General features: G+C 39.7%; 1 protein-coding gene across 3 annotated transcripts; it reads left to right on the top strand.

The window, feature by feature from the left end:
* The first annotated feature begins 20,637 nt into the window (after positions 1-20,637).
* Positions 20,638-67,181, top strand: LOC309493802 (GTPase IMAP family member 9-like). Of its 3 annotated transcripts, none has more exons than XM_082163053.1 (4): positions 20,638-20,809; positions 32,322-32,398; positions 65,823-65,905; positions 66,001-67,181. In XM_082163053.1, exons 3-4 carry the CDS (start codon positions 65,866-65,868, stop codon positions 66,834-66,836), a joined length of 876 nt encoding a protein of 291 aa, XP_082019179.1. In that variant the 5' UTR covers positions 20,638-20,809; positions 32,322-32,398; positions 65,823-65,865; the 3' UTR covers positions 66,837-67,181. The 3 variants fall into 3 exon arrangements, with proteins under 3 accessions (XP_082019179.1, XP_082019178.1, XP_082019180.1); XM_082163052.1 differs by lacking the exon at positions 20,638-20,809 and adding an exon at positions 22,954-23,009; XM_082163054.1 differs by lacking the exons at positions 20,638-20,809; positions 65,823-65,905; positions 66,001-67,181 and adding exons at positions 22,954-23,009; positions 47,492-48,386.
* Positions 67,182-72,089: the final 4,908 nt, after the last annotated feature.

The following is a 72,089-nucleotide window of genomic DNA, read 5'->3' as shown; positions in this document are numbered from 1 at the left end:
CACACTGTCACAGCAGCCAAAAAAGACAAAAGATTTAATAAGTGTTAAGAGCCCAACTAATGGAAACACTAATCACTGTAATGGTGACTTCAAATGAAACAGAGTTAAACCTCTGTTAATTCTCAAAAACTTTTGTAGACGTCTGACAGAAATAAAGTCAGTCTGGTTAGTAATAAGTGAAGCTGGTAATGCTGTTTGTGGAGTTGTTTAATCCTCCTCTGCTGAGATCTTCACAGATTTAATGTCTTCTTTTCTCTTCAGTTGATTTCATCTGAGGCTGTGGCTGAAATTACTCCACATTTAATATACACAGATTTTTTGGTTCAGATAAGGTCCAGTTCTGGTTTATTTCTTTGCTCTTGGCTGACATGTGGCATTGCTATGCAGAGGTGTAAAGTCCAGGTTCAGAAAGTAAAAGTCCTCCTCAGTATTTTGTTCCAATCACCTGGATTTGCTAATTCAGCAGGAGAGAGAACTAATCAAGCGGGAAGGAAGTCGACCGGAAGTTGAAGCCGGCCGCGTGCCACCATCTTGTAGCAGAACTTCACCTGCTGTTAGCATCCCATTGACTCCCATTCATTTTGGCGTCACTTTGACAGCGAATAACTTTACATCTGAGGTGTTTGAAGACTCCATTTGTCCATTATTTATTTCTAAAGAAACACGACAATGTATAAAATGCTCCATTACCTTGTATCTTACGTTATGGCCCCGTAGAAGCAGTTTTTGTAAAAGTAGGCTAACGATTGCGTCATAACCACACGACTCTCTGTCGCACAGTAGAGAAATTACCGTATGGACGGGAGGAGAAGCTCGCGGGCAATCGGGGAGACGTGGAGGCAAAATTACAAAATAATTTATCAGAATACCTAGCAAAAGTTTCTCCTGCTCCTAGCTCATGGACAGCTCCTACTCACACTCTCCGTCTCTGCAAGATTCGGAAGGGAATGATTCAGATTTCTCTCGGCACAGCTACTAGAGGGCAGACGGGTTGCTCACGTCACATCTACGTCGTCAAGCTCGGTTTGAGTCTGCGCGTCAGGAACGGAAGTCCTAAGAAATCGCTGAAAACGGGCTTCACTTGCCTCAATTGAGTTCCAATGAGATGACTCTGTCCACTTCTTATACTGTCTATGGAACTAATTAGTGAAATCAGCTGACTGAGTTCATGGGTGGAACAAACACATGGCAGGACTTCTACTTTCTGACCCCTGGACTATACAACTCTGCATCTAAACCTCTGTTAATTAATAAGAACTTCTGTATCTGAATGAAATAGTCAAAGTATCTGTACTTTGTCTGTGATTAAGAGCAGCACGAGTGGCAGAGTCAGAAAGTCTTTCCTTCAGATTCGGTTTCTCTCACGATCCACAGATGTGTGAATTACAGATGCTAAGTTGTCTACCTTGTACGCAGGTTCCATGAACGTCTATATCGGACGTGCAGAACACGTTAAAAAAAGACGTCATAAAAACTTTCATTCTGGCTCCTCAGTGGACGTCTTTTTTAACGTACGCTTTTGTAACAAAGACGTTGAAAAGACGTCTTTTGAACATAATTTTGTTTAGTGGGCCTATTAGCCTACAGTACAGAGACATTTAATGTCGGAGCGTCTTGCCGGTGAGCATGTGGGGGGAGAGATACGATTTTCGATCAATCATCAAATATTATTTTGCTTGATATGCCAATCCTTAATATTCAGTGTTTTAAAAGCCTGTTTGAGATCTCTCTGAAAGTTTTAAAGCAGTCTTTTAGTGCTGCTTTCAGAGCGCTCACGTCCGTAACATTGTTTCTTCCTCATAAATGCGAACACGAAAAGTAAAATAAAATGAATATATTATGTTCTGTGGAGAGCTGACCCTTCTTCATCCGGTGGGTATATTACTTTTGGTTTGCGCAGTGTAATTCATAGAATTACTAAAACATATTTTACCACCTAAAAAAGATTTAAAGTTTAAGTTGTTAAATGTGTATACTGATATTTTTCTAACGTCTGGATTCGAGTCCAGGTTCTAACGTAAGGTTCTTAAATAATAATCACCCTCCCTCGAGGGTGATTATTATTTAAGAACTTTATGCTGTTGTTTATCTTCTATAGTGAATCAAGTATTTCTGCACTAAAAAGTGAACACAGTGCTCTGTCTGATAGAAACAACCCTGATTTACAAGAAGAGGTGGGGTTCTTTGTTATTTCCTTTTGTTAGTATTGAATATGTGCCTCTAATGCTGTTGCGCCCAAAACACCTACCGTTAAACCTGTTCAACAAACATGACAAAAACATCTGAAGTGTCATTCATGTCTATTAATAACACTTCAGATGTATTTGAACAGGTTTAACGTGTGCTGAAGGCTGGAGAACAGAAACAAACTGAAGAAGAATCCAGTGAGGTCGGATATTCAGCAGCTTTGTTTTTTGCTTAATATGGTTGTGAAGTGAATGAAATTAGAGATCAAGGATGTGAACTTTTACTAAAGAGCTGTAAGATGAAGTCCAGTTTCTTTTTGTCCTGTGTGCTCATTAAAACTTTAAACAAAAATATGTCAGTTTAGCTGTAATTGATGTAATAGATATTAGGCAAACACATTATTAAGATAATTTCCAGAGAAGGTTTAGGTTTATACACTGTCTAGGTCAGGGGTGGGCAAACTACGGCCTGCGGGCCACATACGGCCAGTTAGGCTGTTTAATTCGGCCCGTCGAGTATTTAAAAAATTGTCTTAAGATCGCATTCATTTTGCCTTTTTCTTGCAATACTTTGCATTATATACAGGGCTTGACATTAACTTTTTTGCTCACTAGCCAATGTGGCTAGTGGTTTTCCAAAGTTACTAGCCACACAGCATTTTTACTAGCCACATTTTTGTTTTTGTGAAATTACCTTTTAAAAGTCGACTATGGCGTGCTAAAATTTACTTGAACTAGATTTACAACCCTTTTAAATGTAAAACCACTGTACACAGTACACACCCAAATCAAGACTACACAAAACAGGCCATTATCATTAGCTCTGATAAGGTTGTGTGTAAAGCTCCTTTTTTTTAAATAAAACCATGTATTATATTACATATCGCCACATAGCTCCACCGGCATACACTGTGTGCATGTAATACTCATTAGGGCTGTCAAAATTGCTCAAAAATGATGTTCGAATATTCTCTCAAAAAAAAAACCACATAGCCTATATTCGAACTATTCGAACATGGTTGCGCATTTTGTCAATGACTCGCATTACGTCAATAACAGGGCAAATTAATACAAAGAGACATAACTACTTGTATAGGTAGTTTATTTAAGTTTAAACACATTTGACAACGTATTACCAACACAAAAACAAGTAAATCAACTAATGGCCAAGACCGCAGACCTCACTCTCGCTTGCTCACTCGCAGGCACTCTTTCTCTCTCTCACCCTCACCCTCATGCTGCGTTCACACCAAACGCGAATGGAGCGTCTGGCGCGAGTGTAAAGACGCGTTTACGCGCGTCTGGAGGTCTTGCGGCGCGAATGAGGCGTCACGCTCTCTCTGTGCATAACGGTTTAAATGAACAACAACAATAAGCAAATGTTGAGTGCTGATCAAGAGTTTTGTGCAAGCAATTTAAGGTCGCGACTCTTATATAGCAGGCTTCATTCAGTGATTGAAACAAATATTATTAACAATAATTGAAGTTTTTAGCCTATATAGAACCGACATTGAACGCCCTGAGCGAGCTGTGCTGTGGTAAACATGGAACTTTTCCTTGACATGAAACGGTAAATAATCAAACCAGTGGAAGCCTGTAGTGCATGAAACTGCTGTATCTAACCTACCTTATTCATGCAATATCTATTCAGTCATTACAGTAGCCTACACTTTAGTAATGTTTCTGTTTAACGTTAACGCTTCTTCCTGTTACCTGTCCCTGACCCCTCAGGCAGCGCGCCCACTCGCAAAGCAGACAGTCGCGCCTCTGCTACCGCGGGCGTTTTTCCACATTCGAATATTCATTTTCACCTTCGAAATTCTGTTTTTTAAAACTATTCGAATATATATTCGAATTTAGAATATTCGTTGACAGCCCTATGGGAGTTGTAGTGTCGTAGTGTCACACTTATTTCAGATGCCTTTTGAAAAGACTCCAATTATTCAACCCGCCACAGTGGCTAGTTGGAGTGACTATGTTACCCGCCACGAGCAAAATCCACCCGCATTTGGCGGGTTGGCGGGTGTTAATGTCAAGCCCTGATTATATATATATATATATATTGCGTTGCATATATTTGACAATCGGAATATCAGATATTTCATGCCATAGCTAACAAATGTAAAAAAGGAAAAATGACATAAAAGCAGATCATCATTCATTCAGCGCTGTTGTGGCTGCGGTGTGTCACGTAACAAGCAATGACGCGTCACCATGGAAACCAAACAGACAGCGACTTAAGCACATAGACTTGTTGCACGTTAATGTTTTTTCCTTTTTTGGAAACTCACAGAGAAAATATTTTTTTGGTAACCGCTTGCACACCTGTTTAGTTTTTCCTTTGATTTGTCTGCTATTTAGTTTCTTTGCTCCTCTGGATTTGTGGATGTATCCTGACTGATTCCATTTACCGACCTTTATCGCCCGGCTTTCGGCTACGCTCCCCTGTCTGCCATGTACAGAACCCGGTTTTGTTCATTAAATGTTCTGATCTGCCTTTGCTTTTTATGTTTTATTTTATTACACTTAAAATAAATTTGTATATTCGTTTATTTCGTTTTTTTTCCACAAATGTATGACTTTTGGAAGTGCAAATTGATTGCCATATGCAGTTTTAATAAAGTTGAATTAACGTAACCTTCTGTAATTTTTACTCTTCTAAGTGTACACTTGCAGGTGTTTTGTTTCTAAGTTACTGTTAGGCCCATTAGATAATAATACGGATAAACAATATTTAAAAAGTATAGGCTATAATTATATAATCTAACTAATTAAAAATTTAACTCAAAACATAACATGCTAAATGGGGGATGTATTGTCAGAATGTCGTCTCTCAGTTGTTGAATTTCATGCAGACGTTGCCACAACGTAAATGTGTTTGCTCAGCCCGATCTCATGAAAGTGCGAATACCACGAATTGTATTTGTAGTGCTTATGATACGCAGTTTTCGCGTGCATATGAAACGCACTTTATGGCGTGCAGAGTTAGTCAGGGGTCAGAAAGTAGAAGTCCTGCCATATGTTTATTCCACCCATGAACTCAGTCAGCTGATTTCACTAATTAGTTATCTCTCCTGCTGAATTAGCAAATCCAGGTGATTGGAACAAACTACTGAGGAGGACTTTTACTTTCTGAACCTGGACTTTCCACCTCTGCATAGCAATGTCACATGTCAGCCAAGAGCAAAGAAATAAACCAGAACTGGACCTTATCGTAGCCAAAAAATCTGTGTATATTAAATATGGAGTAATTTCAGCCACAATCTTAGATGAAATCAAATGAAGACAAGAGACATTAAATCTGTGAAGATCTCAGCAGAGGAGAATTAAACAACTCCACAAAAAGCATTACCAGCTTCACTTATTACTAACCAGACTGACTTTATTTCTGTCTACGTCTACAGAAGTATTTATTGAGAATTAACAGAGGTTTAACTCTGTTTCATTTGAAGTCACCATAACAGTGATTAGTGTTTCCATTAGTTGGGCTCTTAACTCTTAACAAATCTTTTGTCTTTTTTGGCCGCTGTGACAGTGTGTTTATCAAACACATTTGCAGCAGCAAAGACAACTAAAGTGAAAGGAAATCAGGTGATGATAGTTACCGGTTGATGGTTTTATAATCATCATGAAATAGACTGAATCACTGAGGTTTTTATAATCTAACAATTATGTTGTTCCACTAATATATAACGTCACAAACGTTGTTTTATTGCAGCATGAGATCCAGCAATATAACAATCGGTTTAAATCTTTTAACAAGGATAAAAAAAACCCCCAAAAAACCTGACCTACGTTGACACACACAGATATCAACAATCAGCGTATGAATCTCAACAATGGTGACAATCAAAAATATTTAGATAAACAGATTAATTCAGAACATCACTGAAAAGCTACTAATTCACAACAAAAAAACAGCAAAAAATAAAAGCAAATATTTAGAATCAAACAAAATAATAGGACAATTCAGCTGCATAATTTATTCATGTTGCAATGCATGCTGGGAGTTTTGTACTATGCTGGTACCCAGCATGCATTGCAGCAAGGTACTTTTGATTGTTACCATTGTTGAGATTCATACGCTGATTGTTGATGTCTGTGTGTGTCATCATAAACTGACTTTTTCGTGTTCATGTTTGTTAAAGTCTTCTAACTGATTGTTATAATATTTCTGGATCTCATGCTCCAGTAACACAGGGATTGTGATGTGAAAATATTAATGGATCAACACAATTGTTAGATTCCAAAGACATCAGTGAACCAATTTATTTCACGATGATTATAAACCCATCAACATGAAACCATCATCACCTGATCTCGTTTCACTTTAGCTTTCTTTGCTGCCGTAAATGTGTTTGACAAACACACTGTCACAGCGGCCAAAGAAAGACTAAAGATATACTAAGAGTTAAGAGCCCAACTAATGGAAACACGAATCACTGTTATGGTGACTTCAAATGAAACACAGAGTTAAACCTCTGTTAATTCTCAATAAAAACTTCTGTAGACGTCTGCCAGAAATAAAGTCAGTCTGGTTAGTAATAAGTGAAGCTGGTAATGCTGTTTGTGGAGTTGTTTAATCCTCCTCTGCTGAGATCTTCACAGATTTAATGTCTTCTTTTCTCTTCAGTTGATTTCATCTAAGGCTGTGTCTGAAGTCAGTTGTAGTTCTTGTGTTTCTGCTCGTCTCTTTTTCTGTTCTCTTCTTTCCTTCAGTGATTCTGCTTGTTAACAGGCTTATTAAGGCTGAAATGACTCCATATTTAATATACACAGACTTTGTGTCTCAGATAAGGTCCAGTTCTGGTTTATTTATTTGCTCTTGGCTGACATGTGGCATTGCTATGGCCTGCTTGTGGCCCAGATCTGGCAAACAGGAGTGGGCCACCCAAGGGCCGTCATTCCACGCTACATGTGGGCCAGATCCGCATTCCACAAGTGCCAGATGTGGGCCGGATCTGGGCCGAAACAATGTTGCTATGTGGGAGGGCTCGTGCACATAAAATCGACCCAGTTCGATTGCGCATTAAACGTAGCAGATGTGCCCACTGCCCAGTGCCCACAATCACTACGTCCTGCATGTCTCGAGGTTTCTGTAAAAACGAAACCAACGTGCATTCGCTCTGCTCAGGCGGACAATGCTCTCGGTGTGGTAAATGTGCCCGCTATCCCGCGCCCACATCCACACACAGACATGACAAGTCCTACGGGACTCGCCCAGCCCTCCCCCTCTCGGTTAACCACCGCAGAGGAGCCGAGCGCGGGCAATCTGCCCGCTGATATCAGCGCGCCCTCTGCCTCGAATGTCATAAGCGCGACGCTTGTGTTACAGCACACCGAAGCCCCTCTGTCGCTGAGCGACCAGAGCGCGCTTCTCATTCAACCCCTAGCCATTCATGCAGATGCATGGGTGAGGCTACCCGGGGTTTCAAAGTGGGTGCTAGACATTATAAAAAGAGGCTATTCGCTACAGTTTCGCCGGCGCCCTCGTCGCTATGCGACGCGCGTCGAGACCATGGTAAAAACAGATGTAGCACACCTATTTCGAGCCACAATTTTGAAACTATTGAGCAAAGGGGCCATAGAGCCGTTATCTCTAGCTCAGTGCGAAGGAGGGTTATACAGCAGATACTTCCTGGTACCGAAAAAAGACGGGTGTCTCAGACCCATACTAGATCTAAGGCAACTGAACAGAGTGCTTGCAAAGCGACAGTTCAGAATGCTCACGACCAGAAAAATCCTCGCGCAGATTCGCCGAGGAGATTGGTTTGTGTCAATAGATCTGAAAGACACGTATTTTCAAATACAGATAGCGTCACGTCACAGGCGATATTTGAGATTCGCCTTCGAGGGCCAGGCATATCAGTACACAGTCCTACCGTTCGGCTTGTCCCTAGCACCCCGTACATTTATGATATGCATGGACGCAGCGCTCGCACCCCTCAGGCTACAGGGCATGCGAGTATTGAACTACTTGGACGATTGGCTGATTCTAGCTCAATCTCACTCGATGCTCATAGAGCACAGGACCATTTTACTCGATCACCTCGAGAATCTGGGTCTCAGAGTCAATTGGGCGAAGAGTTCTCTGTCCCCCAGACAGATAATATCTTTTCTGGGCACAGAACTGAACTCGCTGTCTAGGATAGCGCGACTGTCACCACAGCGCGTGCTAGACATTCAGCGCGCAGCGAGCTCTTTCCGCTGCGGCGCATCTGTCCCGCTCAAGAAATTTCAGAGGATGCTGGGTCTCATGGCCTCAGCATCATCAGTTCTTCAGCTGGGCTTGCTTCGCAAGCGCCCGCTACAGTTCTGGCTGAAAGCGCGAGTGCCGCGCCGAGCGTGGGCTTCCGGTCTGCTTCGTCTCAAGGTCAATCAGAAATGCATCGCAGCTCTGAAACCTTGGAAAGCAAACGACTGGTACCAATCAGGTGTAAGCCTGGGGACTTCCTCGAGTGTGAAGGTGGTGTCTACGGACGCATCCACCTCAGGATGGGGAGCGCTGCTCGAGGGCAGACCGTTCTTCGGCCAATGGTCAGAACGGGAGAAGCTTCTGCACATAAACTGCCTCGAAATGCTGGCAGTAGACAACGCGCTGACGCGTTTTTGTCCCCAAATAAAAGGACACCACGTCCTGGTCCGTTCGGACAACATGTCAGTGGTGTCCAACATAAATCGCCAGGGCGGCCTCAGGTCCCGAAACCTGCACAGGCTGACAGAACGCCTCCTGGTGTGGGCTCAGCGCAACCTGCTCTCGCTGAGAGCAGCGCATGTGCCAGGGCTCCTAAACGTAGGACCGGACAGACTGTCCAGGAACAATGTTCCGACAGGCGTGTGGTCTCTACACCCACAGACAGTCCAGCTGCTGTGGAAGAAATTCGTCAGAGCGGAGGTAGACCTGTTCACGTCTCAAGAAAACGCTCACTGTCTGGAATTTTTCTCCAAGAGCAGGGACGCGCTGGCTCATGTATGGCCCCGCTGCCCGCTCTATGCCTTTCCTCCCGTCTCTCTCCTGCCTCAGGTGACAGAGTGGATCAGGGAAGAAGGATGCTCAGTGCTACTCGTAGCGCCGTTCTGGAAAAAACAACCCTGGTTCCCAGTTCTGATGCAGCTAACGAGCACTGCCCCATGGCCAGTGCCAGTGAGGAGGGACCTCCTCTCTCAGGCCAAGGGCTCGATTTGGCATCCGCGCCCAGAGCTGTGGTCCCTTCATGTTTGGGCCATCAACGGGTACCCGCTGACCTCCCAAGTGGAGTGTTAAACACGATCACGCAGGCTAGAGCTCCGTCTACGCAACGTCTCTATTCCTCGAAATGGTCAGTGTTCTCCAGCTGGTGCACAGCTCGTGGCGTGTCGCCCCCAGACTGTGGGGTGACGGAGGTTCTCTCCTTCCTACAAGAGCTGTTGGACAAGGGCAGGTCCCCTTCCACGCTCAAAGTTTATGTGGCGGCCATAGCAGCGTTCTCAAAAACAACGCTTGGTCAGTCAATAGGAAGGAACGATTTAGTCATCCGAGGAGCTAAGAGACTGAATCCTCCCAGACCTCCCTCAGTCCCTGTATGGGACCTTTCTGTGGTACTGGAGGCCATGAAAGGTGACCCATTCGATCCTTTACAGACGATTGATCTTAAACACCTGTCTTTCAAGACAGTGTTTCTTCTGGCTCTCGCTTCGGTGAAGCGCATAGGGGACTTACACGCGCTCTCAGTAAGCACGACGTGCATGGAGTTTGGGCCTAATGACTCAAGAGTTATACTCAAACCTAAGCACGGTTATGTTCCAAAATCCCTCAACACACCGTTTAGGGCGCAGGTAATTTCCCTGTCAGCCCTACCGGTCTCTGACGAGGAAGGAGACGCGAGCTTCCTTTGCCCAGTCAGGGCATTAAGAGCTTATGTGTCTCGCTCATCTGTCTTCAGACAGACGGAGCAGCTCTTCGTTTTGTTCAGCGGACGTTCCAAGGGACTAGCCGCGTCGAAACAGAGCCTATCCAGATGGATAGTTGACGCCATTGCGCTGGCGTACACTTCCAAGGGTATGCAGTGCCCATTGGGTGTCAGAGCGCACTCCACGAGAAGCATGGCTTCGTCGTGGGCCTGGTCAAGTGGGATTGCCTTGCAAGATATATGTATGGCGGCAGGCTGGGCCTCCCCGTCTACATTTATAAGGTTTTATAGCCTAGAGGTTCCCGCCTTACAGGCCAGGCTGTTGTCGGTCTAAATATGCCAGTACTGTCTGTTCTGATGCTATCGGTTCAGAATACTGTGTCTGCTGAGCACTGCTCGATGAGCACTGCCCGCTGATCGACCGCAAAATGCTTATGGGCAAATAAATAAGACCCACAATTTTCCATCAGCTCAGGCCGTACTCCGCCCTGTCTGTATGAAGTAATTTGCCTCTAAGGGACGATGTGGAAGAGCGCGGCTCCGCCCCTCCCTCTTCCCGGACTCCCTGTGAGTTCCCCTGGTGATTATGCACTATATGAACCCCGGTCTTTCGCCCTTGGGTCTTTGGTGTCAGATCCCAGCACGCACGGCGTTTTACATTGGGTCCCCTAGCGTAAGATACTTACGCAGTACGAGAGACCTCTCGTAAGAGAACGTACTCGGTCACTAACGTAACCTCGGTTCTCTCTAGAAGAGGGAACGAGTACTGCGTATCTTGCCGTGCATGCACACGCTCTGGTTAGCTTCGGCGATGAAAAACCAGATATCAGCTGCCTGCGAGCTGTATTTATAGGCCTAAGCCACGCCCGTTTCGGCGGGACGCTAGGCCTCGCTCGATAGGCTGCTGCAGTTGCCGCAGAACAGCCAATAGGCACACGAGCCGTCTTGCCTATGTCTGTATGCTGCCGCAACGCGTTTTACAATAATACAAAATTAAGGATAATTTTTTGGCTTCAATATCTCGCGGAAAAGGGATTTTCCCCTAGCGTAAGATACTTACGCAGTACTCGTTCCCTCTTCTAGAGAGAACCGAGGTTACGTTAGTAACCGAGTACGTTTCCTGTTACCACTGTTAGGTGTGTTCATGTTCATGTTTGAGTTTCATGCCATGCCTTTGTTTTATGTTTGATCATGTTTTTGAAATAAAGCTTCACTTTGGTTCTCCCACCTTGATTAACAATTAAACAATTGTTTCTCATTTAAAAAAAAAAAAAGTTTTGTTTTTAACAAACAAAAATGTATGGATTTAATAAAATATGTTTGCCAAAAGAAACATTACTTGATATTTAATATTATCCAGAATCTAATAAAAAAGACATCAATAATTTTAATTACATCAATAATTATTATAATATTTAACTTATTATACATTACTTCCACACATCCACAATTTCAGTTCTCAAGTGTCAGATTTTTAACTTCTAAGAGCTTGCAAACATTGACCTTAGAAAACAACTCAGATTGATACTGTCTTTGCACAACACAACATTTTATAGAATTTTCAATGTAATCCTAAGGATTTCTGACTAGTTGTAATCTCTCTCTTGTAGAATCTCTCTCTCTGTCTCTCTCTCTCACGATACAATTTTGTGAATATAACATGCAATGCTATTTTTGTCTTCATTTATAAATATGTTATATTCATTAATATAGAGTCATACATGGTCAATGCATATGTTGGAGTATATTGAAAAATATAAGCACTGTAGTTTCACATATATGGAAATGTATTATGTAATGTATCATATTATATTTTGCAGTATATTCCCATATATGTCTGTTCCATAAGGATGTAGCCAATGTTCATTAACTTGAAAACAAATACATTACTCTTTAAAAATACTGCTTTAGCATACTTGCATGTTTGTGCTTTTGAACATGAGCAAACATACCCAAATAAGCAAACATGTCCATACAAGTAAATGTATTTATTTTCCATTGACACAAATCAGCCTCTCCCCTGAGGTAAATGTATTTTCCAGTAAATCAGGTTTATTTCTGTAAGGCAGAGCATTGGGTAATTTCGGTTTCACTTCAGCAAAAAAAGAAGAAAAAAAAGAAAAGAAAGAATTAAATATTCTTTTACATACAGATGAGCAGTTTTACAAAAGTATTTAAAACAGTTTTAATCCTTTAAAACCATTTGCATTTTTTCTTTTTTTTGTGTGTACACATTGGCTACATTTATTTTTTTAAACAACATGGTTTATTTTCCGGTATTGTTGGTAACATGCTGTTGCTCAAGCTTTTCAGGTTTAAAAAAAAAGAGAGAAAAAAAAAAAGCATCAAGATTTGCGCTGTCAGTTTGTTTTGGGGGATATTGGCATATGGTTTTGTTTTGGGGGGTTATAGCTGCTCTCCCTGCTCTTTTCATGTCTTGTCATGTGAGTCCCTGGCCCTCATGTGATCCTGCCATGCACTGTTAGACCTTACCGGGTTTTTTTACAGTAAAATACTGGCAACACTGTTGCCAGTAATATACTGTTAATTGTACAGTTCTTTACTGTAATCTACAGTTTGTTTCTGCAAAAATGCACTAAATTAAAACTCAAGTTAACTAATTTCACTTGCAGAAACCGACTGCCTTAAATTGACCAACTGTCATTTGAAATGTATTAACTAAAATTTATAATGCATTAATAATGTGAGCAAAGTATTACTGTGAACTTCTTTCATTTGAGACCACTAAAAACGTACTCGGTTACTAACGTAACCTCGGTTCTCTCTAGAAGAGGGAACGAGTACTTGCGTAAGAATATCTTACGCTAGGGGAACACAATGTAAAACGCCGTGCGTGCTTGAGACATAACACTAACGTCCCAAGGGCAGGTGCCCGGGGCTCATACAGTGCTTAATCACAAGGGACTCACAGAGAATCCGGGAAGAGGGGCTAGAATAGCATCATTCCTGTAATATTGAGCTCTGATAAGAGCATGCTATATCAAGTGTTCCACACAGCCAGGGCGAACTCAGCCTGGACTGGTAAATATGGGGGACTTACGTACTGCCCACAGAAGTATATAGGCGATCAGTGATCGACGCTCTAGCAGTTTCAGCATCCCGAGCCGATAGCATCGGGCGGGCAATACTGAAAAATTAAACCGAGAGCAACCTAGCTTGCAAAGCGGGAACCTCGAGGTTATAAAACCTTATAAATGTAGACGGGGAGGCCCAGCCTGCCGCCATACAGATATATTGCAAGGCAATCCCACTGGACCAAGCCCACGACGAGGCCATGCCTCTTGTGGAGTGCGCTTTGACACCTATCGGGCATTGCAGGCCCTTGGATGTGTAAGCTAGCGCTATAGCATCAACTATCCATCTGGATAGACTCTGTTTTGATGCAGCTAGTCCCTTAGAACGTCCGCTGAACAAAACAAAGAGCTGCTCCGTCTGTCTGAAAACAGATGAGCGAGACACATAGGCTCTTAACGCCCTGACCGGGCAAAGGAAGCCTGCGTCCCCTTCCTCCTCAGATACCGGCAGGGCCGACAGGGAATTAACCTGTGCCCTAAACGGTGTGTTGAGGGATTTTGGAACATATCCGTGCTTTGGTTTGAGTATGACTCTCGAGTCATTCGGCCCAAACTCCATACACGTCGCGCTCACTGAGAGCGCTTGCAAATCCCCTATGCGCTTCACTGAAGCGAGAGCCAGAAGAAACACTGTTTTGAAAGACAAGAGTTTCAGGTCTATTGACTGTATTGGCTCGAATGGGGCACCTTTCATGGCTTCCAGAACCGTGGAAAGGTCCCAAACGGGAACTGAGGGTGGTCTGGGAGGGTTCAGCCTCTTAGCTCCTCTAAGGAAGCGAATTACCAGATCGTTCCTTCCTAATGACTGGCCAAGCGGTGGTTCAGCGAACGCTGCTATGGCCGCCACATAAACTTTGAGCGTGGATGGGGTTCTGCCCTTATCCAGAAGCTCTTGTAAAAAGGAGAGAACCTCCGGCACCCCACAGCGTGAGGGTGAAGTGCCACTCGCTGTACACCAGCTAGTGAACACAGACCATTTTGAGGAATAGAGCCGCCTCGTAGATGGAGCTCTAGCCTGCGTGATCGTGTTTAACACTCCCGCTGGGAGGTTAGCGGGTACCCGTTGATGGCCCACACATGTAGGGACCAAAGCTCCGGGCGAGGATGCCAGATCGAGCCGTTCGCCTGCGAGAGGAGATCCCTCCTCACCGGTATCGGCCACGGGGCGGTCCTCGTCAGCTGCATCAGGACTGGAAACCAGACTTGGTTTGTCCAAAATGGGGCGACGAGTAGCACTGGGCATCCGCTCTCCCTGATTCGCTCTAACACCTGGGGTAGGAGCGTGACAGGGGGAAACGCATAGAGCGGGCAGCGGGGCCAGACGTGAGCCAGCGCATCCCTGCTCTTGGAGAAGAATTCCTGACAATGAGCGTTCTCTTGAGACGCAAATAGGTCTATTTCTGCTCTGCCAAATGTCCTCCATAGCATTTTGACTGTCCGTGGATGTAAAGACCATTCTCCTGTCGGCAGATTGTTTCTGGACAGTCTGTCTGGTCCCACATTGGGAATTTCTGTCCCAAGGTTCAGAAATTGAGTTTGTGTCTCAGTATAGGTATCTGGGGATTTTAATTGATGACGCTCTCTCCTTTGGCCCTCATGTCCAGCAACTGGTGAAAAGATTGAAAGTAAAATTGGGTTTTTACTTTAGAATCAAATCCTGTCTTTCCTTTGAGGCAAAAAAGAGGCTTGTTGCAGCGACTTTTATGTCTGTACTGGACTACGGTGATGTTATATATATGCATGCATCTTCAAAGTGTTTACATGCTTTAGACACTGTTTATCATGGTGCACTGAGGTTCATAACAAATCTTAAAACCCTCACTCATCATTGTGTGTTGTATGCTCGGGTTGGCTGGTCTGCGTTGTCCATCCGAAGACAAAAACACTGGCATGTTTTTATTTACAAATCTATTCTCGGTTTTCTTCCTTCATATCTTTGTACATACATTTGTAAAAAGTATGCATGTAGCTATAGCCTTCGGTCACAGGAATTATTATTACTGTCTGTTCCAGTGGCACGTACAGAATTTGGGAAAAAGGCATTTAAATTTGCTGCTCCCTCTGCCTGGAATTGTTTACAAAGTACATTGAAACTGAAGAAACTGGTTTCATTGGACACTTTTAAAGTATTTTTAAATGATTTGGAGAAGGAAACATCGGGCTGTAGATGTTTTAGCTAGCTATGTAGTGATATTGAAATTTGATTGGATTTGCTTGTGTGTGTATGTGTATGTATCGTTGGATGTTTGTTAAACTCAAACGTGCTGTGTCTGCAGTCTTGGCCAGGACGCTCTTGTAAAAGAGATTCTTAATCTCAATGTGCTTCTTTCCTGGTAAAATAAAGGTTATAATTCAGATGGCCGGGCACATGCGCTGCCCTGAGCGAGCGCAGATTGTGCTGAGCCCAGACCAGGAGGCGTTCCGTCAGCCTGTGAAGGATTCTGGATCTGATACCTCCTTGGTGATTTATATAAGCCACCACTGACATGTTGTCCGAACGGACCAAGACGTGGTGTCTTTTTATCTGGGGACAAAAACGCCTCAGCGCGTTGTCGACTGCCATCATTTCCAGGCAGTTTATATGCAGAAGCTTTTCCCGTTCCGACCACTGGCCGAATAACGGTCTGCCCTCGAGCAGCACTCCCCATCCCGAGGTTGAGGCGTCCGTAGACACCACCTTCACGCTCGAGGAAGTCCCCAGGCTTACACCTGACCGGTACCAGTCGGTCACTGTCCAAGGTTTCAGAGCTGTGACGCATTTCTGATCGACCTTGAGGCGCGCGAGACCGGAGGTCCAAGCTCTGCGCGGCGCGCGCGCTTTCAGCCAGTACTGCAGCGGGCGCATGCGAAGCAGACCCAGCTGAAGCACTGAGGATGCTGAAGCTATGAGACCCAGCATCCTTTGAAATTTTTTTGAGCAGGACCAAAGCGCCGTGGCGAAAAATTTCTGTCATGCGCTGAATGCTTAGTCTGCGCTGCGGCGACAGCTGTGCTGTCATAGACAGCGAGTCCAGATCTGTGCCCAGAAAAGATATTTTCTGACTGGGAGACAGCGAACTCTTCGCCCAATTGACTGTGAGACCTAAATTCTCGAGGTGATCGAGTAATATGGTCCTGTGTTCTATGAGCTCCGACTGTGATCGAGCTAGAACCAGCCAATCGTCCAAATAATTCAGCACTCGTATGCCTCGGAGCCTGAGGGGTGTGAGCGCTGCATCCATGCACATCGTGAATACGCGAGGTGCCAGGGAAAGGCCAAATGGAAGGACTGTGTACTGATATGCCTGGCCCTCGAAGGCGAATCTCAAAAATCGCCTGTGACGTGACGCTATTTGTATTTGAAAATAGGCGTCTTTCAGATCTATCGACATGAACCAGTCCCCTTGGCAAATTTGCGAGAGGATTTTCCTGGTCGTGAGCATTCTGAACCGTCGTTTCAGAAGTGCTTTGTTTAGTCGTCTTAGATCTAGAATGGGTCTGAGACCCCCGTCTTTCTTGGGTACCAGAAAATATCTGCTGTACATGCCCCCTTCGCTCTGAGCTTGTGATAAGGGTTCTATAGTCCCTTTGCTCAGTAACTTCGCTATTTCGGCTCGAAGTAGGTGTGCTACTTCCTTTTTCACCGTAGTTTCGATTCGCGCCGCTTTGCGTTGCGGGCGTCGACCAAACTGTAGCGAATAGCCTCTTTCTATAATGCTCAGCACCCACTTCGATACCCCGGAGAGCTCTGCCCACGCTTTCGCGTGAGTGGCTAGGGGTTGAATGATATCTGGGCTCTGATCGCGGCCAAGTGGCGCGCGGAGAGCAACAGTGTGCTGTAACATGAGCGCCGCGTTTGCAGCGTGCGAGACTGGGGGCGCGCTGATCACAGCGGGCAGCCTGCCCGCGCTCAGTTCTCCTGCAGCTGTGTGCTGAGAGAGAGCGAGCGTGGTGAGCCCCGTGGGGTTTAATATGTCTGTGAGCGAATGCGGGCGCGGGACAACGGGCCCATGCATAACGCTGAGAACACCGTCTGTTTGTGCAGACTGTATGTGCGTTGGTTTTGTTTTTACAGAAACCGTGAGACATGTAGCGTGTAGTGTTTGCGGGCACTGGGACGTGGGCACAATCACTACATTTGGTGCACAACCGACATAAGTCGATTTCATTTGTGCGGGCCGTGTGTGGCGGGCCGTGTCTGTGTGTAGGAATGGGCACTGGGCAGTGGGCATTTTTACTACACTCATAACACCATCGGCCGTGGCCGGAATACCAGAAAATACACTCTTTTTGGGATTTATCTGGGTCGCCGTAAAAACGCTGTTTGTGTGCAGGCAAGCGGGCTGTACTGCCGACTTGTTTACTGCTGAATAAGCTGGAACAGTCGCAATTACTGGAACTGAACGAGCAAAAATCTTTGGTGGAAATCCGGCCGCAGCGGGACTTGAACACCGTCGCTTCCGTAAACTGGCTAGGAAGACTTAGAGGCCTCGGGCTTTAACTCAATCTTCGGCCATGGCCCACGCGGCTGGGGGCGGCGGGCGGCGGAGCGAGAGCGCGGTCTCTGATCCCTGGTCTGTCGGCGCTGTGGGGCGGCGGCAGCTGAGGGTTGCGGCTGGGAGCTGCGAGCAGACGGCTGTTTTGAGCGACCTGCTGCGGAGCTCGAGCGCTTGGGCAGGAAATGTTTCATGGCCTGCGATGTCTTTTGAACCTCGGCGAATCTGTCTGCGAAGTCCTTGACAGAAGATCCGAAGAGGCCAGCGGGGGAGACGGGGGCGTCGAGAAACGCGGAGCGCTCCGAGTTGATAAGATCGCAATGAGGGCAGCCGCCCTCGGCGAGCGCGATAGCTGTGTGATCCTCACCCAGGCAGGAAACACAGATGACATGGTGGTCCCCGTCGCTGAGTGGAGCTCGGCATGAGCCGCAGGATGAACGAGGCATCTTGAAAAAGACGCTCATGCTCTTTTAGAGGAGATAAGTGTGAGTGTCGCAGCGGCGAATACCACTCATTATTAACAGTATTAGCTTATTTCTGTCATACATCTACAGAAGTTGTTATTGAGGTGTTTAATTGAAAATATTTGGTTTGAAGTTACCATGATGGAGATCAGTGTTTGCTTTAGTTGGGATGCTGACCCTTGACTATTTAACATTAGTATTTCACTGGCTGAATGAACTGTGTCTTTGCATCTGTGCACACACAGTTTATGAATGATTGCAGATATACTGATTATGATGAAAAAATCATCATATAGACTGTTCATACACTAAATCTCTTTCAGTTTTTTATTCTGTATTAAAGTGTTATATTACCACCACTGTGAAACCATAGTAATAAATTACAATGCTAATTTTTTTAACACATAATTAACAGCCTAAAAAAGAAACCGAGCTACAATGTCTTGTAGAAACACAGAAATATCAAAAATCTGCATATGTCTCTCATCAATGGTGGCAATAATTTATTTGTATTTATTTATTCATGCAGGAGTGCATGCTGGGAGTTTTATACAATCCTGGAACCCAGCATGCATTGCGACATGAAAGTTTTTATTGTCACCATTGTTGAGATTCATGTGCTGATTGTTGATGTCTGTTTGTGTCTGAGTTAAGCAGGAGTTCAAAAAGTTTTAAAACACTATATATTATTTCAATATTCTTCAGAATAACTAAATACAGAAACATTGCTGTATTTCACATTATAGATATGATTAATATGAAAAACCCATAAATCCAAAGCTTTTACATCAGAGAAGATCAGAGAAGCAGACATGTCCAGGATGATTATATACTCATCACATCAGTCATAAACACCTTATCTTTCTCTTGACTTTTTCTTGCCATAACAAAGGTGTTTTATAACTGCATAGTTAAAGCAGTCAGAGAAAAACTGACATAATAAAGTCAATGGTTCAAGAGCCCAACTAAAACAAATACTGATCTCCATCATGGTGATAATAACTTTATTATTTTCAATAAAACATCAACAATGAAATATCTGTTAATTCTCAACAATAACTTTTGTACAAAATAAATAATGTTAAACTGGTTTGTAAACTGGTTTCACACTCAGTGTTGCTGGAAGTCAGTTGTAGTTCTTGTGTTTCTCTTTTTTCTGTTCTTGTTTCTCTGTCCTTCAGTGATTCTGCTTATCAGGTGTTCATCAGTGTCTCAATTCACTCACTTATTTTCATTCACTCTGTCAAGGGGACTACATTAGTGAACTAATGTAGGGAATAGTGAATGAGGGTATGGGGTGTGATTGGGAAAACAGCCTTTGAGTGTCGATTTTGAGCACTGTTCATTTACAGTATATTCCTGTAGGCTATTTTTGTTTTCTACGGTATATTACTGTTTTAATGAAAAATGGTATGATATTGTCAGAATTAGGCCTTTTTTTACAGCAAGGGGTAACAGTGTGTGTTCTGTGCTGTCATGTTGTCATGGGTTTATTGTTTCATTGAACACATTAGTCTTGTGTGTTTTTAAGCCCTCATGTTTGCCATGTGTCCTTGTCAAATATTGTTTCCTGTTACCACTGTTAGGTGTGTTCATGTTCATGTTTGAGTTTCATGCCATGCCTTTGTTTTATGTTTGATCATGTTTTTGAAATAAGGCTTCACTTTGGTTCTCCAACCTTGATTAACAATTAAACAATTGTTTCTCATTAAAAAAAAAAAATTAAAAAAAAGTTTTGTTTTTAACAAACAAAAATGTATGGATTTAATAAAATATGTTTGCCAAAAGAAACATTACTTGATATTTAATCTTATCCAGAATCTAATAAAAAAGACATCAATAATCTTAATTACATCAATAATTATTATAATATTTAACTTATTATACATTACTTCCACACATCCACAATTTCAGTTCTCAAGTGTCAGATTTTTAACTTCTAAGAGCTTGCAAACATTGACCTTAGAAAACAACTCAGATTGATACTGTCTTTGCACAACACAACATTTTATAGAATTTTCAATGTAATCCAAAGGATTTCTGACTAGTTGTAATCTCTCTCTTGTAGAATCTCTCTCTCTGTCTCTCTCTCTCACACACTATTTTACAATAAGGATACAATTTTGTGAATATAACATGCAATGCTATTTTTGTCTTCATTTATAAATATGTTATATTCATTAATATAGAGTCATACATGGTCAATGCATATGTTGGAGTATATTGAAAAATATAAGCACTGTAGTTTCACATATATGGAAATGTATTATGTAATGTATCATATTGTGACACTGTCACACATGACGCATGTTTTAACCACTCTATGTATTATAATGATTTTATGTATATTAGAGTTTTAATAGGTTTACATGTTGTCTTGGTCATTTTAGTCCATTTTATTCCTCTTATCTGTTTTATGTGTGTATGTCTTTAAATGATTATGGATCTGCCTGTCATGTGAGCAATCACATGACAGGAAACAGGAAATAGCCAGCATAAAGGAAGCAGCATGGCAAACAAAAGGGGGTCTCTGTCAAGAGGACCAATGCTGGATTGAGGAGTTTATTTTAAGGATTTACCATTCCAGCCAACCACATCACTTTTCATTGGATTATCAGTACAGTTGGATTGTATATACACCGGTGGACACTTACACATTGGGACTTACAGCACGCAAGGGCTCTTAAGGACTGTTTTATGGTATGGAACCAATGGACTATGCTTTTAACAGCCTAAGGCTTCTTTGTAGTGATGGCCAAATGAAGCGTTTCGAATATTGCTTTCTGATACAATTGTGTCGAAAATGGTTCATTACTCGAAGCTTCATTCATATATAAATTGCAGCACCATCTCCTGGTGAAGTAAATGTAATGCAACAAAGCTGACAACCATAAAATGCAAATAGGCTTATATGTTAACGGCCCGTTTATTACGTGTTTACCGAGGCGATCAAAGCTGAAACAGTGTTAGTGCTGTGAAACTCATTTATGTAGGTGAATTTTACAGATACTGATGAATTTCATGTGTTCACCTTGATAATAAAACATTAAGCATGATGTGTGTGTGTAATTATTTCTTTAGACAAGGACAGAAGATCAGACCAGCTTAAAAAAAGTTGGAAACCATCACAGAAATACTAATGGTTTCTATTAAAATACCAATAGGAACCATTGGCTTTTACCATTTAAACCACTACAGAATTCTTTTTTGTAGTGTGTTTGGGACATATTCCATTAGGATTTAATGCCCCCACCAATAGAACCCAACACATATCAGTAGAGACCCACAGAGACCACTATAATTCCCATTACAACCAATAAAATTCTCATGAAAACCATTAAATCCAATAGAATTTCGGTAATGGTTTTTATAGTTTTTTTTTTTTTTTTTTGCAGGGCAGTATCATGTGTGAAAGCTTTATCTTGTTTAGCTGTGGGAAGCAGAACTCTTAACTTGTTAACTGGTGGGACTGATATTTTTGTACAGGTATGTTGAAAAGGATGTGCTTGTGTAACTGGTTGTACTTGTATAATGTAGCAGAGGGTTTTTGAAGTTTCTGTCTTTGATGCATATTTTTATGTAACAATGTTCATATGTTCTCTAATTAATAATAAAAAAATGTGGCAGAGGGTGTGCTTTGAGTACATGCAGAAGGCTTAGACAAAGTGTTCATTAAATGGTATGGTTTTTATTCAGAAATATTATTTTCTTTGTCTTTGGTGAAAGGTGATATCTTTTTTTTTTTAAACAATTTCACCAGCTTTAGAGACACCGACTACTGACCTGACACCGACTACTGTTGCCATGGTTTGGCTTCACTTTTATAAGAAATACAGCCGCCAGGTTTCAAACCTGTCAACACTGGATTGGGCTGTCAAAGGTGGTTCACTACAGGAGTGAACCAGTGTGTTTGCTTCAGAAGTCATTTTCACGTGACTAGTGACGTAATGATACAAGCTCCGAAGCAGTGGTTCATTGCAAGGACCGTTCGAGTTTGAAGCAAGCTTCGGAGCGTCGGTGTCAGACGTAACATCACTACTTCTTTGTTGTATTGTGTTGTTTTAAGTTCCCGGAAGAGATTGTAAATACACGTCATTTATTCACTTTATTTCTGTTGTGGTCTCATCTTTTAAAACATTTAACAAACTGACACAGTTTAATCTGACCCCATTTTTATTCTTGTAACGCTACCGATTAGGCCAATTGTTACAATATTATATTTTGCAGTATATTCCCATATATGTCTGTTCCATAAGGATGTAGCCAATGTTCATTAACTTGAAAACAAATACATTACTCTTTTTAAAAATACTGCTTTAGCATACCTGCATGTTTGTGCTTTTGAACATGAGCAAACATGCCCAAATAAGCAAACATGTCCATACAAGTAAATGTATTTATTTTCCATTGACGCAAATCAGCCTCTCCCCTGAGGTAAATGTATTTTCCAGTAAATCAGGTTTATTCCTGTAAGGCAGAGCATTGGGTAATTTCGGTTTCACTTCAGCAAAAAAAAAGAAAAAAAGAAAAAAGAAAAGAAAAATTAAATATTCTTTTACATACAGATGAACAGTTTTACAAAAGTATTTAAAACAGTTTTAATCCTTTAAAACCATTTGCATTTTTTCTTTTTTTTTTGTGTACACATTGGATACATTTATTCTGACAGCAGGTTACTGCAAAATAATTGTTCTTCTGTTTACATGAACCCTGTCTTATAAGAACAGTTTTTGTTCACAAGAAAAGGCAGTGTAAGCCAGGCTGTTTGTCTTTGTGTGAGAAAAGAGTAGGAGGTGCTTTAATTTGATACGCATATATTTCAGTCGTCTCTTCACCTGTGAGCAGCAAATCGAAGTTGGTCAAATCTGAGGTTACAAGCCATTAACACAGCCAGCATCAAGTAAGTTTTTTTTTTTTTTTATTGGCTATTATTCTCTGACAATATTTCCACATAGGGGAAACTATTATATCTTGCATGCTTGCACAGTTATAGGGAACAAAGATATTTTCCAGTGAGCCGTCTGATATACAGTATCATGAGGATATCTTAAGTCTTAAGTTAAGATCAGTTAATTTAGGATTTTTCCCAAATTCGTATTACAGAAGCAAATCTTAATCTGATTTAGGATTCTTATCATATCTTACAAAATCTCATCTTATCTGTAATTATAGGAAATCTTAAACTCCTCCATCGAGTTTGGTAATCAACTCTCAGGTCTGTGTTCGCACAAACAGCTGTTGTGTGAAGTACAAAGAGTAAAAAGTAACATTGGCAGTGTTGCAGTGAGATAATTACGTGAATATGTTGAATAATAAGTTAATAAGTGAAATAAGTGATTGTTGAGCATTAGTGATGAACACCTGCTGTTAACAAGCAGAATCACTGAAGGAAAGAGGAACACACGAACAGAAAATAGAGAAACACAAGAACTAACTGACTTCCAGCCATTACACATTATTACACTTATTATTAACAGTATGACTTTATTTCTGTCATACATCTACAGAAGTTGTTATTGAGGTGTTTAATTGAAAATGTTTGGTTTGAAGTTACCATGATGGAGATCAGTGTTTGCTTTAGTTGGGATGCTGACCCTTGACTATTTAACATTAGTATTTCACTGTCTGAATGAACTGTGTCTTTGCATCTGTGCACACACAGTATATGAATGATTGCAGTTATACTGATTATGATGAAAAGATCATCGTATAGCCTGTTCATACACTAAATCTCTTTCAGTTTTAAATTCTGTATTAAAGTGTTATATAATAGTGAAGGGATTTATGGCTCTTTGAGGGGATCCGGATCTTGGCGATCCGTTCCTTTCAAAGAGCCGTTCAAAAGAACGGCTCTTTTGGCTCTTTTTAAATATTTAGTCAGTTTTAAGAAGCCAGCTTGGGGGCATCTCAGTTTATCCTGGAAATAATCACTGGGAGGAATTATGAGGTGAGATTTGTAGTCAAATAATTCAAACTCAGATATCACACACCAATATCTGAGTTTGAATTATTCTGAAATATTGATTATTACCTCATTTGTCGTGTGTGGACTATATTCCATAGGGTTGCACAACATCCCTCTGCTTAGACAGTGACATCACTATTTTGGATTTACCTTTAGTACAAAGTGTGTGTATGTGTAAAGCTACGTTGACTTATGTTATTCACACAATACCTAACGACCCGCTATTACTGACATTGGCACTGAGACAGAGAGGCACTCGCACGTGTTTTTATTTTTATTTTTTAAACTGGAGTAAGCATGTGACGGCAGCGTGCACAAGTCATGGCTCCGCTCCTACCCAATGACAGAGGCACGCAGGGTTTTTTCCACTGGAGTACTCACGTGAAGGATGCGTGCACAACTATCATCATGCTGTTCGGCCAACGCATTATCATCCCAAGTCGTCATATACTGACGCTTTTGACGTTTCGTCTACATCGAACGCACATGGCACCCTTTAGCGTCAATATGAGACGCAGATAGACTATCTGCGTCTCATATTGACGCTAAAGGGTGCCATGTGCGTCCCCTATAACTGTTCTGTCTCGCGGAGGAGCTAATTTGTGTGCATCTGTGTGAAACACGCATAGGAAAAAAAGAACGACAGAAAAAACGGCTCCCCTCCAGCCGCGACTCGGCTCCCATCGTTCATGTTTATGAGCCGTTCAAAAGAATCGGTTCGTTCGCGAACGTCACAACTCTATTATATAACCACCACTGTGAAACCATTGTAATAAATTACAATGATATTTTTTTAACATATAATTAACAGCCTAAAAAAGAAACAGAGCTACAATGTCTTGTAGAAACACAGAAATATAAAAATTCTGCATATGTCTCTCATCAATGGTGGCAATAATTTATTTGTATTTATTTATTCATGCAGGAGTGCATGCTTGGAGTTTTATACAATCCTGGAACCCAGCATGCATTGCGACATGAAAGTTTTTATTGTCACCATTGTTGAGATTCATGTGCTGATTGTTGATATCTGTGTGTGTCTGAGTTAAGCAGGAGTCCAACATTTTTAAAACACTATATATTATGTCAATATTCTTCAGAATAACTAATTACAGAAACATTGCTGTATTTCACATTATAGATTAAAAGATGTGATTAATACGAAAAACCCATAAATCCAAAGCTTTTACATCAGAGAAGATCAGAGAAGCAGACATGTCCAGGATGATTATGTAATCATCACATCAGTCATAAACACCTTATCTTTCTCTTGACTTTTTCTTGCCATAACAAAGGTGTTTTATAACCGCATAGTTAAAGCAGTCAGAGAAAAACTGATATAATAAAGTTAATGGTTCAAGAGCCCAACTAAAACAAATACTGATCTCCATCATGGTGATAATAACTTTATTATTTTCAATAAAACATCAACAATGAAATATCTGTTAATTCTCAACAATAACTTTTGTACAAAAGTCAAACTGGTTTGTAAACTGGTTTCACACTCAGTGTTGCTGGAAGTCAGTTGTAGTTCTTGTGTTTCTCTTTTTTCTGTTCTTGTTTCTCTGTCCTTCAGTGATTCTGCTTATCAGGTGTTCATCAGTGTCTCAATTCACTCACTTATTTTCATTCACTCTGTCAAGGGGACTATATTAGTGAACTAATGTAGGGAATAGTGAATGAGGGTATAGGGTGTGATCGGGAAAACAGCCTCTGAGTGTCGATTTTGAGCACTGTTCATTTACAGTATATTCATTTTCAATGTAATCCAAAGGATTTCTGACTAGTTGTAATCTCTCTCTTGTAGAATCTCTCTCTTTGTCTCTCTCTCTCTCACACACTATTTTACAATAAGGATACAATTTTGTGAATATAACATGCAATGCTATTTTTGTCTTCATTTATAAATGTTATATTCATTAATATAGAGTCATACATGGTCAATGCATATGTTGGAGTATATTGAAAAATATAAGCACTGTAGTTTCACATATATGGAAATGTATTATGTAATGTATCATATTATATTTTGCAGTATATTCCCATATATGTCTGTTCCATAAGGATGTAGCCAATGTTCATTAACTTGAAAACAAATACATTACTCTTTTTAAAAATACTGCTTTAGCATACCTGCATGTTTGTGCTTTTGAACATGAGCAAACATGCCCAAATAAGCAAACATGTCCATACAAGTAAATGTATTTATTTTCCATTGACGCAAATCAGCCTCTCCCCTGAGGTAAATGTATTTTCCAGTAAATCAGGTTTATTCCTGTAAGGCAGAGCATTGGGTAATTTCGGTTTCACTTCAGCAAAAAAAGAAAAAAGAAAAAAAGAAAAGAAAAATTAAATATTCTTTTACATACAGATGAGCAGTTTTACAAAAGTATTAAAACAGTTTTAATCCTTTAAAACCATTTGCATTTTTTCTTTTTTTTTTGTGTACACATTGGCTACATTTATTTTTTAAACAACATATGGTTTATATTAACTGACAGCAGGTTACTGCAAAATAATTGTTCTTCTGTTTACATGAACCCTGTCTTATAAGAACAGTTTTTGTTCACAAGAAAAGGCAGTGTAAGCTAGGCTGTTCTCTTACGAGAGGTCTCTCGTACTGCGTAAGATATCTTACGCTAGGGGAAAATCCTTTTTCCGCGAGATATTGAAGCCAAAAATTATCCTTAATTTTGTAATAATGCAAAACGCGTTGCGGCAGCATACAGACATAGGCGAGGCAGCTCGCGCGCCTATTGGCTGTTCTGCGGCAACTGCAGCAGCCTATCGAGCGAGGCCTGGCGTGACGCCAGACCCAATGAGGGTGCTTCGCGCCCGCTGCGTCACATCCCGCCGAAACGGGCGTGGTCTAGGCCTATAAATACCGCTCGCAGGCAGCTATTATCTGATTTTTCATCCTTCAAGCGAAGCACACGCATCGCTGGAGCTGGAGAAGAAGCCGCGCCGTCTGAGAGAGAGCACCTTCAGCGGGACGAGTCACTGAAGTCGCTGGCCGCGCCGCCTTCCTTGCCTTCCTGCTGCGCTTTCCGGCGCTTATATCCTTTTATTCTCTGTACTCTGTGTGTGTCGCCGCCGCGACACACATTCTAAAAGAGCAGCGTCTTTTTCAAGATGCCTTCCTGTGGCTCGTGCAGAGCCACACTCAGCGACGGGGACCGCCATGTTATCTGCGCTTCCTGCCTGGGTGAGGAACATGCAGCTCTCGTGCTCGCTGATGCCCATGGCGACTCTGAGGACTCGCCTGGCTTTCTTCACCGAGACTGCTCCCCCGCCTGCCGCGGTGTCGCGCCGTAAAAAGCGCCGTGCCCAGCGGGTCCCGGAACCTTCCCCCAGCCGCCAAAGCTCGCCGGTTCGCCCGCATGCTTCACCGGCTTCGTCAGCTTCTCTTCCTGACGGACAGCGGCCGCTGTCTGCCACCGCTTCCGTCGCCATCGCTGACGAGGAAGCCCTGCTGGGAGAGGAAGATTCCTGCTCTATCCTGGCATCAGGCAGTGAGGATTGGGCGGGCTCTGAGGATCTCGCGCCCCCTGCCCGCACATCGTCAGGCAAGAGAGCGTCCATCGAGACGGAGCTCATGCGGATACTCGCACAGGCCGCGGCGAGCCTCGGCCTCGAGTGGTCTTCGCCCGAGCAGCCCGCTCACAACCGGCTGGATGGCTTTTTCCTGCCTGGGGAGCGCGCTTCGCCTGCGTCCAAACCAGCGCCCTTTCTTCCTGAGCTACATGAAGAAGTCTCTAAGTCCTGGAACTATTCCTATTCATAATTCCTTATTCCTAAGTCCTATTCAGCTAGAGTGTGTCCAGCTGTTTCTTTGGCATTCTCTGCAGTTGACGATGCCAAGAACAGGGGATACCTTTCGCTGCCGCCGGTCGAAGAGGCGATAGCAGCCCACTTATGTCCGTCCTCCGCTGGACGGCGCGCTAAGCTGGCCCTACCCTCTAAAGCTTGCCGCACGACGTCAAGCCTGCTCCGCCGCACTTTCTCCGCCGCCGGGCAAGCTGCGTCAGCGCTGCACACCATGGCCACGTTGCAGATCTTCCAGGCCGATCTCCTCCAAAAGCTGGATGAGAAAGGACCTGACGCGATCTGCGTGCCGGACCTAAGAAGCGCCACGGACCTCGCTCTCCGTGCCACTAAGTCCGCAGCACAGGCCATTGGACGGAGTATGGCCTCTCTCACTGTGACCGAGAGACACCTGTGGCTGACGCTCTCAGAAATGGCCGAGTCCGAGCGCACCGCGTTCCTCGACGCCCCGCTTTCTCCCGCTGGCCTCTTTGGATCCTCCGTCAAGGATTTTGCGGCGAGATTCGCAGAGGTACAGAAAGCGTCACAGGCTATGAAGCACTTCCTCCCGAAGCGCTCCAGCTCTAGGATTGTGGTAAAGCCTGAGGCCCCGAAGTCGTCCTAGCACGCCTAGGAAAACGACGGTGTTCGAGTCCCGCTGCGGCCGGACTCCCACCAAAGTTATTCGCTCGTCCAGTTCCAGCAAATGTGACTGTTCCAGTGTTTTCTGCAGCCAACAAGCCGGTTCTGTCGCCCGCTTGCCTGCACACAAATGCCGTTTTCACGGCTACCCGGGATAAATCCCCAAGAGAGTGTATTTTCTGGTGTCCCGGCCACGGCCGATGGTGTCTCATGTGTAGTAAGAATGCCCACTGCCCAGTGCCCGTCTCTACACACACAAGCACAGCCTGTCACACAGATCGGTTGCGCTTCAAACGTGGTAAATGTGCCCACTACCCAGTGCCCACAAACACCACGTTATGCATGTCTCACGGTTTCTGTAAAAACGAAACCAGCGTGCATTCGCTTCACTCAAGCGAACAATGCTTTCGGTGTGATAAATGTGCCCGCTGTCCCGCGCCCACATCCACACATAGACATGACAGTTCCTACGGGACTCACCCAGCCCTCCCCCTCGCGGTTGACCGCCACAGAGGAGTCGAGCGCGGGCAATCTGCCCGCTGTTATCAGCGCGCCCCATGCCTCAAATGTCACGAGTGCGACGCTTGTGTTACAGCACACCGAAGCCTCTCCATCGCTGAGCGAACGGAGCGTGCTTCGTATTCAACCCCTAGCTATTCATGCAGACGCATGGGCAAAGCTGCCCGGGGTTTCGAAGTGGGTGCTGGACATTATAAAAAGAGGCTATTCGCTACAGTTTCGCTGACGCCCTCGCCGCTATACGGCGCACGTCGAGACCACGGTAAAAGCAGAAGTAGCACATTTACTTCGAGCCGAAGTGGCGAAACTATTGAACAAAGGGGCCATAGAGCCTCTCTCTCAAGTTCAGAGCGAAGGAGGGCTATACAGCAGATACTTCCTGGTACCAAAAAAAGACGGGTGTCTCAGACCCATACTACAGACTCCTCGCGCAGATTCGCCAAGGAGATTGGTTCGTGTCAATATATCTGAAAGACGCCTATTTTCAAATACAGATAGCGTCACGTCACAGGCGATATTTGAGATTCGCCTTCGAGGGCCAGGCACATCAGTACACAGTCCTGCCGTTCGGTTTATCCCTGGCACCCCGTACATTTCCGAAGTGCATGGATGCGGCGCTCGCACCCCTCAGAATGAGGGGCATGCGAGTACTGAACTATTTGGACGATTGGCTGATTCTAGCGCAATCTCGCTCAGTGCTCATAGAGCACATGACCATTTTACTCGATCACCTCGAGAATTTGGGTCTCAGTGTCAATTGGGCGAAGAGCTCTCTGTCCCCCAGTCAGTTGGACTCGCTGTCCATGATAGCGCGACTATCACCACAGCGCGCGGTAGACATTCAGCGTACAGCGAACTCGTTCCGCTGCGGCGCATCTGTCCCGCTCAAGACATTTCAGAAGATGCTGGGTCTCATGGCCTCAGCATCATCAGTGCTCCAGCTGGGCCTGCTCCGCATGCGCCCGCTGCAGTTTTGGCTGAAAGCGCAAGTCCCACGCCAAGCGTGGGCATCCGGTCTGCTTCGCCTCAAGGTCAATCAGAAGTGCGTCACAGCTCTGAAACCTTGGAGAGCGGACGACTGGTACCAATCAGGTGTAAGCCTGGGGACTTCCTCGAGGGTGAGAGTGGTGTCCACGGACGCATCCACCTCGGGATGGGGAGCGCTGCTCGAGGGCAGACCGTTCTTCGGCCAGTGGTCAGAACGGGAGAAGCTCCTGCACATAAACTGCCTCGAAATGCTGGCAGTAGACAACGCGCTGGCGCGTTTTTGTCCCCAAATAAAAGGACGCCACGTCCTGGTCCGCTCGGACAACATGTCTGTGGTGTCCTACATAAATCGCCAGAGAACGCCTCCTGGTATGGGCTCAGCGCAACCTGCGCTCGCTGAGAGCAGCGCACGTGCCAGGGCTCCTAAACATAGGACCAGACAGACTGTCCAGGAACAATGTTCCGGCAGGCGAATGGTCTCTACACCCACAGACAGTCCAACTGCTGTGGAAGAAATTCGGCAGAGCGGAAGTAGACCTGTTCGCGTCTCAAGAAAACGCTCACTGTCCGGAATTTTTCTCCAAGAGCAGGGACGCGCTGGCTCATGTATGGCCCCGCCGCCCGCTCTATGCATTTCCCCCGTCTCTCTCCTGCCTCAGGTGATAGAGCGGATCAGGGAAGAAGGATGCTCAGTGCTGCTTGTAGCACCGTTCTGGGAAAACCAACCTTGGTTCCCAGTTGTGATGCAGCTAGCGAGCACTGCCCCGTGGCCAGTGCCAGTGAGGAGAGACCTCCTCTCTCAGGCCCACGGCTCGATCTGGCATCCTCACCCGGAATTGTGGTCCCTTCATGTCTGGGCCATCAACGGGTACATGTTGAACTCCCTAAGTGAGTATTAAACACGATCACGCAGGCTAGAGCTCCGTCTACGAGACGGCTCTACTCCTCGAAATGGTCAGTGTTTTCGGGCTAGTGCACAGCCCGTGGCGTGTCACTCACAGACTGTGGAGTGACGGAGGTGCTTTCCTTCCTACAAGAGCTGTTTGATAAGGGCAGGACCCCTTCCACGCTCAAAGTTTATGTGGCGGCTATAGCAGCGTTCTCAAGAACAACGCTTGGTCAGTCAATAGGAAGGAACGATTTAGTCATCCGCTTCCTTAGAGGGGCTAAGAGACTGAATCCACCCAGACCTCCCTCAGTCCCCGTATCGGACCTTTCTACGGTACTGGAAGCCATGAAAGGTGGACCATTCGAGCCTCTACAGACGATTGATCTGAAACATCTGTCTTTCAAGACTGTGTTTCTGCTGGCTCTCGCTTCAGTAAAGCGCATAGGGGACTTACACGCGCTCTCTGTGAGCGCGACGTGCATGGAATTTGGGCCTAGTAATGACTCAAAAGTTATACTCAAACCTAAGCACGGTTATGTTCCAAAATCCCTCAACACACCGTTTAGGGCGCAGGTCATCTCCCTGTCAGCCCTACTGGTCCCTGATGAGGAAAGAGACGCGGGCCTCCTTTGCCCAGTCAGGGCATTACGAGCTTATGTGTCTCGCTCGTCTGTTTTCAGACAGACAGAGCAGCTCTTTGTTTCGTTCAGCGGGCGTTCTAAGGGACTAGCCGCGTCGAAACAGAGCATGCAGTGCCCGTTGGGTGTCAGAGCGCACTCCACGAGAGGCATGGCCTCTTCGTGGGCCTGGTCGAGTGGGATTGCCTTGCAAGATATTTGTACGGCGGCGGGCTGGGCCTCCCCGTCTACATTTATAAGGTTTTACAACGTAGAGGTTCCCGCCCTGCAGGCCAGGCTGCTGTCGGTCTAGTTAACCAGTATTATCTGACCTGATGCTATCAGCTCAGAATGCTGCGTCTACTGAGCACAGCTCGATGATCGACAGTGAAAAGCAGTAGCACAAGATGTGCCTGGGCAAACTGTGTAAGACCCACATTTCCCCATCAGTTCAGGCCGTACCCCGCCCTGTCTGTATGATGAAATTCGCGTCTAAGCGACGCTGCCATATGTGGAAGAGTGCGGCTTCGCCCCTCCCTCTTCCCGGACTCCCTGTGAGTTCCCTGGGTGATTGTGCACTATATGAACCCCGGGCTTTCGCCCTTGGGTCTTTGGTGTCAGATCTCAGCATGCACAGCGTTTTGCATTGGGTCCCCTAGCGTAAGATATCTTATGCAGTACGAGAGACCTCTTCTAGAGAGAACCGAGGTTACGTTAGTAACCGAGTACGTTTGTCTTTGTGTGAGAAAAGAGTAGGAGGTGCTTTAATTTGATACGCATATATTTCAGTCGTCTCTTCACCTGTGAGCTGCAGATCGAAGTTGGTCAAATCTGAGGTTACAAGCCATTAACACAGCCAGCATCAAGTAAGTTTATTTATGTTTTATTGGCTATTATTCTCTGACAATATTTCCACATAGGGGAAACTATTATATCTTGCATGCTTGCACAGTTATAGGGAACAAAGATATTTTCCAGTGAGCCGTCTGATATACAGTATCATGAGGATATCTTAAGTCTTAAGTTAAGATCAGTTAATTTAGGATTTTTCCCAAATTCGTATTACAGAAGCAAATCTTAATCTGATTTAGGATTCTTATCATATCTTACAAAATCTCATCTTATCTGTAATTATAGGAAATCTTAAACTCCTCCATCGAGTTTGGTAATCAACTCTCAGGTCTGTTTTCGCACAAACAGCTGTTGATTAAAATGAAGAAACAAAATAAGTAGTTGTAACGAAGGTATGTTGTGTTGTGTGAACAAGGAGACGGGAACCGGCGAACATTTAACAACTTTAAAAATCATAAAATAAATAAATTACAAAACGAAAGTAAAGGTGGCAGCCCCTCACAGCCGACTGCCGCACACACATAAACTAAACAAAACATAAAATAACATTACATATAAATTGTCCAGGCCTGGTCCTCTCTCGTCGCTCCTTTTATGCTTCCGAAGCTTCTCCGTGAGAGATACGCTGTTCTCATCTGACCCGGTTTCCGGGTCGAGTACGCTGTGCGCGTTTGTGCTGCCGCTTCGTATCCTGGATTGTTTGTACTGTTTGTCCTGTTCGGATATTTATTTTTTTTTCATCGGAACTCTGTGTTGATTACTCCGTTTCTCACTATTGCTCCCTGACCTGGACTGTTGTCACTACACTGACTACCTCTGCTGTCTGTAAGACGTTGAGAACGCTGTGCGTGTCTGTGCAGCTGTTTTGCGCCTGGTTGGATTACTCCATTTTTTTTCACTGTTTGAACTCTGAACTTAACTGTTGATAAGTTTGCCATCGGGCTGCTGCGAGCTCTCTTCCCTGTTACATCTCTACCACATTCGGCTCCTCAGATGGGCGAGTTACCGCTCTCTCTGTCGGTTGCGCTGTTTGTTTACTGCTTACTATTTTTTATTTTATTTTTTTTGCCTCATTTTTTGTCTTACATCTGTGATGGATATTGAATATTTTCCATCACAACTGAGAGCCTTTAACTGCCGCCCGCGTCTTGATCCGATGACGTATGAATACTGTCAGAGACTAGGGATTCTCAGTCGTCCAAGATACATACACTGTTTGCTGCGCACACTCTTGAGTTCCTTTTGTTCAAAGCCTGATGCTCCTCCATGCATCTGGACCAACAATAGACTACCGTCCATACCTAGACAGCTGCCTGCCGGTCCCACCATTTAGCACTCTCTGATCTATCTCACTGATAGCGATCAGCAACATACATCTAATTTGAATCTCTTGCATCATCACTTTGCACTTTTGAACTGTCGATCAATATCGGACAAAGCCCCTTATCTCAATGAAATGATCACTGACAATAAACTTGATTTTTCTTCTCACTGAAACTTGGCAAGTTTCTGAAGATTTTCTACAGTTAAATCTACTTACGCCTGATGGCTATATGTATCTGTCTAGGCCGCGACTCCATGGTAAAGGGGGTGGTCTCGCTATCATCCATCGTGATAACCTCCGAATCAAGCAACTTGACTTTCATGACACCAATACATTTGAGTACATGGTTTTGAAGGCTGACTCTCTCATAATTATTTTGCTCTATCGACCTCCTAAGGTCCTGTCCAACTTCTTTTCTGAACTCAGTGAACTGTTGACCCCTGCCTGCTCATTGTCATTTCCCATTCTACTGCTTGGTGACTTTAATATTCATGTTGATGCTGTTTGCTCTAACACCAACCAGTTACTTTCTACACAGCAAAATCCCCAGTGTTAAATCAACACTGCTCAGAGCAAATATGGTCCCACTCTACAGAGTGTTAAAATAACACTGAAGCAGAGTTAAAGTTAATGAGATAATTAAGTGATTAATTGAGTGACGATTGAACATTAGTGATGAGTCGGCGCCAATGGCCTCATGGTCAGTGCGCTGACACGTAGCGCCTTTGCGCTCGGGCGGCCCGAGTTTGAGTCCCGGCCCGTGGACCTTTCCCGATCCCATCCCCCGTCTCTCTCCCACCTCGTTTCCTGTCATCTCTCTACTGTCCTGTCACAATAAAAGGAAAATCACCACAAAAAAAACAGTATACAAAGAACATTAGTGATGAACACCTGCAGTTAACAAGCAGAATCACTGAAGGAAAGAGAAACACAAGAACTACAACTGACTTCCAGTCACAGTCACATTAAATCAGATCAAGATAAAAGACATTAAATCTCTGAAGATCTCAGCAGAGGAGGATTAAACAACTCCACAAACAGCATTACCAGCTTCACTTATTACTAACCAGACTGACTTTATTTCTGTCATATGTCTATGAACAGAGGTTTAGATGTTGATGTTTTAAAATGTTTGGCCACCATTATGGTGATCGGTGTTTCCTTTAGTTGGGCAGTTTGAATCTTGGCATTTTAAGTAAAATTTTGGTCTTTGTAACAGTATTTACCAAAGCACATAATTTGTTACAAAGAATGCCAAAAACGAAGGCGTTCAGGTGGTTTAGTTTTCATTATTATAAAGTAGAGTGATTCACTAATCTTTTCCCTGATCATAAGTTGTCATTTGTTATAAAAAAATAGCTTGCACCTTTCTTTATTTTTATTTTTATATACATTGCTTAATTTTTGGGAAAATCATTATTTTCTTTTATTTATTTTTTAGGAACAAACAGACATCAAGAAGCAGCATATGAATCTCAACAATGGTGACATGCTTCATGCTGCAATGCATGCTGTGAGCCAAGCGTTTTATACTATGGTGCCTCCCAGAATGCATTGCGGTATAAAAAGCATGTCACCATTGTTGAGATTCATATGTGGGTTCTTGATGTCTGTGTGTTTGTCCAAAGATTACTTTCCCAATAATAATAAAAAAAATAAAAAAAAATCAGCTTGATGTCTGATCTGAAGAAGTCAATGTTGTTAAAAAATATATATTAATAACACGTAACCACTTTCAGTCAATGAGACAATTTGTAAACTTTATGATGTTGAAAACTATAACCTATCACCTGACTGTCTTTGATTCTGGCTTTCCTTGCAACAAATGATGTGTTTTAGTAAACACTGTTACAAAGACCATAAACTCCCATAAGAAGTCAAGTTAAATTACACAACTAAAGGCAACACTGTTCGCCATAATGGTGATTTTTTTTAATGGTGAATTTAAACCATCAACATCTAAACCTCTGTTAATTCTCAATAAGAACTGTAGACGTCTGACAGAAATAAAATCAGTCTGGTTAGTAATAAGGGAAGCTGGTAATGCTGTTTGTGGAGTTGTTTAATCCTCCTCTGCTGAGATCTTCACAGATTGAATCTCTTCTTTTTATCTTTAGTTGATTTAATCTAAGGCTGTGGCTGAAGTCAGATGTTGTTCTTGAGTTTCTCTTTCCTTCAGTGATTCTGCTTGTTAAAGGACAAGTTCGGTATTTTACACTTAAAGCCCTGTTTACAGATCGTATCTGATGAAATAGAACGGTTAAGATTAAAATTTGGACACATGCTCCTGTCCCGAGAATTTTAGGTTTATTTCGCTCCCCCCCCCCACCCCCACCCCCACAATGGTTGTCTATATGCACTGGAAGATTCCGTCCTAAAAACACATTAAACTTTCGTTTACAAAGACGTGAAACTCACCGAGTGGTCAGGGGGTGTTCACTGATATGTTCCATCAAAAATCGCTGAAAAAGATGCATTCCAACAGGTTTTATCGTAGTTTTTGTCCAACTCCATTGACTTAATAGGACGTGCTGTGAGACCGCAGCACCTTTACGGTATTACTCCGCCGCTTCTTCTTCTGCTTCTTCTGTGTATTCAATGAAATGCCCGTGGTTTGCTTGCAATTGGCAAAGGTGCATTATCGCCACCAACTGGGCTGGAGTGTCTATTATTCAAGCTCTCAACGGAAGAATCACGGGTGTGACGCGTTTGGCAAAATAGGTCCACAAAAGCTAAATAAACCTAAAATTCTCGGGACAGGAGCATGTATCCAAATTTTAATCTTAACCGTTCTATTTCATCAGATACGATCTGTAAACAGGGCTTTAAGTGTAAAATACCGAACTTGTCCTTTAACTGCAGGTGTTCATCACTAATGTTCAATCATTACTCAGTTAATCACTTAATTATCTCATTAACTTTAACACTGCTTTAGTGTTACTTTAACACTCTGTAGAGTGGGACCATATTTGCTCTGAGCAGTGTTGATTTAACACTGGGGATTTTTCTGTGTAGACAATGACAACGACTAATGGTAAAAACATATATTCTTGAGAATTTTGATATGGCTGACACACGACCTAACCCCAGATAGATTGTTACATTGTTTCGGCCCACATCTGGCACTTGTGGAATGTGGATCTGGCCCACATGCAGCGTGGAATGATGGCACTGTTTGCCAAATCTGGGCCACAAGCAGGCCATAGCAATGCCACATGTCAGCCAAGAGCAAAGAAATAAACCAGAACTGGACCTTATCTGAGCCACAAAGTCTGTGTATATTAAATATGGAGTCATCTCAGCCTTAATAAGCCTGTTAACAAGCAGAATCACTGAAGGAAAGAAGAGAACAGAAAAAGAGACGAGCAGAAACACAATAACTACAACTGACTTCAGACACAGTCTTAGATGAAATCAACTGAAGAGAAAAGAAGACATTAAATCTGTGAAGATCTCAGCAGAGGAGAATTAAACAACTCCACAAACAGCATTACCAGCTTCACTTATTACTAACCAGACTGACTTTATTTCTGTCAGACGTCGACAAAAGTTTTTATCGAGAATTAACAGAGGTTTAACTCTAATATGTTTCATTTGAAGTCACCATAACAGTGATTAGTGTGTCAATTAGTTGGGCTCTTAACTCTAATTAAATATTTGTCTTTTTTGGCTGCTGTGACAGTGTTTTTGTCAAACACATTTGCAGCAGCAAAGAAAGCTAAAGTGAAATGAGATCAGGTGATGATGGTTATCTGTTGATGGTTTTATAATCATCATGAAATAACCTGTTTCACTGATGTCTTTGGAATCTAACAATTGTGTTGTTCCATTAAAATTTTCACATCACAAACCCTGTGTTACTGCAGCATGAGATCCAGCAATATTTTAGCAGTATTTGTGTGGAGTTAAGATGCTTCTGTAATACCCTTGTCTTATCTGTAGTTAAAATAAGATTATGCACTTAAGAAATGTCATTCTGTAATAGCTTTTGTCCTAAATGAGGTCCAAGCTGAAATTGTCATAGTTACCAAACAGATAAAATAGGATTCTAAAGCTTTCCTGTAGCTCAAATAGTAGAGCATTGGCACTTGCAATGTCAAGGGATTGATTCCCAGGAAAAACAAGAACTGAAAAGAATGTAAATGTGTACCTTGAACTGCAATGTAAGTCGCTTTAGATAAATGTGTAAATGTAAAGATATGATCTTGAATGCCACAACTGATCAATCAGAATCACATATTCCAGATAGCTGCATAAAGGTTTTTAAAGGGACTTTATGATCTACCAGGGAACGTCTTAATTAAATTTAACAAATTAGAATTGAGTAATAATTAATCAAAATAATTCCTTAAAAGTTAACCATTTAAAATGAGTAAAATTTACAACAATTTTGTTTTACCTGATGTTAACAAGCAGAATCACTGAAGGGGAAAACCATAAGATTAAGTCACCATTATGGTGATCAGTGTATTTTTTAGTTGGGCCCTTGACCCTTAAATCATTAACTTTAGATTTTGTTTGGCTGCTGTGCCTGAGTTATAACCAGAGGTGGGTAATCCAGGGGCCAAAGAGTAAAAGTCCTGTCATATGTTTATTCCACCCATGAACTCAGCAGCTGATTTCACTAATTAGTTCTCTCTCCTGCTGAATTAGCAAATCCAGGTGATTGGAAATACTGAGGACTTTTACTTTCTGAACCTGGACTTTACACCTCTGCATAGCAATGCCACATGTCAGCCAAGAGCAAATAAACCAGAACTGGAACTTATCGTAGCCAAAAAAATCTGTGTATATTAAATATGGAGTAATTTCAGCCACAACCACTTGAACCACTGAAGAGAAAATAAGACATTAAATCTGTGAAGATCTCAGCAGAGGAGGATTAAACAACTCCACAAACAGCATTACCAGCTTCACTTATTACTAACCAGACTGACTTTATTTCTGTCAGACGTCTACAAAAGTTTTATTGAGAATTAGCAGAGGTTTAACTCTAATGTGTTTCATTTGAAGTCACCATAACAGTGATTAGTGTTTCCATTAGTTGGGCTCTTAACTCTTATTATATCTTTTGTATCTTTTGGCCGCTGTGACAGTGTGTGTGTCAAACACATTTGCAGCAGCAAAGAAAGATAAAGTGAAATGAGATCAGGTGATGATGGTTATCTGTTGATGGTTTTATAATCATCATGAAATAACCTGTTTCACTGAGATTTTTTATAATCTAACAATTATGTTGTTCCACTAATATTTTCACACCAGAAACCCTGTGTTACTGCAGCATGAGATCCAGAAATATAACAATCGGTTTAAGTCTGTAAACAAACATGAAATAAAAAAAAAAAATTCCTATGCTGACACACACAGATATCAACAATCAGCGTATGAATCTCAAAAATGGTGACAATCACAAATATTTAGATAAACAGATTAATTCAGAACATCACTGAAAAGCTACTAATTCACAACAAAAACAACAGCAAAAAATAAAAGCAAATATTTAGAATCAAACAAAATTATAGGACTATTCAGCTGCATAATTAATTCATGTTGCAATGCATGCTGGGAGTTTTGTACTATGCTGGTACCCAGCATGCATTGCAGCAAGGTACTTTTGATTGTCACCATTGTTGATGTCTGCGTGTGTCATAAAAAACTTACTTTTTTGTGTTCATGTTTGTTTAAGTCTTCTAACTTTTTGTTATAGTATTGCTGGATCTCATGCTGCAGTAACACAGGGTTTGTGATGTGAATATATTAGTGGAACAACATAATTGTTAGATTAAAATACCTCAGTGAATTAGTCTATTTCATGATGATTATAAAACCATCAACAGGTAACCATCATCACCTGATCTCATCTCACTTTAGCGTTCTTTGCTGCTGCAAATGTGTTCGACAAACACACTGTCACAGCAGCCAAAAAAGACATTATATCAAGAGTTAAGAGCCCAACTAATGGACACACTAATTACTGTTATGGTGACTTCAAATGAAACACATTAGAGTTAAACCTCTGTTAATTCTCAATAAAAACTTTTGTAGACGTCTGACAGAAATAAAGTCAGTCTGGTTAGTAATAAGTGAAGCTGGTAATGCTGTTTGTGGAGTTGTTTAATCCTCCTCTGCTGAGATCTTCACAGATTTAATGTCTTCTTTTCTCTTCAGTTGATTTCATCTGAGGCTGTGGCTGAACTTACTCCATATTTAATATACACAGATTTTTTGGCTACGATAAGGTCCAGTTCTGGTTTATTTCTTTGCTCTTGGCTGACATGTGGCATTGCTATGCAGAGGTGTAAAGTCCAGGTTCAGAAAGTAAAAGTCCTCCTCAGTATTTTGTTCCAATCACCTGGATTTGCTAATTCAGCAGGAGAGAGAACTAATTAGTGAAATCAGCTGACTGAGTTTATGGGTGGAATAAACATATGGCAGGACTTTTACTCTTTGGCCCCTGGATTACCCACTGGTTATAACAGCCAGATGAACAAAAAGAAAAGGTGATCTGATGGTGTTGGTTGTGTTTTTACATAATCATTATTTCACAATCATTTGACCTGAATTCACTGAACTCATAAAGAGTCCAATTTCTGAGTTAGGTTTACTTTATTAATTATTAGTGATGTTACGTTCGTGAACGAATCGTTCTTTTTGAACGAATCTTTTAGGTGAACGAATCGTTCTCGTTCACGTAATCCATTGACTCATATTTCTCGTTCACTGAAATTCCTCCCTCCACAGCCGCGCGGCGCTATTAGCAGCGCATGCGCAGCTCAGTGAACCGGGTAGCTCTGTGTTTTCAACCTGTCAAGAATGACTAAACCTCAAGCCAATAGCCTTCGAGTATGAGATGTGACGGAGCATGTGATTTGTTGGATGTAGTGAACGAATACGCCCTTCACTGACTGTGACCGAGTTGCTTTTGAGGCCCTGTCCCAAATGGCACACTCCGGACTTGTGGACTTCCTCAGAGTCCACACTTTGGTGACGTCATGTAGTGCAGACCTATAGGGCCCTTGGCGCGAGTCCACGAGGGCGCATTGAGAGGTATTTTTGGGACAGACTCGATCGGCATGCCGGAAATAACGTTCTGGTTGTTGTTGGAAAGGAGAAATCACATTTTTGCGCTCCGACGTCTTATCTGCATGTCCACTACACAGCCTAATTTTACAGTTCTATATTTTGATATTGTGCATATCACCTGGGCATTAGACAATAGATAAATCATGCTTATTTAAATGATGTATACAGTTGTACATAATAATACATAATGTTCCATTTGAAATAAGATTACAATTTTAAAACATCATTTAAACATAATTTTTTCAATTTACAGGTTTCAATATTCATACTATGTTTACATATGACTCAGTAAAGCCCTGCCATTCGGTTCTATTTATTTAATGAATCATAATGCGATTGTATTATTAAACACGCTATTATTATGTTTGAGACATCAACCACTGCTCGATGACCATAATGTTTGTATAAACTGTAGTTAACAACTGGTAAAATGTACATTTAGGTCATAAAAACCGTAATATTTTCTTCTCAGCATGTCAACAATTATCCGTGAGTGAAATCTCCTCCCATCTGTTGTCTGATTGGCCTTTCGCAAGGATTCCTGGGTAGTTAAAGTGCGTGGAGCCTGCTTCTATGCGGGCTTCGTGGAAGACCGCTTCAAGGGTACAAAGGGGGCGCTGCTGAGCACACTTCAGAGCGGTAAAATGCTGAATGGGACGGCCTACGGACTCGTAGACTCAGCGAGCACGCGCAATTCAAGTCCACGAGACCGAAAGTCCGCATGAAGTGCGCCATTTGGGACAGGGCCTGAGTCTGAACGAGAGAGAGAGATCTTCTCGTGAACGAACTGGTACATGTCGTTCGTGAACGAAAAGAACCAATTGTTTGAACGATAATGATGGCGAATCGATAGAGCTGGGTTTGTGTAGTCAGCATATCTGCATCAAAGAAGGAAATTTACACTTTACCATTGTAATGAAAACAATTTAATAACGCAAGCATGGTTAAATATAGGCTTACAAAGACAAATTAACATTGTCATTTTGTACTTGGTTTGAGCTAAGTGGGCGGGGGGCACTTGACTGTTTACTTGATTTAAATTTACACTTCTCTTTACCTGCTTTTCTTTTCTTTTGTTTGTGTGTTTTAATTAGTTTTGTGGTATTTTGCACTTTGAAAAATTTACTTTACTACTTGTGTTCATTTTGTATGATCAAAAATGAATTAATTACGTTTTATTCATGTCATATGCACTTCTCTAAAAACTAAAACAAACCAAAAAATATGACAGGATTGGTTAGGTCTCATTTGCGTAACGTCAGCAAATAACATTTCAGTTCGGGCTGTGAAGGGGCATGTAATTGGTTGGATCTACTGAACGAATACGCCCATCACTGACCGAGATCGCTCTGTTTCGAGTCTGAACGAGAGAGAGAGATCTCGTTTGTGAACGAATTGATCAAACTGGTACATTTCGTTTGTGAATGAGAGTACTGGGTAGATCGGTCATTTAGCATGTGATTCAATCTCATTCAAAGCGCAATTATAGGTGTGCATATAATTGTTTATCATATTTAACATACATAACATAACTCAACGTTTAATATAATCCCAGATTTATAAATGTGTATGTCTGACCAAACAATTAAAATGTTAATTATGCAAGAAAACCTTGGTTTGGTCATCTGAACCTCTTATTTAGACTTATTTTATTAATTTAGTAAATAAGGCACAAATTTTAACAAAGCCAAAACAGTTTTTCTGTAACAAGTAAATACGTTCGTTAAAACATAGCATAAAATACACTCTTTTTCGCCACCTGCTGCGGTATTTATGTAATAGGAAGAAATTGTCACTGAACGAATCAGTGAACGAATCTGAACGAATCATTTTGGTGAACGAACTGAAAATGAACGAGTCTCTGGAAAGAATCAAAATTTCCACCACTATTAATTATCAGAGGTGGAGAGTCCAGGGGTCAGAAAGTAAAAGTCCTGCCATATATTTATTCCACCCATGAACTCACACAGCAAACACTCCAGTGTTAAATGAACTCTCCTGTGAGTTTATTTGGCTCCAGACTCAAGAGTGTTAAAGTTAATGAGATAATTTAGTGATTGAGTGAGTGATGATTGATCATTATTGAAGAGACCTGATGTTAACAGGTAGAATCGCCAAAGGAGAAAATCTCTTTTTCAAGTTGCCATTATGGTGATTAGTGTTTGCTTTAGTTGGGCTCTTGACCCTTAAACTAATAACTTTAGATTTTGTTTGGCTGTTGTATCTGGGTTAAAACTCTCAAATGAACAAAGAGAAACGTTGATCAGGTGGTGTTGGTTATGTTTTGACATAATCATAATTTGACCTGAATCACAAAACTCATTTAGAGAGTTAAGTTTACCTTGTTGATTACAGCATCCTGTGATTCTAATATTATGCCATGTTAATCATTTTCAATGTAATCGGAAAGATTTCTTGAAAGTTGTTCTGATCAAAAGACTTTGAAAAACTATATTATTTGGACACACTGACACCAAGAACCAGCCTGTGATTCTCAACAATGGTGACAATAATAAAGCATGTTGCAGTGCATTCTGGGTGCCACCAATCAAAACTCATCCATGGCTCCCATCATGCATTGCGGTATGAATAAATTATGATCTGAATTGTCTTGTTTTCCTAATTGAATATTCTTTTTGTCACCATTGTTGAGATTCATACACTGAATCTTGATGTCTGTGTGTGCCTTAAAGAAAGATTTTATTTTTCTTTATCAGAACAACTTTTAAGAAATAATTTGAATTATATTGAAAAATCTGGAACTTAATCTGTAGAATTACTGTGATGTTGTAATGACCAATATACATTTAAGTCAGAGATTAGGCTCTAATTGAGTTCAGTGATTCAGATCAAATTATGATTATGTTAAATAACCAACACCACCTGATCAACTTTTCTTTTTGTTCATCTGGCTGTAATAACTCAGATCAACAGCCAAACAAAATCTAAAGATAATCATTTGAAGGTCAACTGCCCAACTAAATCGAACACTGATCTCCATAACGGTGTCTAAAATTGTGATTTTTCTCCTTCAGTGATTCTGCTTGTTAACATCAGGTGTCTTCAATAATGCTCAATCATCACTCAATCAATCACTTAATTATCTCATTAACTTTAACACTCTTGAGTCTGGAGCCAAATAAACTCCCAGGAGAGTTCATTTAACACTGGAGTTTTTGCTGTGTGAGTTCATGGGTGGAATAAACATATGGCAGGACTTTTACTTTCTGACCCCTGGAATCTCCACCTCTGTTAATTATAGCAGCACTGTCCTTGAACAGCATAATATTGTTAGCCTTTTCAGTGAAATCCAAATGATCAAATCAATTAAAAATAAAATAGTTTTTTTTTTTTTTTTTCACACACAGACATCAAGAATTAGCGTATGAATCTCAGCAATGGTGACAAACAGATCACCTCTGATCATAAGCTCATTATTTATTCATGCAGCAATGCATGATGGGAGCCATGAATGAGTTTTGATTGGTGGCACCCAGAATGCACTGCAACATACTTTATAATTGTCTCCATTGTTGAGATTCTCAGGCTGATTCTTGATGTCTGTGTCTAAAATCTAAACAAAACAAAAAAAAAAATCTTTATTTTTTGTATATGAGAAACGTTTAAGAAATTATTTGGATTACATTATAAAAGTTAGAAATATAATGCTGTACAAGGTCAGTGCTGCTATAATTAACCCTTGTGTGGTGTTCATATTTTTGTTATTCAGCCAGTGTTCGTGGGTCTGCTGGACCCGCTGCATTTTTGGGTTTTTAATTCAATATAATCAAACAATTTATGTTAAAATACTCAACAGATGTTTACTTCATCCCAATTACAAGCAATATAAACAGCATATATTTTTTATATTTTCCCTTTACCTTTGTTAGATCACATTTAAGAATTGCAACCTTGTGCGGGAACGGCAGGGGTAGAAACAAAACTCACTTTTGCACTCGCACTCTCTCACACTTACACACAATCTCTCTCTCACACTCACACGCACGCACGCACGCACGCGCACACACACACACACACACACACACACTTGGATATGTGGTTTACGGGGACTCTCCATAGGCGTAATGGTTTTACTAATGTACAAATTCTATAATCTATCCCCCTACACTAACCCTACCCCTAAACCTACCAATCACAGAAAACTTTTGGCCTTTTCTGAATTAAAAAAAAAACACCATTTAGTATGTTTTTTAAGCCGTTTGGTTAATGAGGACACAGATGTCCTCATAAACCATGTTTACGTTGTAATACCCATGTCATTATACACATTTGTGTCCTCATAAACCATATACAAGAACACACACACACACACACATACACACACACACTTTTATTAGCCCCGGGTCCAGTGGACCCGAACATCCTGTGTGTAATATAAATGTGTAGGGGGGGTGTACAGTGTGTAGTCATTGAAAATGTGTTCTGATATATGTTCTTCACAGAAAATGAGCCAAGGCCAATGAGTCTGAGGTTGAAAAAATAATTAATCGTATCATTTTTCTTTTGATAAAAAATGAAAACGGGTCCTACAGACTAGAGTTGTGACGTTCGCGAACGAACCGATTCTTTTGAACGGCTCATAAACATGAACGATGGGAGCCAAGTCGCGGCTGGAGGGGAGCCGTTCTTTCTGTCGTTCTTTTTTTCCTATGCGTGTTTCACACAGATGCACACAAATTAGCTCCTCCGCGAGACAGAACAGTTATAGGGGACGCACATTGCACCCTTTAGCGTCAATATGAGACGCAGATAGTCTATCTGCGTCTCATATTGACGCTAAAGGGTGCCATGTGCGTTCGATGTAGACGAAATGTCAAAAGCGTCAGTATATGACGACTTGGGATGAGAATGCGTTGGCCGAACAGCATGATGATAGTTGTGCACGCATCCTTCACGCGAGTACTCCAGTGGAAAAAACCCTGCGTGCCTCTGTCATTGGGTAGGAGCGGAGCCATGACTTGTGCACGCTGCCGTCACATGCTTACTCCAGTTTAAAAAACAAAACAAAGTCAGTAATAGCGGGTCATTAGGTATTGTGTGAATAACATAAGTCAACGTAGCTTTACACATACACACACTTTGTACTAAAGGTAAATCCAAAATAGTGACGTCACTGTCTAAGCAGAGGGATGTTGTGCAACCCTATGGAATATAGTCCACACTTGACAAATGAGGTAATAATCAATATTTCAGAATAATTCAAACTCAGATATTGGTGTGTGATATCTGAGTTTTAATTATTTGACTACAAATCTCACCTCATAATTCCTCCCAGTGATTATTTCCAGGATAAACTGAGATGCCCCCAAGCTGGCTTCTTAAAACTGACTAAATATTTAAAGCTGCCGTCGGCAAAATTTTTTTGATCATATTCAGTGTAATCGACACTATAATCCGACAGAACAACATAAATAAGGTGGTTTTAGAAAAAAACCCGAGCTTCTAACTCCACCTGGAGCGTGTTATTTGTTTAGCAAAAATCCAGCGCTCCCGCTTCATCAGGTCCAATCAGCGCAGGGGGGTGTGAGATCTGACTGTCAATCACAGGTCGTGCACACGCCACAGATCCCCCCTCACTCGCGCACGTTAATTTCACATGCACACGCCACGCCTGAAGTTCGCCTGGAGATTGCATGAAGCGTGATGGCGGAGAGAAAATCTACTAACAAGCTTCCAATTCCTCGGTTATTGCTATCTATGGATAGATTAGCCAGGGCAGCCTACCTCCGAGTCCATGGTGTTGATAGATGCTGAAGAGACGGACGCGTTCACAGAAAATCAGGTACACACACGCACAGTGACGCACTGACGAGCACGACCTCGATGGGAGGGTGCTCGCTGGTAGTGGGGAGGGGCATGAGAGTTGTAAACATTCAAAATTTTGGCTAATCGACCCAATCTGCCAGACTTGCCGACGGCAGCTTTAAAAAGAGCCAAAAGAGCCGTTCTTTTGAACGGCTCTTTGAAAGGAACGGATCGCCAAGATCCGGATCCCCTCAAAGAGCCATAAATCCCATCACTACTACAGACCCAAACACCATACAGGGGTTAATAAAGTAAACCTAACTCAGAAATTAGGCTCTATATGAGTTCAGTGATTCAGGTCAAATGATTGTGAAATAACGATTATGTTAAAACACAACCAATACCATCAGGTCACCTTTTCTATTTGTTAATCTGCCTATTATAACTCAGATACAGCAGCCAAACAAAGTCTAAAGTTAATGATTTAAGGGTCAAGAGTCCAACTAAAACAAACACCGATCACCATAATGGTGACTTAAATTACGGTTTTCTCATTCAGTGATTCTGCTTGTTAACATCAGGTGTCTTCAATGTTGGTAATAAAAAAATAAAGAGTTCTTAATTTATCTTTGACGTCTGTCTGCTATTCAGATATTTTTGTTCAAAACAAAATTGTAAATTGTACTCATTTTAAATGGTTAACTTTTAAGGAATTAATTTGATTAATTATTACTCAATTCTAATTTGTTACATTTAATTAATAATATTGCTTGTAATCTGTTGCCACAATTTTATTGAGTAGATATAGCGTATTCATTTTTACAGTGTATAATCTATTTTAATAGTGATGTGCATAAAAATAAAAATTTAAAAAACATGAAATTATAACTCGTGAAGTGAAAAGGGTGAGTTTTTATTAATCTTTATTTCATAGTGTCTGAACTCAGGATTGTTCTTCTGGGTAAAACTGGATCAGGAAAGAGCTCAACCGGGAACACCATCCTGGGCAAAGATGTGTTTGAAGTGGCTAATTTTCCTGTGTCTGCAACTAAAAGATGTGTAGAAGAAAGAATAACGAAGGAAACAAAATACATCACAGTGATCGACACTCCTGGTCTGTTTCACACATCCATGAATGAAAAACCCCTGAAGGCTGAGATTAAGAAGAGTTTGCAGATTTCTGATCCTGGTCCTCATGTGTTTCTGCTGGTCATCAGACTCGGGAGATTCACAGATGAGGAGCAAAACACAGTGAAATGGATTCAGAAGAACTTTGGAGAAGAAGCTACGAGATTCACTATGCTTCTGTTCACTGGAGCTGATCAGTTAGACAAACCAATAGAAGAATTCCTACACGAGAACCAAGAGCTGATGAAGTTAGTGAATGAATGTGAGGGAAGGTATCATGCTTTCAATAATATGGAGAAGAATGATGGAGCTCAAGTCACTGAACTGCTGGAGAAGATCAATGCAATGGTGAAGAAAAATGGTGGAGGACACTACAGCAGTGAGATGAACAAGAAGACTTATTCCCATGTCAAAAAGATGATAATTCCCATGGCAATAGCTTTGTTATGTTTTGCATATTTCACAAGAGACTGGCATATCAAGAGACTGGCATGACTAATACCCTATGATCGTTTTTATGATGGTTACAATTATCTTTTTTATTTTTTACCCAATTTTTTATTAAAACAGGAGTCTCAAACTGGAGAGCCACAGCCATGCAAAGTTTAGTTCCAACCCTGATTAAACACACAAACCTGTAGTTTTCAAGTTAGTTACTAAAAATGTTTTTGTAATTTAATTGTTGAATTATGGAAGCCATAGAAAGGCTAAATGTTTTTTAAATTTTTTTTTTAGCTTTGTATTTTGTTTACATTAATTCATTAAAATGTCATTATCGGGCACACATGGCAGTCATAAATCATTACAATTGAAGTCTAATGTATTTGTTGAAACCTGGTAGCCATAGAGAGAACATTATTTTGAATTTTCACTAAACAACATACACTACAATATTTATCACTGATTCTTGAGAGTCGGGACAAAACATGTCCCACATAGAAAAGTCTAATTTAGAGCAAAAATTAAGAAATTCATCATGATTGACATACTTACAAAGTGAAATCTAAAGGAATTCTATATACCTATCTGATTTTTAGAATAACCCTTTTTATCTTTTTGGGGAAAATTTGTTTAAATGTATGGTCTGTGGTTAGAAGGTCCATGTTATTGCACTTGTCCTCAGCAAGAGGTCACAATATTAACCATCCCAAAAAACTTTTAAAAAGCTCTACAATTATGAAAACATATATATCAAATAAAAAATAAGGGGTATAAATATAAAAAACAATGCATGGAGTGAATATCAAACAATATTTTCTATAAAAATCTGCCTATTAAAGTTGTGTCCTCAGTTTCTGTCAACTCCGTCAGATTTTTTCATAAAGCTCTTTAAATCAGGAAATAGCATGGTCAGCTATATCCCTGAGGACCCCTTTTCATCTCCCTGCCTGTGGTGAATGCAGCGCTACCACACATGCTCTGGTACATTTGAATTTTTTTATATATTTTAGACAAACAATGTCAATATTCCTATGGTCACAGCTGCACCATGTCAATACCATCTTTCTGTTAAGATACTTTTTTTTAAACCATAGTGGATTGAATTTAAGCATTTTAGTGAGGTTATTGGGACTGCTAGCAACTGAGGATAAACTACCTAGCTGCAGTGTACAATACATGTTTTGGCAGGAAAATACATGCCCTTACGTCAACTCCGTCAGACGTCAACTCCATCAGGTTCTATGTCTGACGGAGTTGACCTGTAAGCTGACGGAGTTGACAAATCCACCAATAACCTCTTAATGTGCGAATGTAATATTATTTGTGAATATAGTGAAGGGTTAAACTGTTATTTCAGGGTTTTATTTACACATAAATGCACATACATAGCATGCATTACATTATTTAACCATACGCATCTGACTTGTAGATAATGGGCAGGCAGTGGTCTACTTATTATTGTGTAACGTGTAACTTTGCCAGCACTTTAATATATATATTTATATATGTAGAGACAGAGATAGAGAAATGAGAAGCCAGTGTAGGGCTGAAAAAATGATCACGATCTTTTTTTATATCAGTCGATATCGATAATTATCACGATAAATGTCTTTCAAGTTTAAAGGCAGATTTTTGCTCCTAAGTGAAAGTTGTAGAAAACAGAGTGTTAATTGTGGTTTTAAACTACTCTTTATTGTCAGAACATATCATGACAAACAGGTGAACACTTCACAAATCTGAGGTAAAACATTCAAACATTTTCCGTCAACACCGTCAGTTTTTCCGTCAACACCGTCAGTTTTTCCGTCAACACCGTCAGTTTTCCGTCAACACTGTCACTTTTTCCGTCAACACCGTCAGTTTTTCGTCAACACCGCCAGATCTTCGTCAACAGCGTTGGATGTTTGTATGTTTTTGTTAATTTTTTGGGGAAAAAAAATATTCTTCCTTCAGTTTATGTTGTTTTTGTAATAAAGGACCATCTGATCTACATCCTCTTATGTTTTATTTATTTAAGGAATTTGTTTTTACAATATTGAAATTAAAATCAAAGTTTGAAAATGCAAATATTTAGAAATCTGAGTTTTCAGAATAGTGTGAAATCACAACTTAAGTTTATATATCGTATTTTGTTTTACATATCAGAGCAACTAAACACTATTACAATATACTTCAGAACTTTAGATTCTTGTTGGATTTGAAGAATTAAAATTGTTTACTTTTTAGTGTGTCTGACGGAGTTGACACAAATCCAGTTCTGAAGGGAAACATGTTTTTGTTAAAAATGTGTTTTTATTTAGAACCTGTTCTTTTACATGGTTAAATAGCTAAGACCTTTCTCTGCAGAAACATATAACTCTAATTGATATAGTGTGTATTTGTAAAAAAAGTTTTTTTAAACGTGTTTTGTCCTGACTCTCAAGAATCAGTGTTATAATAAAACTAGAAAAAAAAAGTTTGTTGAGACAAACTTTAAGTTGGCTTGAGAAAGCTGGACCAGAGAGTTTGAAGAAGTTTAAAGTAGTTTGAAGTTTAAAGTACTTTAAATTTTGATTGATAGATTAGTTCGAAAGAAAGAAAGAAAGAAAGAAAGAAAGAAAGAAAGAAAGAAAGAAAGAAAGAGAAAAAAGATTAGTTTGAAAGAAAGAAAGATCAGTTAGAAAGAAAGAATGAATGAAAGAAAGATAGATAGATAGAAAAAAGAAAAGATAGTAAGAAAGAAAGAAAGAAAGATTAGTTAGAAAGAAAGAAAGAAAGAAAAAAGAAAAGATAGTAAGAAAGAAACAATTAGAAAGAAAGAAAGAAAAAAGAAATTAGGTAGAAAGAAAGAAAAAAAGATTAGTTTGAAAGAAAGAAAAAGAAAGAAAGAAAAAAAGAAAAAGAAAGATAGAAAGAAAGATTAGTTATAAAAAATAATGAAAGAAAGATTAGTTAGAAAGAAAGATAGTAAGAAAGAAAGAAAGATTAGTTTGAAAGAAAGAAAACAGAAAGAAAGATAGATAGAAAGAAAGATTAGTTAGAAAGAATTAATGAAAGAAAGATTAGTTAGAAAGAAAGAAAGAAAGAAAGAAAGAAAGAAAGAAAGAAAGAAAGAAAGAAAGAGAAAAAAGATTAGTTTGAAAGAGAAAAAAGATTAGTTTGAAAGAAAGAAAAAAGAGAAAGAAAGAGCAGTTAGAAAGAAAGAAAGAATGAATGAATGAATGATAGATAGATAGATAGATAGATAGATAGATAGATAGATAGATAGATAGATAGATAGATAGATAGATAGATAGATAGATAGATAGATAGATAGATAGATAGATAGATAGATAGATAGATAGATAGATAGATACACTGGGAAAAAGGCCACTCCCAAAATAAGCAAAAAAAAAATGTATACAAGATATTTTTGCTTGTAATAAGCAAAAAAATCTGCCAATGGAACAAGTGAAAATTCTCTTGGTAAGATTTCTTGAAATAAGACATTATATTTAAGCCTTACAAGATATGAGTGATCTTGAAATTAGCTGGGAAAACTCATTTTTAGCTATATTTTACTAGTATTGTGATGTTTTGTGTCTCATAATAAGCTTGTCATGCTCAAAAATAGTATTTTCCCCTCAGAAGTAGCATTTTTTTATAGTCATCCTGTTTGTTTCAAGTGTATTTAACTAATTTTTAGTTCTATAATTGTTATACTGTTCTAGATTTAAGTCACCACCAACTTGAAATAAGATTGGAAACTGGCATTTTGAGACAAAATGTCTTGAAGTTAGCATTCCTGACTCGTATTAGGCAGTGCTCTTTTGCCATAATAAGACATAATTTACCATCCTGTCATCATCTCAAGTGTATTTACCTTATTGTAAGCTCAAGAAAAGTAATACTGTTCTAGATTCAATACATTTTACCTTCTAGAGTCAAGACTTTAACTACTGTTTACTAGTGAAAAAAAAGTGAAAAATAGACTTGCATTTAACCTTTTTTTATTTTTTTATTTAAACAGCAAAAAGTCTCAGAGTACTGCATAAAAGGGAAACAGCTTCATTTTTCTCAACATTTTGGCTCACAGTATTTATGGAACTGCAATATGAAAACACAGTAGAACATTTTATAGATTATAAATGTAAGATCCATTAACCCTACTCCCACACCTAAACATACCCATTTTATAGACAATATTAAAAGGATAAAAAGTAATGGACATATGTGTAGGGAAATGGCAGTTTTATTAACAATATAATAGCATTAAAAGATAGTTTGAGCCACTAACCCTACCCCTAAACCTAACCATTTCTTAAAACTACGTAACTACAATTATAAAGAAAAACAACAGACATAACGTTACACGTTTAATCACAATAATTTATTTAGTGAGAACATGTCAAAACCGGTACCAAAAGTCGTTCACATGACGATGTGTCGCAAGTCCTCTCTGGCAGTAATAGTTGTGTATGAGGTAACGTTACAGAGCAGAATTTAAGTTATTAATCCATGAAAATGTTAATCCGGTTTCGGTTCGCGGTTCGCTCTGTGAAGGCGCGCGCGCTTCTCCATTTCAAATGTAGTACATCAACTTAAACACGGCATGTCGCAATCTGTGACGAAACATGCGAGAGCCAATGAGCGTTTGATATCACTGCCGTAAAACATGTCGTAACGCTTCGAGCGCAATTTTTGAATTTGAATTCACCACGAGCGCGGAATGCCGGGATTTAACGTTTACGTTCTCTGCTGAGAAATGGAGTTGAAGATCACTGGATAAAGGGCTGAATTTGGATCTGTTTCTTGCAAACAACGCATGGATTCTAAAGATTTGGATTACACCAAGCTAATAAAATGTATGTATTTTGTGAATTTATGTTGTGTTTTAGTGTATTATGGGTATATAGGAGAAAACGCCTTTTGTACGCGGTAAATAAACCAAATATTACAAAATGGTTAAACGATTAAAGAAGGTATTTTTAAGGTTTTAAAGTGTATTCTTGTTTAACACCATGTAGGCTAATCCTCCAAAACGAGTTTGCAGCAGAAGGCACAAACAGAGCTAAATGTTATTATTTATGAGTAACATTAAACTATTAAAGGGATAGTTCACTTTGAAATAAAATTTTGGTATGTTTTAGCTTACCTCAAGGGCATCCAAGATGTAGGTGTCTTTTTTTCCGCAGTAGTTTCAATTTTGATATTTTTAGGTCAAACCGTTCTTGTCTGTCAGTCATATAATGCAGGTCGATGGTCACTGTCTCAAAGAGCATGCACAGAGTCCAAATTAAAACAATTCCCCATCGTCCAAATTAAACAATTACCCATCGTAAGTACACATTGATGGCCTAAGACACGAAACGAGCGGTTTGTGTGAGAAAACGAACAGTATTTATATCGTTTTTACCTCTTGAACACAGCCGAGTCCATGTGATCTGAGAGCGCGGGCGGGTATATATATATACACTAGATGTCGCATTGGCTACTGCGAAACCGTAGCCAATGCGACATCTAGTGTATATATATATACCCGCTCGCGCTCTCAGATCACTTGGACTCGGACTCGACCTGCATTATATGACTGAGAGACAAGAACGGTTTGACCTAAAAATATCAAAATTGAAACTACTGCGGAAAAAAAGACACCTACATCTTGGATGCCCTTGAGGTAAGCTAAAACATACCAACATTTTATTTCAAAGTGAACTATCCCTTTAATAAATGTGACTGAAAATTTTATTGATAAGACAATTGAATGCAATAGAGTCAAAACATTAATGCCACAATATTAATATGCATAAGTTAAATAGGAATACGTACAAATGTGTATGTCGGTAAAGTTGTTTATATGTAAATAAATAAAGTTTTTTTGCTGTCAATACTTAAATATTATACGTACTCACTGTACTCTGCATTGTGAGTTGTTGTGAGTTGGGCATGTTGACCTGCAGTTTTCAATAAAGCAAATTTGTTGTCTTAATTCAAGTAAAGTCTGGTTCTTGAAACAAGACGATTCGTCTTTTACAAATAACACAGCAGCTTAAAAACCTTATGACATGCCAAAAAAGCTTGTTTCATCTGAGATATGACTCAAAACAAGATATTTTCAAGACAGTTTCACTTAACAAGATATTCAAGATATGCACTGTCTAAAAACAAGCTCCTTTATCTCACTTAAATCTTGGTCTTTAGGTGATTTTGTCTTATATTAAGTGTGATGAGATATTTTGACTAGAAATTAGAAAAATATACTTGGCAAGATTTTGAGTTTTTGCAGTGTAGATAGATAGATAGAAAAAAGAAAATATAGTAAGAAAGAAAGAAAGATTAGTAAGAAAGAAAGAAAGAAAGAAAGAAAAAAGAAAAGATAGTAAGAAAGAAACAATTAGAAAGAAAGAAAGAAAGAAAGAAAGAAAGAAAGAAAGAAAGAAAGAAAGAAAGAAATTAGGTAGAAAGAAAGAAAAAAATATTAGTTTGAAAGAAAATGAAAGAGAAAGAAAGAAAGAAAGAAAGAAAGAAAGATAGAAAGAAAGATTAGTTATAAAAATAATGACAGAAAGATTAGTTAGAAAGAAAGATAGTAAGAAAGAAAGAAAGATTAGTTTGAAAGAAAGAAAGAAGAAATATTATGTAGAAAGAAATAAAGAAAGATAGATTAGTTAGAAAGAAAGGAAGAACGATGGATTAGTTAGAAAGAAAGAAAAAGAAAGATGGATTAGTTAGAAAGAAAGAAAGAAAGAAAGAAAGAGATAGATTAGTTAGAAAGAAAGAAAGAAAGAAAGAAAGAAAGAAAGAAAGAAAGAAATAGATAGATAGATTAGAAAGAAAGAAAGATTAGTTAGAAAGAAAGATTAGTTAGAAAGAAAGAATATGGATTAGTTAGAAAGAAAGATTAGATAGATAGATAGATAGATAGATAGATAGATAGATAGATAGATAGATAGATAGATAGATAGATAGATAGATAGACTGGTTAAAAAGAAAGAAAAAGATAGATTAGTTAGAAAGAATGATAGATTAGTTAAAAAGAAAGAAAGATAAATAGATTAGTTAGTAAGAAAGAAAGATTAGTTAAGAAAGAAAGAAAGAAAGAAAGAAAGAAAGAAAGAAAGATTAGTTAGAAAGAATGATAGATTAGTTAAAAAGAAAGAAAGTTAAATAGATTAGTTAGAAAGATATAGATTAGTTAGAAAGAAAGAAAAAGAAAGATGGATTAGTTAGAAAGAAAGAAAGAAAGAAAGAAAGAAAGAAAGAAAGAAAGATAGATAGATAGATAGATAGATAGATAGATAGATAGATAGATAGATAGATAGATAGATAGATAGATAGATAGATAGATAGATAGATAGATAGATTAGTTAGAAAGAAAGAAAGAAAGATAGATCAGTTGGAAAGAAAGATAGAAAGATAGATAGATAGATAGATAGATAGATAGATAGATAGATAGATAGATAGATAGATAGATAGATATATAGATAGACTGGTTAAAAAGAAAGAAAAAATATATTAGTTAGAAAGAATGATAGATTAGTTAAAAAGAAAGAAAGATAAATAGATTAGTTAGAAAGAAAGAAATATAGATAGATTAGTTAGAAAGAAAGAAAGATAGATAGATTAGAAAGAAAGAAAGAAAGAAAGATTAGTTAGAAAGAATGATAGATTAGTTAAAAAGAAAGAAAGAAAGAAAGAAAGATTAGTTAGAAAGAATGATAGATTAGTTAAAAAGAAAGAAAGATAAATTGATTAGTTAGAAAGATAAATAGATTAGTTAGAAAGATATAGATTAGTTAGAAAGAAAGAAAGAAAAATAAAGATGGATTAGTTAGAAAGAAAGAAAGAAAGATAGATAGATAGATAGATAGATAGATAGATATATTAGTTAGAAAGAAAGAAAGATTAGTTAGAAAGAAAGAAAGAAAGAAAGAAAGAAAGAAAGAAGATTAGTTAGAAAGAGATAGAAAAGGTTTGTATAGATAGATAGATAGATAGATAGTGTATTAGTATATAGAATGGTAGTCTAATTGAGTCTAGGGCTTCAGGGAGTTTAGATTTGAGTTGTTGTGTTTGTGCACAATTGGGCCACTGTAGCCTTGGCTCAATTTGAACAGTCTGCAATGAAAGTCAATGGGATTTTTATGATGTTTAATATTAATTTTTTTAGGAAAACTGTAAGTCAAAACAGTTAGAAAAGATATAGCACACTAAGTCAGAACAGTATGAAGGTCTGACCCGAGTTTGGAGTTTGTAGAGTTAATGCTCTAGGAGGAGTTAGATTCAGAAAATTTTGGGTCAAAAAAAGAATAATAATAAGTTTAAATAGGATTTCAGTAAGTTGGCTTTCTCAAGCCAACTTAATAAGTTTAAATAGGATTTCAGTAAGTTGGCTTTCTCAAGCCAACTTAATTATTAAGTTTCTCTTTATTCATTAAAATGCATCATATCAGCATCATAGTGCATGGCAATCTTTAGACAATATTCAATATCACTCAATATTACACAACGCCTATTAACAAGCAGAATCACTGAAGGAAAGAGAAACTCAAGAACAACATCTGACTTCAGCCACAGCCTTAGATTAAATCAACTAAAGATAAAAAGAAGAGATTAATCTGTGAAGATCTCAGCAGAGGAGGATTAAACAACTCCACAAACAGCATTACCAGCTTCCCTTATTACTAACCAGACTGACTTTATTTCTGTCAGACGTCTACAGTTCTTATTGAGAATTAACAGAGGTTTAGATGTTGATGGTTTAAAATCACCATTAAAAAATCACCATTATGGCGAACAGTGTTGCCTTTAGTTGTGCAATTTAACTCTTGTCTTCTTATGGGAGTTTATGGTCTTTGTAACAGTAGCTATGTTTCCATCAACACGTTTTTATCCGAATTATGTGATATCGAATGAAAAATGCCTTATGGAAACAGTAAAATTCGATTTAATTTCTTGAATATCGACTAAAATGAAATACGGTCGGTCTCATCGGATTTTATCTTGATCGATGTACGGTTTATGCGATAAACGCTGATGGAAACGTTATTTGCCGAATAAATAATGGATTGCGATTAAGTTTTAGGTCATTTTATGGGTACAACCCGCCACAAAAGAAGAAGTTTTAGTTAATTTCCGCCCAGTTTGCACCCATTATATACTGTCTGGTTTGCACACATGGCCGGTGTCAACAAAGTGGACAAACGAGGAGACGAGATACTTTTTAAATTTAATTTAACAGAAAAATAAAACGGCTATTATAGCAAAAATCTAAGAAATGCCATAATAGTCAAATAATGTCGCTATCAGCTGTCACATAAGCACCTAGAGTCCTGCAATGGGTTGGGTACCCGCATTAAAGTGGCTAAAACGGGTGGATTGTGACATTCCTAAAATTCACAGGCGGGGATGCAGGCGGATAATGAACTCCTTGCGGGCGGGCAGCGGATGAACAATATGTGCAATATTTGTATGTCTAAATTGCCATTACACACTCGCAAATATGAGTTTTGGGCATCCTTAAATATATTCTTGTTTGCCGTTACCCGACCGATCCTATCAATTTAGGACCGACCCAATTCATTTTTTCCCCCTTTTAGTCCGACCGACTGGCCGGTTGTAAACTTGCGTTAAGACCGACAGATTTTTTTTATTTTTTTACTCTTCAAACAACTAATACAAATGCAATAAAATAATATTAGTTATATTTTATCAATCAATCAATCAATCAGCTTTATTTCTATAGCACATTTTACAAACACAAAGTTTCCAAAGTGCTGCACAAAAGACTCAGAACATACAAAACAATTAATATAAAATTATTAAAACAAAATAAGAACATCAGGGTCATACCACAGCGAACACCACAAAGGACCACACCACTCACGCGGAGTTAAATGCCAAAGAATAAAAATGAGTCTTTAGACGAGCCTTAAAACACTCAACTGTAGGAGCAGTTCGGATACGGAGGGGCAGAGCGTTCCAGAGTTTAGGTCCAACCACAGAAAACGCCCTGTCCCCCCGTGTTTTAAGTCTTGACTTAGGGACCGCAAGCTGGAGCTGGTAGGCCTTTTAGTAGGCCTAAGTAGCCTATTGTGTATATAAATTGCCCATAGCCTATATAGGCCTACAAACGTAGGCTATTTCTTTTAAATAAAAACCTGTCAATCAAGCAAAATAATATTCAATGATTACTTTCATATTCATGTTTAAATAAAATAATATATAGCCTATATATATATATCTTTTTTTTTTTTGAAAAGTGAAAAAAGCATGAATAAGATAAGATGATCCCGAATATCGGGAGACAAATGGAGTGGGCAGACATGATTTTGACCACTTTATTAAGTTTGTTTATGTAGAAAGACTTTCTTTAAAGTGAATTTCGTTTTGTATTAATTGTATCTTAATTTTAATCAATGTTTAATCAACCATTTTCCTGGATTTAATAAATAAAAGCTAAATAGCAGGCAATATAATCAGGACACGGAGAGGCGCCCGCGCGTGAAGTGGAGGTAGCCTAGGCTACTAGCGCTCATTAGCCCATTCATGAGGCTATTGTGATGTTGAGAGAGGTGCAAGATAAAAAATAAAGCACTTTAAATGGAATGATTTTAGCTTGTGTGCGATTTATCGCGGGCACGGGTCAGATCTGGTGCTGAACTTTGCGGGTACGGGCGGGGGCGGGTCTCCAAAAATGGACCCGTGCAGGACTCTGCTAGCCTAGAAATCTAGACGCACCCTTATAACAAAATTATTTTGCAGCCAGGGTGGGTCTAGCAACTCTCAATAGACCTTTTTGCTGCAAAAACCTAAATTGGGTCAGGCCAATTACGTCGTGTATAGAGTAGGCAGGGGCGGGCTTAACATATGACGACAGAGTTGCGACGGTTCCTGCCACTTGAAAACAAAGAATGACAGCTGCTGCGGATGGAGAACAGCGGTCTTTCGAATCGGCTTTGGCCGCAACTCTGGAGGACTTGGAGTTAAGTTTTTCTTTGAGAAAAGAACAAAGAACGGCACTTAAGTCATTCTTAAAAAAAGGAAGATGTGTTCGTAGTTTTGTCGGCCAGATTTAAAAGTTGAATCTATCAACTAACGTTAGCTCCGCTGTTGGGAAAACGCTCTGGTTGGTTGAAGCGCTGTCCTATTGTGTGCAGAGGGAATTTGAAAGACAGCCGTTTATCCCACCCATCAGATTGACCGTGTCTATGGTGAGTTGCCAGACTAAACATCTTGATGTACGTCTGGCTTGCCAGGCTAGGACTCTGCACTATTACAACTTGTGCAATATTGATAATTTGTTGATAGATGGCGCGATCCAGGACCATTTTGTCTAGCAAAACTTTGTTCGCAAATGTTTGCTTGAATGTTGTGCGATTCAGTGCGAAAATGAATGGAAACACCTTAAAATGTCTCAAATCAATTCGATATACCAATTTGATCGCAAAACAGCATGTGACGTCATTACGCACAGGTTTTTATTCGCTTTAAAGCCGTTTGATGGAAACACACTTTCACCAGCTTTATTCGCATGATTTTTTTTACCGAACTTCAGATAATTCGATTGACAAGTTGATGGAAACATAGCTAGTGTTTACTAAAACACATCATTTGTTGCAAGGAAAACCAGAATCAAAGACAGTCAGGTGATAGGCTTATAGTTTTCAACATCATAAAGTTTACAAATTGTTTCATTGACTGAAAGTGGTTACGTGTTATTAATATATATATTTTTAACAACATTGACTTCTTCAGATCAGACATCAAGCTGATTTTTTTAGTTTTTTTTTAATTATTGGGAAAGTAATATTTGGACAAACACACAGACATCAAGAACCCACATATGAATCTGAACAATGGTGACATGCTTTTTGTGCCGCAATGCATTCTGGGAGGCACCATAGTATAAAACGCTTGGCTCCCAGCATGCATTGCAGCATGAAGCATGTCACCATTGTTGAGATTCATATGCTGCTTCTTGATGTCTGTTTGTTCCTAAAAAATAAATAAAAGAAGATAATGATTTTCCCAAAAATTTAAGCAATGTATATAAAAATAAAAATCAAGAAAGGTGTAAGCTATTTTTTTTATAACAAATGACAACTTATGATCAGGGAAAAGATTCGTGAATCACTCTACTTTATAATAATGAAAACTAAACCACCTGAACGCCTTCGTTTTTGGCATTCTTTGTAACAAATGATGTGCTTTGGTAAATACTGTTACAAAGACCAAGAGTCAAACTGCCCAACTAAAGGAAACACCGATCACCATAATGGTGGCCAAACATTTTAAAACATCAACATCTAAACCTCTGTTCATAGACATATGACAGAAATAAAGTCAGTCTGGTTAGTAATAAGTGAAGCTGGTAATGCTGTTTGTGGAGTTGTTTAATCCTCCTCTGCTGAGATCTTCACAGATTTAATGTCTTCTTTTCTCTTCATCTGATTTAATGTGACTGTGACTGGAAGTCAGTTGTAGTTCTTGTGTTTCTCTTTCCTTCATTGATTCTGCTTGTTAACTGCAGGTGTTCATCACTAATGTTCTTTGTATATTGTTTTTTTTTTTGGGTGATTTTCCTTTTATTGTGACAGGACAGTAGAGAGATGACAGGAAATGAGGTGGGAGAGAGACGGGGGATGGGATGGGGAAAGGTCCACGAGCCGGGACTCGAACTCGGGCCGCCCGAGCGCAAAGGCGCTACGTGTCGGCGCACTGACCATGAGGCCATTGGCGCCGACTCATCACTAATGTTCAATCGTCACTCAATTAATCACTTAATTATCTCATTAACTTTAAAGGTGCCATGTGTAAAAATTGAGGTAAAAATATCCAAAAAATGAGCTACACGCATCAAAAGAATGAGAAGAAATAAGGGCGATGATGTCATTAAAAAAATGTCAAGTTATAGTGCTGCAGAGATATCAACCTTAATTAGCATTAGCATTACTAGCCACGGCCCGACAGGTGTCGTAATACCAGTTTCGGCCATGGGAGGCGGTATGCGGGCAACATAACCACCAGCCAACCTGCAATACACGAATAACTCGCACGGCTTTTGGGCGTACTTGAAACTGATGTCAATCGTGTGGAAAGGACAGCCCACTACTTCATTTCAATTCAGGGAAGAGAGCGGAAGGATGGCTGAAGCCCTTAGCAAGAGACCCCTACCACCACCACCCGCTGCAGGGAAAAAACCGCGCTCTGAAGCACAAATCAAATCAGATAAGAAAAGGACCGCTCGTCACAGTCCGGGCTCGAAAGTGCGGGGGACGGCGAGCGAACTGCAACGCATAGCCCTGTTTTACAACGTTCAGCACCCATTCTGACACGCCCGGGATCGCTTCCCATGCTTTCGCACGCATAGCTAGGGGCAGAATGGTCTCCGTGCTCTGACCGCCGCACTGCGCGGGTTCGAGAAGCTGAAACGGAGGTATCAACGCGGCGCGCGCGCCCTCGTTGTCTGAATATTGCTGCTCGCTGACGACAGCAGCCGGCTGTTTCACATTCAATGACTCGGTCGCTAAGGACGGAGAACAATTTGTGGCGCGAACAGGTCATTTGTAGCCTACTGTATCTTTCAACAGTGTTCGTGTTTTTTTTTACTATAGTAGAGATGATCGGTTCACGTGCGCTGTCTGATGTTGACCAATGATGTTGACAGAATGCTGTCTGTCAAATTAATTTAATTCAAACAATGTGTATATACAACTCAAAATGTAATATGAACAAAACGAATATGAACATATTCACTGGTAAAGGTGAAGGGGAGTAGCTTGAAGATGTCATGTTTCAAAATCACTTGACATCGGCTCTAGGGTTGTTGTGAAGGTAGGGGCGGAGCATAGAGACTATGCCGTTTCTCGTCTGTTACTCTAGAGTAGACCAATTCACTTAATGGAGGTATACTGCCCCCATCTGGTATGGAATGTGGAGTATGACTTGATTTTTTTTGCCAGACAATCCACATGGCACCTTTAACTCTGCTTCAGTGTTATTTTAACACTCTGTAGAGTGGGACCATATTTGCTCTGAGCAGTGTTGATTTAACACTGGGGATTTTGCTGTGTAGGAAGTGTTGTGACGTAGAACGAACGTAACTGGCGTTCGTTCTACGTCACGACACTTCCTACGCTACGTCCTACGTCATACGCCAGCATCCATCTCCGTGAACGCGCGTCGACCGCTTGACATTATAACCACTGAAAGATCTAAGACATTTTCTAAAATAACTGAAAATGTGTTCGTCTGAAAAATGATTGACATATACATCTCGAACGGCTTGAATGTGAGTAAATCATGGGTTTAATATAATTTTTGGCCGAACTATCCCTTTAAATAATACTACACATTTCTGCCGGTAGTAATGCTGTAAATGAGTCGCAACATTCTGTACTCTACACAGCAAAATCTCCAGTGTTAAATGAACATCGCTCAGTGTACATATGTGTCCACACTACAGAGTGTTAAAAGTAACATTGAAGCAGTGTTGAAGTTTAATGAGATAATTAAGTGAATATGTAAATGATGATTGAGCATTATGAACATCTGATGTTAACAAGCAGAATCACTGAAGGAAAGAGGAACAACAAGAACAGAAAAACGAGAAGAGACAAACAACTGACTTTACACATTATCACATTTATTACTAACCAGATTTTTACTTTATTTCTCTCAAAAATGTGGTTTGAAATCACTGGTGTTTCTTTTGTCACAAACTACCAATTAACTAATTATGTCACCAGGGGGCGGAGCTTTAGGATATCATTAACTATTCTATGAAACAGGGGAGTCTTAAGAGATGCAAGGTTATCCCGGTAAATCTGTTCTGTTGATATGAAAAATCAGATACATTTAGCAATATAGCAGGTGAATTATGCATATAATGTATATTACAATGTTATGATGAACTGTATGCCTTTCTCCACTGATGTTCTAAAATTTTCAAAGCATTTCTAAGGTTTCTGATTGATACTGAAGGCAGACTGTGATGCTGAATGGGAACGTGGTTTGTGTATAACATTAGCAAAACATTAGGGCTGTCAAATAAACATTTGAATTTCAAATATTTGTCCAAAAAAAAAGAAAAGAAAAAAGAAAACACATTGGAATGCAAAAACTGTGCATTTGAATTTTTGGTGTGTCAAGAGGCGCGCGAGACATGATGATGATGTAACTGATGCGGTTTGTTTTTGTTAGCTTATCCAGTATACAGTACAGCGCGGTACGGCTACGTTGTTCATTTAAAAAAAAGGGGAATCGTGCGGTATGCATTCACATATTGCGCTGCTGGTAAAGACACACTTGACCATACCTGCACATCGGTCAGAGCTGAGTGTGTGTTTTCATCAGCTGAAAACATTGTCAACAAAAAGCGCTCAACACTCGCTCAGATCAAGTTAAGCGTCTGGTGTTTTTGACGAACAATATGTAGATGTAGTGAGTGGAAGTGGATTGTTTCTGAATGGCAGTTTGCTATTTTGTGTTCATGTAGTTCATTTACGCGTCTGTTGAAGCATGTTTTCTCAGGTTACTGATGCACTTACACAGTTTTACACACTATTGTAACATAAAATCGTCAAGTGTGCCCCAGGTCTTTGCCAAAACAGCGTAGATGACACTCGTTCTCATTGGCTATTGTGGGTATCACGTCAGAGGCAGCTTGATCAAGAGTCGGAAATATCAAACATGTTTGATAAATATGATTTAATTGGGATCGTGCAGGCTCTGACGTACTGATGTATGTATTGAAGTACTCTGATCGCACTGACACCACAAAATTCAGGATATTTTGGACAAAAAAAAGTTGTTTGCGACAAGCCTCGATTTGGGGAGATGCAAATTTAGCCCAAAATCTTTGGATTTTTAAATAACTTGTGCAATTAAGAGTTTAGAAAATAAACTTTGATCAACAAGACAGTAAACAATTGTTTGTGTTTTTTCCCCCTGTAAATATATGCACATCAGCTGTATCAGGTGTGTTCTATCCTGCTCATGTAGGGCCACTGTCCTCAGAGTTCAGCTCCAACCCTAATTAATCACACCTGAACCAGCTAAACAAGGTCTTTCTAAGCATAGAAACTTCCAGGCAGGAGTTTTGAGGAAAGTTGAAGCTAAACTCTTCAGGACTGTGACGCTACAGGACCGAACTTGGAAACCCCTGAACTATAGTGCTCTACTTTCAGCCTAGCTTACAGATAAATTTACAGTACAAGAGCCATTGTAAGTAAAATATCATGTAATTAATAAAAAAGTAAACAATCTAAATAAGTATTTTAAACTTCATCTTATTAAAAGTACTTTTTGGAATCTGATATGTAATCCTGATTACATTTGTATGGAGCACCTAAAGGGGCGTGCTGGTGGAAAAAAATTGGGATGGGAGAATTTTATATATTTTTTTCAAATCTTTTGCGTTCCCTCACAAAACGTTTGCGTTCCCCTGAGAAACTTTGTGTTCCCTCACAAAACTTTTGTGTTTCCCTGATAAACTTTGTGTTACCTCGCAAAACTTTTGCGTTCCCACGCAAAACCTGTTGTGAGCTCGGACAGATACTTCCTAATGTCCGCTGGCAGTGTTTCAGAGCTCCGTGCGTTAACAATGAAGCGGTTCAAAGTATTTGAACTTGGACTCAAATATAAACAAATGCGGTCAGTGCTTAACTCAAGGAGATCAGTGAAGTTGGCAATATATTCACATATTCAACCTTACCGGATGAATATTCGTGAGCTAAACGTTGTTAAAACACAAACGACACCTATTTACAATCACAGTAACCTAGACAACGAGCTACAACCCAATTGTCCTCAAAACAAGCTTTATAATATATTTGTCTCTAACCAGCCGATTGATAGACAAGTCTGAATAAGGGACCATCTGCAAACTGCAAAACCCAAAACCCTTTTGCACATTTTATATTATTAAACATATTCAAAAGCTTCACTGTGACACTGTACTGTCACAAAATTCAGTTCACACATCACTGCTCTCCTGCTAGTTATACTACATTACTTAGTTTGATAAACTGCATTTGGTGTGTTACAGTGAAGTTATTGCATATTTTTCATAATATAAAATGTGCAAAAGCAGTGTAGTATGACCAGTGGGAGACCATTGATGTGTACTGTGTGTAACATTGAAGTTTTATGTTTATAGTAACATTTTTTGGGGTTATATTGCACTTTGCCGACGGTCCCTTCGGACTTTTAGAGATCAATTTATATTATAAAGCTTGTTCTGAGGAAAATTTAGGTTGTAGCTCGTTGTCTATGTTACTGTGATTGTAAATATGTGTAATTTGTGTTTGAACAACGTTTAGCTCACGAGTTATTGATCCTGGAAGTTCGAATCTGTGATAGCTATATAGCCTATAACTCCTTGAGTTAAGCACTGACCGCATTTCTTTACATTTGAGTCCAAGTTCAAACACCATGAAACGCTCCATTAACATACAGAGCTCTGAAACACTAGCAGCGTGACATTAAACACCGAGCTCACAACTGGTTTTGCATGGGAATGCAAATATCTTTGCGAGACAATGCAAAAGTTTTGCAAAAGATAAAAAATAAAAAAAAGTCTCCTATCCCAATTTTTTTCCACCACCACGTCCCTTTAGGGTCTCCGTACATTTGCCCAGAGCTGAAAGTAATAAAAGTAAACTTTGTTAAAAAGAAGAAATAAAAATCAGTATGTTTTTCATTCTTTTTATTATCCACCTATTTCTTTATGACAGAGGGAGAACAATATCAATAGATCAAATCAAACTCATAAGCAACATGAAACGAAGAGGAAGAAGCATCAACCAACCTCTTCTAAGTAAGTATTAAAACCATTTACATCAGTTGATCCATCCATCAATCTATCTGTTCTTTCAGTCCATTCATATATCTGATTGTTCATCTTGTTTACAGTGCCAAATGTGAACATTGTGCTGTTGGGTAAGACTGGAGCAGGAAAAAGCGCATCAGGAAACACCATCATAGGTGGAGATAGAAGACCGTTTGAAGAACGCTTTTCTGCTTCATCTGTGACCAGTTTCTGTACAGCAGCACACACAGAGGTGGACGGGCAAACAGTCACTGTCATCGACACTGTAGGACTCCCTGATATATCAGAGAAGATTACAGATATTCAAACCAGAATCGAGCAGATATTTCATTGTGAACGTCATGGTGTTGATGTGTTTCTGCTGGTGATCAAAATGGGTGAGACATTCACAGAGGAGAGCAGGAAAGTTGTGGAATGGATCCAGAATAATTTTGGTGCAAAGCTCTTAAGACATACAATAGTGGTTTTTACTCACGGAGATCAGTTACATGAGCCAATGGAGACATATCTGAGAGAATATGAAATGCTGAGGTCAGTAGTTGATCAGTGTTCAGGAGGATTTCATGTTTTTAACAACAAAGATGAAGATCGATCTCAGGTCACTGAGCTTCTGGAAAAGATAAACACACTGGGAAAGATGAACAGAAACAGTAGATACACTGAGCAGGATTATAAGGAGACTCAGGAGAAAATACTACAGAGAAAATATCTCACTGGAGCAGCTGTAGGAGGAGGAGTAGGAGGAGTAGGAGGAGCAGCAGTAGGAGTGATAGCTGCTAAAGCAGGAGCGGTTGCATTAACTGTAGGAAAGGTAGCAGTAATAGGAGCAGCAGGAGGTGCAGTAGTAGCAGCAGGAATAGTTTGTGGTGGAGTGTATCTTTTGGCAAGAAGATATATTCCAGTAGATAGAAGGACTTAACTCAAATGGTGTATAAATATAACATGAACAAACACATTTTCAAATCAAAAGATCACATTCCTTACCACAACCAACAATATATACATCAAAGTTTATTTAAGTCCACAGTCAATAATGTTACAATTGACTCTGAAGCAGTGTTAAAGTGAATGAGATAATTAAGTGATTAATGATGATTGAGCATTAGTGATGAACACCTGATGATAACAAGCAGAATCACTGAAGAAAAGAGTCACCATTTCTGGTCACCATTGTGGTGATCAGTATTTGCTTTAGTTGGTCTCTTGGCCCTTAATTTTTCTTAATGTTTTTTTTTTATTTATTTTTTTATAATATGCTTTAACTGAAACACATTTGTTATGGCAAATAAAGCACAGAGAAAATGTGTTCAGGTGTTGGCATTGATAGTGACATAATCATCGTGAACCAGGATTATTCTGAGCCCAATCTCTGATCATATGGCTGATGAGTTAGTTTTACATTAATGATTACAGCATGAGATTTAGGTTGTCGTAGGGCTGTGCGATATATATCTTGAGATTGTTATGCGCATCTCATCAGTAAAGCCGGTTCCTTGATTAGTAGTAAATCACCATCACCTGCTTTCAGATGGAGCGGCATTTACTACAAAGAGCCGTAGTTAACTGACAAGCTGAGCCATATCGCATTAATATCGCGGACGTATCGCCAGCGATAATTAATGCGATATGGCTCAGCTTGTCAGTTAACTACGGCTCTTTGTACACAGCAAAAACTCCAGTGTTAAATTAACACTCCTGGGAGTGTATGAGTCCACACTCAAGAGTGTTTAAGTTAATGATATAATTAAGTGATTAATTTAGTGATGATTGAACATTATTGAAGATACCTGATGTTAACAAGCAGAATCACTGAAGGAGAAAATCTCAAATTGTAAGTTACCGTTATGACGATCAATGGTTGCTTTAGTTGGACTCTTGACCCATATATTATTAACTTTAGATTTTGTTTGTCTGTTGTTTCTGAATTATAATCACTAGTTGAACAAAGAAAAAAGTGATCTGATGGTGTTGGTTATGTTATGACAATCATCATTTGAACTTGATCACTAAACTCATTAAAATCCTTCTTTCTGACTTCGATTTATGTTGTTGGTTAGTGAGTCTGCATAAATGCCCAAGATTTTTGATATAATATAAAGGATTTCTTAAAAGTTGTTTAAAAAAAAAAATCATTCTTTTAGGCACACACAGATGTCAAGATTCAGTCTATGCATCTCAACAATGGTGAGGAGCAGAATATTCAATTAGGAAAAGTAAATTACATACAATTCAGATCATAATTTATTCATACCACAATGCATGATGGGAGCCATTAATGAGTTGTGATTGGTGGCAGCCACTGCAACATGCTTTATTATTGTCACCATTGTTGAGATTCACAGACTGATTATTGATGTCTGTGTTTTAAATGAATTTATTTGAATGTCTTTTGATCAGAACAATGTTTATTAAATATAGAATTATAAGTAAAATACTGATAATCATAGGCTGAAGAATCATTAAACTGCTGCTAACAAGTTAATACAAACTATCTCAATAAGTTTCCCTTTTCAGATCACAGCATGATTATGTCAAAACATAACCAACTGTATAAGATAACATTTTACTTTGTTCTTTTAACTGTTATAAATCAATAACAGCAGACAAACAACAGTAAATATTAAAGTAAACATATAATGGTCTAGAGCCCAATTAAAGCAAACACCCATCACCTTAATGGTAACTTACAATTTGAGATTTTCTCCTTCTGTGATTCTGCTTGTTAACATCAGGTGTCTTCAATAATGCTCAATCATCACTAAATTAATCACTTAATTATCTCCTCAGCCCTAAATGCCGCTCCATCTGAAAGCATGTGATGGTGATTTACTACTAATCAAGGAACCGGCTTTACTGACGAGATGCGCATAACAATCTCACGATATATATCGCACAGCCCTAGGTTGTCAGTAACCTAGACAACGAGCCACAACCCAATTGTCCTCAAAACAAGCTTTATAATATAAATATGTCTCTAACCAGCTGATTGAGAGACAAGTGTATGCTACAAATTGTACACTTTGTCTTCAATAACAAAAGCACATTAATAGACAAATAATACTTAGCTTTTCTTTGTACAAAATAATATTTTATAGTATAATGTATTTTGAAAGTATACTTTCAATGCATTGTTACAATGATCATTTCCAGCACACAGTTAAAATGTACCTAAAATATATTTTTAATAAAGTACAAATAAATAGTAGTCAAAAATATATTTTTTTGAAAATATACTAAAGTGATTTTTTTTTTAAGTGTATTAAAAGTTGTATTGTGAAAATAGGTAAAAGCATGATGCTAATATACTTTTAATATATTTAAAGATAGTACAATTTTGTGTTAGTTTATTTTCAATGTACTATTGAAAAATGAAATATATTTCAAATACAATAAAGAATTTTTTTATTTTTTTCACTGGGGCAGACATCAAAAATCAGCGTATGAATCTCAACAACTGTGACAATCAGCATATTCAAATAAACAGATCAACTCTGAACTTCACAAAATAAGCTACTAAAAAGTCATATAAAAACATAAAAAATAGAATTGTCATAGTAAAAAATATCTCTTATTATTTTGAAAACGCCAGATCTTATGCTTTAGAATCACATAGATGCTGTGAATAATTAGGTAAATCTAACTCAGAAAATCATCCTGGGTGGAGAAACCCACTACACTCTGAAATGTTTCCGGTGAGGGTATGCTGTGTTGGGCTTTGCGTTTACCTTGTCATCTCCTCTCCTGCTCTACTGGAACTATACTTTGACTTTACTGCACTATAATTAGACTTTACTGCTGTCATTTTACTCTGGATTATAACTCTGACACAGATAACTTCAACACATCACTGCCCAGTCAACACGTTGATCTCACAGTGATCTCTCTATATGATCACAATGTGAGTTCACAGTGATCTAAGAATGTAACCTCACAGCGCACTCACTGTGTGCTCATATTATGGCCACAATGTGAGTCACCGCAGCAAGAAATGTTATTGGACATGGACTCCAACATCACTCAGACATCAAATTTTGGTTGAAAATGAAAATTGGGTTGACGTGTAAACATTTGATGTCAGGCTCCAACTTCATTAAACAACTCCACAAACAGCATTACCAGCTTCACTTATTTCTAACCAAATTTACTTCTGCCGTATGTGTGGAAAAGTCCTTATTGAGATTAAGGCGAGACACGGCAGGCAAAAACATCCGTTTTTTTGGATATTTGTCTTCAATAACACGTCTTCTTTCAGACTGTGGTGAAAAAAAGTCAGAAATACACATTTAGGTCTTTATTTTACTACACTTTGTCTGTTCGCGTCTGTAGATTTCTCATAAATTCAACAAAAGTTGGCGTTCTTAATCCTCCCGCTGCTCCGCGATCTCTGTCTTCTTCCTGTCATCACACGCACGTCTGGATAGCTCTCTCTCTCCTGTACAATGCTGTCGGATCCAAATATGGTCATTTCCTTTTTATCAGCAACCAATCGTGAAAGTAAAAGGGCTGAATGCGCAATCTCATTGGCTGATGATAAATCTTTAAAGCCCGTTTTCTCAAAATGACCTTTCTCTCATACTCCAAGTACGAAATCTCCACTTCAGTTGCACCTATATACACCACACTTTCCAGTCTTGTACCTAGCTATATTATGAAGACATTTACAGAGGGATTTGTAAATATATTATTCCTAGCCTGATTTATATAACATTTTATTCCAAAAAACATGGCGAAAATCATTTTTTTAAGGCTATTGACAGTATATTCTGATTTACAGGATAACTAAAGTAGATATCCATAAATCCCTCTGTAATTCTTTTCCCATCTAATATGTGAACACAATGAAAAACATTTTTTTAACCTGGCTTTATCCAATACTCAGATTTCGTTTTTTAAAATATATGCAAAATAGCGCATATTTAATTAGATATTGCCTAATTTGCATATTTAAACATTAAATTATAGAAAACTTGTAATACATTTTCTTCTCATCTTAATGTAGGTAATCAACTGGAAAAGTTTCATGGTGATATCTGCTAGTTAAAAATTTTACCCTATTCACCTGTAGTGTCTCGCCTTAACTAGATGTTGATGATTTATTGAAATAGTTTGGTTTGGCAGTGTTTGCTTTAGTTGGGCAATTTGACTCTTGATGTTTTAGTGTTAGTTTCGCTCTGGCTGATGTAACTGTTTGTTATGGCAAGAACAGTAAGAGCAACTGTGACCAGATGATGTCAGCTACTTGATGATATTGATAATGATTTATACTACAGGGCCGTTGAATGCTTGAATCTGATTGGTTGACGAACGTTCTAAGGTGTGCATTATTTTTAGGGAAACGCACAGCTAAAGTAGTTCCAGGCAGGTCTTGACCGCATTACAGTTCCATATAACTTTGCGTAGTCAACTGTAATAACGGAAAATAGGATACAATTCATAACAAGAAAAAACATGTGTTCAGCGCGTTCAGTCTGTGTTTAAAATCTGCTGCAGTCGATGAAAACAGTCAGAGAATGTGTCAGCTAGTCGTGTGTCCCAGCATTAGTCTGCTATCAGCGGCTCAAACCTCCGTTACCAACTCTAAAATGACGTTTTGGAATTAGCAACGGAGGCATGGGATTAGATGCGTAAGAAATTAGTCCTACATACAAGAGCATTTTAATGACAAAAACGTGTAATACATAATCTGAACAATGTTTTGAGGTGTGATAACTGTAGTATAAGCGGAATAATTGACTTCAGGCCGTTGAATTATTATGCACACCCGAGGTGTAACAGCCACTCCTTCACGTCGTGACCGCATTACCACCTCGGGTGTGCATTATTTTTCTAATAATTCAACGGCCTGTCGTCAATTATTCCTTATAATCATCATGTAGTGCTCTGATCAGCTGATCTCTTCTAGACTGGTATGTGTATTATCTATTTCATATAATTGATTATAATATGGTTTTTACAACTTTACATCAAACAGTGTTTAAACAAGAAAATCTGATTAATAAAAAGAAGTAGATTAGTTTACTAATTTTACCCGTGACCAAAAGTGGTTATTTGTTAATGTTAATGTGAATCAGTGTATGAATCTCAACAATGGTGACAAACAGCATATTCAGATAAACAGATCAACTCTGAACATTAGAAAACAAGCGACTAATTCACATAAAAACAGCAGAAA

This window comes from Leuciscus leuciscus, assembly GCF_965113295.1.
Source record: "Leuciscus leuciscus genome assembly, chromosome: 3".
Classification (NCBI taxonomy): domain Eukaryota; kingdom Metazoa; phylum Chordata; class Actinopteri; order Cypriniformes; family Leuciscidae; genus Leuciscus; species Leuciscus leuciscus.
Note: the sequence above shows the minus strand (reverse complement) of the source record. Positions and strands in the feature narration are given on the sequence as shown.

Coding starts and splice junctions, on each gene's coding strand:
- LOC309493802 (XM_082163053.1), top strand. CDS start 65,866: ATGAAACGAAGAGGAAGAAGCATCAACCAACCTCTTCTAA. Junction 65,906..66,000: donor CATCAACCAACCTCTTCTAA/GTAAGTATTAAA, acceptor TCTTGTTTACAG/TGCCAAATGTGAACATTGTG.